Below are 71,038 nucleotides of genomic sequence, written 5' to 3'. Positions count from 1 at the left end.
CCTGACCGTCTGCCGTGGGTGAGTGGACACAGCCAGATCCGCACTGCGCCCTGCCTGACCGCCTGCCGTGGGTGAGTGGAGACAACCAGATCCGTACTACGCACTGCCTGCCCGTCTGCCGTGGGTAAGTGGACATAGCCAGATCCACACAACACCGTCTCTGCCCATCTCCCGTGCGTGAGTGGACACAGCCGGATCCGCACTGCGCCCTGCCTGACCATCTCCCGTGGGTGAGTGGACACAGCCAGATCCGCACTGCGCCTTGCCTGCCCGTCTCACGTGGGTAAGTGGAAACAGCCAGATCCACACTGCGCCCTGCCTGCCCGTCTCCCCTGGGTGAGTGAACACAGCAAGATCCGCACTGCGCCTTGCCTGCCTGTCTCCCTTCAGTGAGTGGACACAGCTAGATCCGCACTGCGCCCTGCCTGCCCGTCTCCCGTGGGTGAGTGGACACAGCCAGATCCGCACTGCGCCCTGCCTGCCCGTCTCCCGTGGGCGAGTGGACACAGCCAGATCCGCACTGCGCCCTGCCTGACCGTCTGCCGTGGGTGAGTGGACACAGCCAGATCCACACTGCGCCCTGCCTGCCCGTCTGCCGTGGGTGAGTGGACACAGCCAGATCCGCACTGCGCCCTGCCTGACCGTCTGCCGTGGGTGAGTGGACACAGCCAGATCCGCACTGCGCCCTGCCTGACCGTCTGCCGTGGGTGAGTGGACACAGCTAGATCCACACTGCGCCCTGCCTGCCCGTCTGCCGTGGGGGAGTGGACACAGCCAGATCCGCACTGCGCACTGCCTGACCGTCTGCCGTGGGTGAGTGGACACAGCCAGATCCGCACTGCGCCCTGCCTGACCGTCTGCCGTGGGTGAGTGGACACAGCCGGATCCGCACTGTGCGCTGCCTGCCCATCTCCCGTGGGTGAGTGGACACAGCCAGATCCACACTGCGCCTTGCCTGCCCGTCTGCCGTGGGTGAGTGGACACAGCCAGATCCGCACTGCACCCTGCCTGACCGTTTGCCGTGGGTGAGTGGACACAGCCAGATCCGCACTGCGCCCTGCCTGCCCGTCTGCCGTGGGTCAGTGGACATAGTCATATCCACACAGGACCCTCTCTGCCCGGCTCCCGTGGGTGAGTGGACACAGCCAGATCCACACTGCGCCTTGCCTGCCCGTCTCCCCTTGGTGAGTGGACACAGCCAGATCCTCACTTTGCCCTGCCTGCCCGTCTCCCGTGGGTGAGTGGACACAGCCAGATCCGCACTGCGCCCTGCCTGCTCGTCTCCCGTGGGCGAGTGGACACAGCCAGATCCACACTGCGCACTGCCTGCCCGTCTGCCGTGGCTGAGTGGACACAGCCAGATCCGCACTGCGCCCTGCCTGCCCGTCTCCTGTGGGTGAGTGGACACAGCCAGATCCGCACTGCGCCTTGCCTGCCCGTCTCCCGTCAGTGAGTGGACACAGCCAGATCCGCACTGCGCCCTGCCTGCCCGTCTCCCGTGGGTGAATGGACACAGCCAGATCCGCACTGCGCACTGCCTGCCCGTCTTCCGTGGGCGAGTGGACACAGCTAGATCCGCACTGCGCCCTGCCTGCCCGTCTGCCGTGGGCGAGTGGACACAGCTAGATCCGCACTGCGCACTGCCTGACCGCCTGCCGTGGGTGAGTGGACACAGCCAGATTCGCACTGCGCCCTGCCTGACCGCCTGCCGTGGGTGAGTGGACACAGCCAGATCCGCACTGCGCCCTGCCTGCCCGTCTCCCGTGGGTGAGTGGACACAGCCAGATCCGCACTGCGCCCTGCCTGCCCGTCTCCCGTGGGCCAGTGGACACAGCCAGATCCGCACTACGCCCTGCCTGCCCGTCTGCCGTGGGTGAGTGGACACAGCCAGATCCACACTGCGCCCTGCCTGCCCGTCTGCCGTGGGCGAGTGGACACAGCCAGATCCGCACTGCGCCCTGCCTGACCGTCTGCCGTGGGGGAGTGGACACAGCCAGATCCGCACTGCACACTGCCTGACCGCCTGCCGTGGGTGCGTGGACACAGCCAGATCCGCACTGCGCCCTGCCTGCCCGGCTCCCGTGGGTGAGTGGACACAGCCAGATCCGCACTGCGCCTTGCCTGCCCGTCTCCCGTCGGTGAGTGGACACAGCCAGATCCGCACTGCGCCCTGCCTGCCAGTCTCCCATGGGTGAGTGGACACAGCCAGATCCGCACTGCGCCCTGCCTGCCCGTCTACAGTGGGCGAGTGGACACAGCCAGATCCGCACTGCGCCCTGCCTGCCCGTCTCCCTTGGGTGAGTGGACACAGCCAGATCCACACTGCGCCTTGCCTGTCCGTCTCCCCTGGGTGAGTGGACAAAGCCAGATCCGCACTGCGCCCTGCCTGCCCGTCTCCCGTGGGTGAGTGGACACAGCCAGGTCCGCACTGCGCCCTGCCTGCCCGTCTCCCGTCAGTGAGTGGACACAGCCAGATCCGCACTGCGCCCTGCCTGCCCATCTCCCGTGGGCGAATGGACACAGCCAGATCCGCACTGCGCACTGCCTGCCCGTCTCCCGTGGGCGAGTGGACACAGCCAGATCCGCACTGCGCCCTGCCTGACCGTCTGCCGTGGGTGAGTGGACACAGCCAGATCCGCACTGTGCCCTGCCTTACCGCCTGCCGTGGGTTAGTGGACACAGCCAGATCCGCACTGCGCCCAGCCTGCCCGTCTCCCGTGGGCCAGTGGACACCGCCAGATCCGCACTGCGCCCTGCCTGCCCGTCTGCCGTGGGTCAGTGGACACAGCCAGATCCGCACTGCGCCCTGCCTGACCGTCTGCCGTGGGTGAGTGGACACAGCCAGATCCACACTGCGCCCTGCCTGCCCGTCTGCCGTGGGTGAGTGGACACAGCCGGATCCGCACTGCGGCCTGCCTGCCCGTCTGCCGTGGGCGAGTGGACACAGCCAGATCCGCACTGCGCCCTGCCTGCCCGTCTCCCGTGGGCGAGTGGACACAGCCAGATCTGCACTGCGCCCTGCCGGCCCGTCTCCCGTGGGCGAGGGGACACAGCCAGATCCGCACTGCACCTTGCTTGCCCGTTTCCCTTCAGTGAGTTGACACAGATAGATCCGCACTGCGCCCTGCCTGCCCGTCTCCCGTGGGTGAGTGGACACAGCCAGATCCGCACTGCACCTTGCTTGCCCGTCTCCCTTCAGTGAGTGGACACAGCTAAGTCCGCACTGCGCCCTGCCTGCCCGTCTCCCGTGGGTGAGTGGACACAGCCAGATCCGCACTGCGCACTGACGGACCGTCTGCCGTGGGTGAGTGGACACAGCCAGATCCGCACTGCGCACTGCCTGACCGTCTGCCGTGGTTGAGTGGACACAGCCAGATCCGCACTGCGCCCTGCCTGACCGTCTGCCGTGGTTGAGTGGACACAGCCAGATCCACACTGCGCCCTGCCTGCCCGTCTGCCGTGGGTGAGTGGACACAGCCAGATCCGCACTGCGCCCTGCCTGACCGCCTGCCGTGGGTGAGTGGAGACAACCAGATCCGTACTGCGCCCTGCCTGCCCGTCTGCCGTGGGTAAGTGGACATAGCCAGATCCACACAGCACCGTCTCTGCCCATCTCCGGTGCGTGAGTGGACACAGCCTGATCCGCACTGCGCCCTGCCTGACCGTCTCCCGTGGGTGAGTGGACACAGCCAGATCCGCACTGCGCCTTGCCTGCCCGTCTCACGTGGGTAAGTGGACACAGCCAGATCCACACTGCGCCCTGCCTGCCCGTCTCCCGTGGGTGAGTGAACACAGCCAGATCCGCACTGCGCCTTGCCTGCCCGTCTCCCTTCAGTGAGTGGACACAGCTAGATCCGCACTGCGCCCTGCCAGCCCGTCTCCCGTGGGTGAGTGGACACAGCCAGATCCGCACTGCGCCCTGCCTGCCCGTCTCCCGTGGGCGAGTGGACACAGCCAGATCCGCACTGCGCCCTGCCTGACCGTCTGCCGTGGGTGAGTGGACACAGCCAGATCCACACTGCGCCCTGCCTGCCCGTCTGCCGTGGGTGATTGGACACAGCCAGATCCACACTGCGCGCTGCCTGCCCGTCTGCCGTGGGCGAGTGGACACAGAAATATCCGCACTGCGCCCTGCTAGACCGTCTGCCGTGGGTGAGTGGACACAGTCAGATCCGCACTGCGCCCTGCCTGACCGCCTGCCGTGGGTGAGTGGACACAGCCAGATCCTCACTGCGCCCTGCCTGCCCGTCTCCCGTGGGCGAGTGGACACAGCCACATCCGCACTGCGCCCTGCCTGCCCTTCTGCCGTGGGTGAGTGGACACAGCCAGATCCGCACTGCGCACTGCCTGACCATCTGCCGTGGGTGAGTGGACACAGCCAGAACCACACTGCGCCCTGCCTGCCCGTCAGCCGTGGGTGAGTGGACAAAGCCAGATCTGCACTGCGCCCTGCCTGACCGTCTGCCGTGGGTGAGTGGACACAGCCAGATCCGCACTGCGCACTGCCTGACCGCCTGCTGTGGGTGCGTGGACACAGCCAGATCCGAACTGCGCCCTGCCTGACCGCCTGCCGTGGGTGAGTTGACACAGCCAGATCCGAACTGCGCCCTGCCTGCCCGTATGCCGTGGGTCAGTGGACATAGCCAGATCCACATAGCACCTTCTCTGCCCATCTCCCGTGGGTGAGTGGACACAGCCGGATCCGCACTGCGCCCTGCCTGACCGTCTCCCGTAGGTGAGTGGACACAGCCAGATCCGCACTGCGCCTTGCCTGCCCGTCTCACGTGGGTGAGTGGACACAGGCAGACCCGCACTGTGCCCTGCCTGCCCGTCTCCCGTGCGCCAGTGGACACAGCCAGATCCGCACTGCGCCCTGCCTGCCCGTCTCCCGTGGGCGAGTGGACACAGCTAGATCCGCACTGCGCCCTGCCTGCCCGTCTGCCGAGGGCGAGTGGACACAGCCAGGTCCACACTGCGCCCTGCCTGACCGTCTGCCGTGGGTGAGTGGACACAGCCAGATCCACACTGCACCCTGCCTGCCCGTCTGCCGTGGGCGAGTGGACACAGCCAGATCCGCACTGCGCCCTGCCTGACCGTCTGCCGTGGGTGAGTGGACACAGCCAGATCCGCACTGCGCACTGCCTGACCGCCTGCTGTGGATGCGTGGACACAGCCAGATCCGCACTGCGCCCTGCCTGCCCGTCTCCCGTGGGTGAGTGGGCACAACCAGATCCGCACTGCGCACTGCCTGACCGCCTGCTGTGGGTGCGTGGACACAGCCAGATCCGCACTGCGCCCTGCCTGACCGTCTCCCGTGGGTGAGTGGACACAGCCAGATCCGCACTGCGCCTTGCCTGCCCGTCTCACGTGGGTAAGTGGACACAGCCAGATCCACACTGCGCCCTGCCTGCCCGTCTCAGGTGGGTGAGTGAACACAGCCAGATCCGCACTGCGCCTTGCCTGCCCGTCTCCCTTCAGTGAGTGGACACAGCCGGATCCGCACTGCGCCCTGCCTGACCGTCTCCCATAGGTGAGTGGACACAGCCAGATCCGCACTGCGCCTTGCCTGCCCGTCTCACGTGGGTGAGTGGACACAGCCAGATCCGCACTGTGCCCTGCCTGCCCGTCTCCCGTGGGCCAGTGGACACAGCCAGTTCCGCACTGCGCCCTGACTGCCCGTCTCCCGTGGGCGAGTGGACACAGCCAGATCCGCACTGCGCCCTGCCTGCCCGTCTGCCGAGGGCGAGTGGACACAGCCAGATCCGCACTGCGCCCTGCCTGACTGTCTGCCGTGGGTGAGTGGACACAGCCAGATCCACACTGCGCCCTGCCTGCCCGTCTGCCGTGGGCGAGTGGACACAGCCAGATCCGCACTGCGCCCTGCCTGACCGTCTGCCGTGGGTGAGTGGACACAGCCAGATCCGCACTGCGCGCTGCCTGACCGCCTGCTGTGGATGCGTGGACACAGCCAGATCCGCACTGCGCCCTGCCTGCCCGTCTCCCTTGGGTGAGTGGACACAACCAGATCCGCACTGCGCCTTGCTTGCCCGTCTCCCGTCAGTGAGTGGACACAGCCAGATCCGCACTGCGCCCTGCCTGCCCATCTCCCGTGGGTGAGTGGACACAGCCAGATCCACACTGCGCCTTGCCTGCCCGTCTCCCCTGTGTGAGTGGACACAGCCAGATCCGCACTGCGACTTGCTTGCCCGTCTCCCGTCAGTGAGTGGACACAGCCAGATCCGCACTGCGCCCTGCCTGCCCGTCTCCCATGGGTGAGTGGACACAGCCAGATCTGCACTGCGCCCTGCCTGCCCGTCTACAGTGGGCGAATGGACACAGCCAGATCCGCACTGCGCCCTGCCTGCCCGTCTCCCGTGGGTGAGTGGACACAGCCAGATCCACACTGCGCCTTGCCTGTCCGTCTCCCCTGGGTGAGTGGACACAGCCAGATCCGCACTGCGCCCTGCCTGCCCGTCTCCCGTGGGTGAGTGGACACAGCCAGATCCGCACTGCGCCTTGCCTGCCCGTCTCCCGTCAGTGAGTGGACACAGCCAGATCCGCACTGCGCCCTGCCTGCCCGTCTCCCGTGGGTGAATGGACACAGCCAGATCCGCACTGCGCACTGCCTGCCCGTCTCCCGTGGGCGAGTGGACACAGCCAGATCCGCACTGCGCCCAGCCTGCCCGTCTGCGGTGGGCGAGTGGACACAGCCAGATCCGCACTGCGCCCTGCCTGACCGTCTGCCGTGGGTGAGTGGACACAACCAGATCCGCACTGCGCCCTGCCTGCCCGTCTGCCGTGGGGGAGTGGACACAGCCAGATCGGCACTGCGCCCTGCCTGACCGTCTGCCGTGGGTGAGTGGACACAGCCAGATCCGCACTGCGCCCTGCCTGACCGTCTGCCGTGGGTGAGTGGACACAGCCAGATCCGCACTGCGCCCTGCATGCCCGTCTGCCGTGGGTGAGTGTACACAGCCAGATCCGCACTGCGCCCTGCCTGACCGTCTGCCGTGGGGGAGTGGACACAGCCAGATCCGCACTGCGCACTGCCTGACCGCCTGCTGTGGGTGCGTGGACACAGCCAGATCCGCACTGCGCCCTGCCTGACCGTCTCCCGTGGGTGAGTGGACACAGCCAGATCCGCACTGCGCCTTGCCTGCCCGTCTCACGTGGGTAAGTGGACACAGCCAGATCCACACTGCGCCCTGCCTGCCCGTCTCAGGTGGGTGAGTGAACACAGCCAGATCCGCACTGCGCCTTGCCTGCCCGTCTCCCTTCAGTGAGTGGACACAGCTAGATCCGCACTGCGACCTGCCTGCCCCTCTCCCGTGGGTGAGTGGACACAGCCAGATCCGCACTGCGCCCTGCCTGCCCGTCTCCCGTGGGCGAGTGGACACAGCCAGATCCGCACTGCGGCCTGCCTGCCCGTCTGCCGTGGGCGAGTGTACACAGCCAGATCCGCACTGCGCCCTGCCGGCCCGTCTGCCGTGGGTGAGTGGACACAGCCAGATCCGCACTGCGCACTGCCAGACGGCCTGCCGTTGGTGAGTGTACACAGCCAGATCCGCACTGCGCCCTGCCTTACCGCCTGCCGTGGGTGAGTGGACACAGCCAGATCCGCACTGCGTCCAGCCTGCCCGTCTCCCGTGGGCCAGTGGACACAGCCAGATCCGCACTGCGCCCTGCCTGCCCATCTGCCGTGGGTCAGTGGACACAGCCAGATCCGCACTGCGCCCTGCCTGACCGTCTGCCGTGGGTGAGTGGACACAGCCAGATCCACACTGCGCACTGCCTGCCCGTCTGCCGTGGGTGAGTGGACACAGCCGGATCCGCACTGCGGCCTGCCTGCCCGTCTGCCGTGGGCGAGTGGACACAGCCAGATCCGCACTGCGCCCTGCCTGCCCGTCTCCCGTGGGCGAGTGGACACAGCCAGATCCGCACTGCGCCCTGCCTGCCCGTCTCCCGTGGGCGAGGGGACACAGCCAGATCCGCCGTGCGCCCTGCCTGCCCGTCTTCCGTGGGTGAGTGGACACAGCCAGATCCGCACTGCGCCTTGCCTGCCCGTCTCCCTTCAGTTTGTGGACACAGCTAGATCCGCACTGCGCCCTGCCGGCCCGTCTCCCGTGGGTGATTGGACACAGCCAGATCCGCACTGCGCCCTGCCTCACCGTCTGCCGTGGGTGAGTGGACACAGCCAGATCCGCACTGCGCCCTGCCTGACCGTCTGCCGTGGGTGAGTGGACACAGCCAGATCCGCACTGCGCCCTGCCTGACCGTCTGCCGTGGGTGAGTGGACACAGCCAGATCCACACTGCGCCCTGCCTGCCCGTCTGCCGTGGGTGAGTGGACACAGCCAGATCCGCACTGCGCCCTGCCTGACCGCCTGCCGTGGGTTAGTGGAGACAACCAGATCCGTACTGCGCCCTGCCTGCCCGTCTGCCGTGGGTAAGTGGACATAGCCAGATCCACACAGCACCGTCTCTGCCCATCTCCCGTGCGTGAGTGGACACAGCCGGATCCGCACTGCGCCCTGCCTGACCGTCTCCCGTGGGTGAGTGGACACAGCCAGATCCGCACTGCGCCTTGCCTGCCCGTCTCACGTGGGTAAGGGGACACAGCCAGATCCAAACTGCGCCCTGCCTGCCCGTCTCCCGTGGGTGAGAGAACACAGCCAGATCCGCACTGCGCCTTGCCTGCCCGTCTCCCTTCAGTGAGTGGACACAGCTAGATCCGCACTGCGCCCTGCCTGCCCGTCTCCCGTGGGTGAGTGGACACAGCCAGATCCGCACTGCGCCCTGCCTGCCCGTCTCCTGGGGGCGAGTGGACACAGCCAGATCCGCACTGCGCCCTGCCTGACCGTCTGCCGTGGGTGAGTGGACACAGCCAGATCCACACTGCGCCCTGCCTGCCCGTCTGCCGTGGGTGAGTGGACACAGCCAGATCCGCACTGCGCCCTGCCTGCCCGTCTGCCGTGGGTGAGTGGACACAGCCAGATCCGCACTGCGCCCTGCCTGACCGTCTGCCGTGGGAGAGTGGAGACAGCCAGATCCGCACTGCGCCCTGCCTGCCCGTCTGCCGTGGGTGAGTGGACACAGCCGGATCCGCACTGCGGCCTGCCTGCCCGTCTGCCGTGGGCGAGTGGACACAGCCAGATCCGCACTGCGCCCTGCCTGACCGTCTGCCGTGGGTGAGTGGACACAGCCAGATCCGCACTGCGCCCTGCTTGACCGTCTGCCATGGGTGAGTGGACACAGCCAGATCCGCACTGCGCCCTGCCTGACCGCCTGCCGTGGGTGAGTGGAGACAACCAGATCCGTACTGCGCACTGCCTGCCCGTCTGCCGTGGGTAAGTGGACATAGCCAGATCCACACAACACCGTCTCTGCCCATCTCCCGTGCGTGAGTGGACACAGCCGGATCCGCACTGCGCCCTGCCTGACCATCTCCCGTGGGTGAGTGGACACAGCCAGATCCGCACTGCGCCTTGCCTGCCCGTCTCACGTGGGTAAGTGTAAACAGCCAGATCCACACTGCGCCCTGCCTGCCCGTCTCTCCTGGGTGAGTGAACACAGCCAGATCCGCACTGCGCCTTGCCTGCCCGTCTCCCTTCAGTGAGTGGACACAGCTAGATCCGCACTGCGCCCTGCCTGCCCGTCTCCCGTGGGTGAGTGGACACAGCCAGATCCGCACTGCGCCCTGCCTGCCCGTCTCCCGTGGGCGAGTGGACACAGCCAGATCCGCACTGCGCCCTGCCTGACCGTCTGCCGTGGGTGAGTGGACACAGCCAGATCCGCACTGCGCCCTGCCTGCCCGTCTGCCGTGGGTGAGTGGACACAGCCAGATCCGCACTGCGCCCTGCCTGACCGTCTGCCGTGGTTGAGTGGACACAGCCAGATCCGCACTGCGCCCTGACTGACCGTCTGCCGTGGGTGAGTGGACACAGCTAGATCCACACTGCGCCCTGCATGCCCGTCTGCCGTGGGGGAGTGGACACAGCCAGATCCGCACTGCGCACTGCCTGACCGTCTGCCGTGGGTGAGTGGACACAGCCAGATCCGCACTGCGCCCTGCCTGACCGTCTGCCGTGGGTGAGTGGACACAGCCGGATCCGCACTGCGCGCTGCCTGCCCATCTCCCGTGGGTGAGTGGACACAGCCAGATCCACACTGCGCCTTGCCTGCCCGTCTGCCGTGGGTGAGTGGACACAGCCAGATCCGCACTGCACCCTGCCTGACCGTTTGCCGTGGGTGAGTGGACACAGCCAGATCCGCCGTGCGCCCTGCCTGCCCGTCTGCCGTGGGTCAGTGGACATAGTCATATCCACACAGGACCCTCTCTGCCCGGCTCCCGTGGGTGAGTGGACACAGCCAGATCCACACTGCGCCTTGCCTGCCCGTCTCCCCTTGGTGAGTGGACACAGCCAGATCCTCACTTTGCCCTGCCTGCCCGTCTCCCGTGGGTGAGTGGACACAGCCAGATCCGCACTGCGCCCTGCCTGCTCGTCTCCCGTCGGCGAGTGGACACAGCCAGATCCACACTGCGCACTGCCTGCCCGTCTGCCGTTGCTGAGTGGACACAGCCAGATCCACACTGCGCCCTGCCTGCCCGTCTGCCGTGGGTGAGTGGACACAGCCAGATCCGCACTGCGCCCTGCCTGCCCGTCTCCCGTGGGTGAGTGGACACAGCCAGATCCGCACTGCGCCTTGCCTGCCCGTCTCCCGTCACTGAGTGGACACAGCCAGATCCGCACTGCGCCCTGCCTGCCCGTCTCCCGTGGGTGAATGGACACAGCCAGATCCGCACTGCGCACTGCCTGCCCGTCTTCCGTGGGCGAGTGGACACAGCTAGATCCGCACTGCGCCCTGCCTGCCCGTCTGCCGTGGGCGAGTGGACACAGCTAGATCCGCACTGCGCACTGCCTGACCGCCTGCCGTGGGTGAGTGGACACAGCCAGATTCGCACTGCGCCCTGCCTGACCGCCTGCCGTGGGTGAGTGGACACAGCCAGATCCGCACTGCGCCCTGCCTGCCCGTCTCCCGTGGGTGAGTGGACACAGCCAGATCCGCACTGCGCCCTGCCTGCCCGTCTCCCGTGGGGCAGTGGACACAGCCAGATCCGCACTACGCCCTGCCTGCCCGTCTGCCGTGGGTGAGTGGACACAGCCAGATCCACACTGCGCCCTGCCTGCCCGTCTGCCGTGGGCGAGTGGACACAGCCAGATCCGCACTGCGCCCTGCCTGACCGTCTGCCGTGGGGGTGTGGACACAGCCAGATCCGCACTGCACACTGCCTGACCGCCTGCCGTGGGTGCGTGGACACAGCCAGATCCGCACTGCGCCCTGCCTGCCCGGCTCCCGTGGGTGAGTGGACACAGCCAGATCCGCACTGCGCCTTGCCTGCCCGTCTCCCGTCAGTGAGTGGACACAGCCAGATCCGCACTGCGCCCTGCCTGCGAGTCTCCCATGGGTGAGTGGACACAGCCAGATCCGCACTGCGCCCTGCCTGCCCGTCTACAGTGGGCGAGTGGACACAGCCAGATCCGCACTGCGCCCTGCCTGCCCGTCTCCCTTGGGTGAGTGGACACAGCCAGATCCACACTGCGCCTTGCCTGTCCGTCTCCCCTGGGTGAGTGGACAAAGCCAGATCCGCACTGCGCCCTGCCTGCCCGTCTCCCGTGGGTGAGTGGACACAGCCAGGTCCGCACTGCGCCCTGCCTGCCCGTCTCCCGTCAGTGAGTGGACACAGCCAGATCCGCACTGCGCCCTGCCTGACCGTCTGCCGTGGGTGAGTGGACACAGCCAGATCCGCACTGCGCCCTGCCTGACCGTCTGCCGTGGGTGAGTGGACACAGCCAGATCCGCACTGCGCCCTGCCTGACCGCCTGCCGTGGGTGAGTGGAGACAACCAGATCCGTACTACGCACTGCCTGCCCGTCTGCCGTGGGTAAGTGGACATAGCCAGATCCACACAACACCGTCTCTGCCCATCTCCCGTGCGTGAGTGGACACAGCCGGATCCGCACTGCGCCCTGCCTGACCATCTCCCGTGGGTGAGTGGACACAGCCAGATCCGCACTGCGCCTTGCCTGCCCGTCTCACGTGGGTAAGTGGAAACAGCCAGATCCACACTGCGCCCTGCCTGCCCGTCTCCCCTGGGTGAGTGAACACAGCAAGATCCGCACTGCGCCTTGCCTGCCTGTCTCCCTTCAGTGAGTGGACACAGCTAGATCCGCACTGCGCCCTGCCTGCCCGTCTCCCGTGGGTGAGTGGACACAGCCAGATCCGCACTGCGCCCTGCCTGCCCGTCTCCCGTGGGCGAGTGGACACAGCCAGATCCGCACTGCGCCCTGCCTGACCGTCTGCCGTGGGTGAGTGGACACAGCCAGATCCACACTGCGCCCTGCCTGCCCGTCTGCCGTGGTTGAGTGGACACAGCCAGATCCGCACTGCGCCCTGCCGGACCGTCTGCCGTGGGTGAGTGGACACAGCCAGATCCGCACTGCGCCCTGCCTGACCGTCTGCCGTGGGTGAGTAGACACAGCTAGATCCACACTGCGCCCTGCCTGCCCGTCTTCCGTGGGGGAGTGGACACAGCCAGATCCGCACTGCGCACTGCCTGACCGTCTGCCGTGGGTGAGTGGACACAGCCAGATCCGCACTGCGCCCTGCCTGACCGTCTGCCGTGGGTGAGTGGACACAGCCGGATCCGCACTGTGCGCTGCCTGCCCATCTCCCGTGGGTGAGTGGACACAGCCAGATCCACACTGCGCCTTGCCTGCCCGTCTGCCGTGGGTGAGTGGACACAGCCAGATCCGCACTGCACCCTGCCTGACCGTTTGCCGTGGGTGAGTGGACACAGCCAGATCCGCACTGCGCCCTGCCTGCCCGTCTGCCGTGGGTCAGTGGACATAGTCATATCCACACAGGACCCTCTCTGCCCGGCTCCCGTGGGTGAGTGGACACAGCCAGATCCACACTGCGCCTTGCCTGCCCGTCTCCCCTTGGTGAGTGGACACAGCCAGATCCTCACTTTGCCCTGCCTGCCCGTCTCCCGTGGGTGAGTGGACACAGCCAGATCCGCACTGCGCCCTGCCTGCTCGTCTCCCGTGGGCGAGTGGACACAGCCAGATCCACACTGCGCACTGCCTGCCCGTCTGCCGTGGCTGAGTGGACACAGCCAGATCCACACTGCGCCCTGCCTGCCCGTCTGCCGTGGGTGAGTGGACACAGCCAGATCCGCACTGCGCCCTGCCTGCCCGTCTCCTGTGGGTGAGTGGACACAGCCAGATCCGCACTGCGCCTTGCCTGCCCGTCTCCCGTCAGTGAGTGGACACAGCCAGATCCGCACTGCGCCCTGCCTGCGCGTCTCCCGTGGGTGAATGGACACAGCCAGATCCGCACTGCGCACTGCCTGCCCGTATTCCGTGGGCGAGTGGACACAGCTAGATCCGCACTGCGCCCTGCCTGCCCGTCTGCCGTGGGCGAGTGGACACAGCTAGATCCGCACTGCGCACTGCCTGACCGCCTGCCGTGGGTGAGTGGACACAGCCAGATCCGCACTGCGCCCTGCCTGCCCGTCTCCCGTGGGTGAGTGGACACAGCCAGATCCGCACTGCGCCCTGCCTGCCCGTCTCCCGTGGGCCAGTGGACACAGCCAGATCCGCACTACGCCCTGCCTGCCCGTCTGCCGTGGGTGAGTGGACACAGCCAGATCCACACTGCGCCCTGCCTGCCCGTCTGCCGTGGGCGAGTGGACACAGCCAGATCCGCACTGCGCCCTGCCTGACCGTCTGCCGTGGGGGAGTGGACACTGCCAGATCCGCACTGCACACTGCCTGACCGCCTGCCGTGGGTGCGTGGACACAGCCAGATCCGCACTGCGCCCTGCCTGCCCGGCTCCCGTGGGTGAGTGGACACAGCCAGATCCGCACTGCGCCTTGCCTGCCCGTCTCCCGTCAGTGAGTGGACACAGCCAGATCCGCACTGCGCCCTGCCTGCCAGTCTCCCATGGGTGAGTGGACACAGCCAGATCCGCACTGCGCCCTGCCTGCCCGTCTACAGTGGGCGAGTGGACACAGCCAGATCCGCACTGCGCCCTGCCTGCCCGTCTCCCTTGGGTGAGTGGACACAGCCAGATCCACACTGCGCCTTGCCTGTCCGTCTCCCCTGGGTGAGTGGACAAAGCCAGATCCGCACTGCGCCCTGCCTGCCCGTCTCCCGTGGGTGAGTGGACACAGCCAGGTCCGCACTGCGCCCTGCCTGCCCGTCTCCCGTCAGTGAGTGGACACAGCCAGATCCGCACTGCGCCCTGCCTGCCCGTCTCCCGTGGGCGAATGGACACAGCCAGATCCGCACTGCGCACTGCCTGCCCGTCTCCCGTGGGCGAGTGGACACAGCCAGATCCGCACTGCGCCCTGCCTGACCGTCTGCCGTGGGTGAGTGGACACAGCCAGATCCGCACTGTGCCCTGCCTTACCGCCTGCCGTGGGTTAGTGGACACAGCCAGATCCGCACTGCGCCCAGCCTGCCCGTCTCCCGTGGGCCAGTGGACACCGCCAGATCCGCACTGCGCCCTGCCTGCCCGTCTGCCGTGGGTCAGTGGACACAGCCAGATCCGCACTGCGCCCTGCCTGACCGTCTGCCGTGGGTGAGTGGACACAGCCAGATCCACACTGCGCCCTGCCTGCCCGTCTGCCGTGGGTGAGTGGACACAGCCGGATCCGCACTGCGGCCTGCCTGCCCGTCTGCCGTGGGCGAGTGGACACAGCCAGATCCGCACTGCGCCCTGCCTGCCCGTCTCCCGTGGGCGAGTGGACACAGCCAGATCTGCACTGCGCCCTGCCGGCCCGTCTCCCGTGGGCGAGGGGACACAGCCAGATCCGCACTGCACCTTGCTTGCCCGTCTCCCTTCAGTGAGTGGACACAGCTAGATCCGCACTGCGCCCTGCCTGCCCGTCTCCCGTGGGTGAGTGGACACAGCCAGATCCGCACTGCGCACTGACGGACCGTCTGCCGTGGGTGAGTGGACACAGCCAGATCCGCACTGCGCACTGCCTGACCGTCTGCCGTGGTTGAGTGGACACAGCCAGATCCGCACTGCGCCCTGCCTGACCGTCTGCCGTGGTTGAGTGGACACAGCCAGATCCACACTGCGCCCTGCCTGCCCGTCTGCCGTGGGTGAGTGGACACAGCCAGATCCGCACTGCGCCCTGCCTGACCGCCTGCCGTGGGTGAGTGGAGACAACCAGATCCGTACTGCGCCCTGCCTGCCCGTCTGCCGTGGGTAAGTGGACATAGCCAGATCCACACAGCACCGTCTCTGCCCATCTCCGGTGCGTGAGTGGACACAGCCTGATCCGCACTGCGCCCTGCCTGACCGTCTCCCGTGGGTGAGTGGACACAGCCAGATCCGCACTGCGCCTTGCCTGCCCGTCTCACGTGGGTAAGTGGACACAGCCAGATCCACACTGCGCCCTGCCTGCCCGTCTCCCGTGGGTGAGTGAACACAGCCAGATCCGCACTGCGCCTTGCCTGCCCGTCTCCCTTCAGTGAGTGGACACAGCTAGATCCGCACTGCGCCCTGCCTGCCCGTCTCCCGTGGGTGAGTGGACACAGCCAGATCCGCACTGCGCCCTGCCTGCCCGTCTCCCGTGGGCGAGTGGACACAGCCAGATCCGCACTGCGCCCTGCCTGACCGTCTGCCGTGGGTGAGTGGACACAGCCAGATCCACACTGCGCCCTGCCTGCCCGTCTGCCGTGGGTGATTGGACACAGCCAGATCCACACTGCGCGCTGCCTGCCCGTCTGCCGTGGGCGAGTGGACACAGAAATATCCGCACTGCGCCCTGCTAGACCGTCTGCCGTGGGTGAGTGGACACAGTCAGATCCGCACTGCGCCCTGCCTGACCGCCTGCCGTGGGTGAGTGGACACAGCCAGATCCGCACTGCGCCCTGCCTGCCCGTCTCCCGTGGGCGAGTGGACACAGCCACATCCGCACTGCGCCCTGCCTGCCCTTCTGCCGTGGGTGAGTGGACACAGCCAGATCCGCACTGCGCACTGCCTGACCATCTGCCGTGGGTGAGTGGACACAGCCAGAACCACACTGCGCCCTGCCTGCCCGTCAGCCGTGGGTGAGTGGACAAAGCCAGATCTGCACTGCGCCCTGCCTGACCGTCTGCCGTGGGTGAGTGGACACAGCCAGATCCGCACTGCGCACTGCCTGACCGCCTGCTGTGGGTGCGTGGACACAGCCAGATCCGAACTGCGCCCTGCCTGACCGCCTGCCGTGGGTGAGTTGACACAGCAAGATCCGAACTGCGCCCTGCCTGCCCGTATGCCGTGGGTCAGTGGACATAGCCAGATCCACATAGCACCGTCTCTGCCCATCTCCCGTGGGTGAGTGGACACAGCCGGATCCGCACTGCGCCCTGCCTGACCGTCTCCCGTAGGTGAGTGGACACAGCCAGATCCGCACTGCGCCTTGCCTGCCCGTCTCACGTGGGTGAGTGGACACAGGCAGACCCGCACTGTGCCCTGCCTGCCCGTCTCCCGTGCGCCAGTGGACACAGCCAGATCCGCACTGCGCCCTGCCTGCCCGTCTCCCGTGGGCGAGTGGACACAGCTAGATCCACACTGCGCCCTGCCTGCCCGTCTGCCGAGGGCGAGTGGACACAGCCAGGTCCACACTGCGCCCTGCCTGACCGTCTGCCGTGGGTGAGTGGACACAGCCAGATCCACACTGCACCCTGCCTGCCCGTCTGCCGTGGGCGAGTGGACACAGCCAGATCCGCACTGCGCCCTGCCTGACCGTCTGCCGTGGGTGAGTGGACACAGCCAGATCCGCACTGCGCACTGCCTGACCGCCTGCTGTGGATGCGTGGACACAGCCAGATCCGCACTGCGCCCTGCCTGCCCGTCTCCCGTGGGTGAGTGGGCACAACCAGATCCGCACTGCGCCTTGCCTGCCCGTCTCCCGTCAGTGAGTGGACACAGCCAGATCCGCACTGCGCCCTGCCTGCCCGTCTCCCGTGGGTGAGTGGACACAGCCAGATCCACACTGCGCCTTGCCTGCCCATCTCCCCTGTGTGAGTGGACACAGCCAGATCCGCACTGCGCCCTGCCTGCCCGTCTGCCGTGGGTGAGTGGACACAGCCAGATCCGCACTGCGCCCTGCCTGCCCGTCTCCCGTGGGCGAGTGGACACAGCTAGATCCGCACTGCGCCCTGCCTGCCTGTCTGCCGTGGGCGAGTGGACACAGCCAGATCCGCACTGCGCCCTGCCTGACCGTCCTCCGTGGGTGAGTGGACACAGCCAGATCCGCACTGCGCCCTGCCTGACCGTCTGCCGTGGGGGAGTGGACACAGCCAGATCCGCACTGCGCACTGCCTGACCGCCTGCTGTGGGTGCGTGGACACAGCCAGATCCACACTGCGCCCTGCCTGCCCGTCTCCCGTGGGCGAGTGGACACAGCCAGATCCGCACTGCGGCCTGCCTGCCCGTCTGCCGTGGGCGAGTGGACACAGCCAGATCCGCACAGCGCCCTGCCTGCCCGTCTGCCGTGGGTGAGTGGACACAGCCAGATCCGCACTGCGCACTGCCAAACCGCCTGCCGTTGGTGAGTGGACACAGCCAGATCCGCACTGCGCCCTGCCTTACCGCCTGCCGTGGGTGAGTGGACACAGCCAGATCCGCACTGCGCCCAGCCTGCCCGTCTCACGTGGGCCAGTGGACACAGCCAGATCCGCACTGCGCCCTGCCTGCCCGTCTCCCGTGGGCGAGTGGACACAGCCAGATCCGCACTGCGCCCTGCCTGCCCGTCTCCCGTGGGCGAGGGGACACAGCCAGATCCGCCGTGCGCCCTGCCACCCGTCTCCCGTGGGTGAGTGGACACAGCCAGATCCGCACTGCGCCTTGCCTGCCCGTCTCCCTTCAGTGAGTGGACACAGCTATATCCGAACTGCGCCCTGCCTGCCCGTCACCCGTGGGTGAGTGGACACAGCCAGATCCGCATTGCGCCCTGCCTGACCGTCTGCCGTGAGTGAGTGGACACAGCCAGATCCACACTGCACCCTGGCTGCCCGTCTCCCGTGGGTGAGTGGATACAGCCAGATCCGCACTGCACCCTGCCTGACCGTCTGCCGTGGGTCAGTGGACACAGCCAGATCCGCACTGCGCCCTGCCTGACCGTCTGCCGTGGGTGAGTGGACAAAGCCAGATCCACACTGCGCCCTGCCTGCCCGTCTGCCGTGGGTGAGTGGACACAGCCAGATCCTCACTGCGCCCTGCCTGACCGTCTGCCGTGGGTGAGTGGACACAGCCAGATCCGCACTGCTCCCTGCCTGACCGTCTGCCATGGGTGAGTCGACACAGCCAGATCCACACTGCGCACTGCCTGCCCGTCTGCCGTGGGTGAGTGGACACAGCCAGATCCGCACTGCGCCCTGCCTGACCGCCTGCCGTGGGTGAGTGGACACAGCCAGATCCGCACTGCGCTCTGCCTGCCCGTCTCCCGAGGGCGAGTGGACACAGCCAGATCCGCACTGCGCCCTGCCTGCCCGTCTGCGGAGGGCGAGTGGACACAGCCAGATCCGCACTGCGCCCTGCCTGACCGTCTGCCGTGGGTGAGTGGACACAGCCAGATCCACACTGCGCGCTGCCTGCCCGTCTGCCGTGGGCGAGTGGACACAGCCAGATCCGCACTGCGCCCTGCCTGACCGTCTGCCGTGGGTGAGTGGACACAGCCAGATCCGCACTGCGCACTGCCTGACCGCCTGCTCCGGGTGCGTGGACACAGCCAGATCCGCACTGCGCCCAGCCTGCCCGTCTCCCGTGGGTGAGTGGACACACCCAGATCCGCACTGCGCCTTGCCTGCCCGTCTCCCGTCAGTGAGTAGACACAGCCAGATCCGCACTGCGCCCTGCCTGACTGTCTCCCGTGGGTGAGTGGACACAGCCAGATCCACACTGCGCCTTGCCTGCCCGTCTCCCCTGTGTGAGTGAACACAGCCAGATCCGCACTGCGCCCTGCCTGCCCGTCTCCCGTGGGTGAGTGGACACAGCCAGATCCGCACTGCGACTTGCCTGCCCGTCTGCCGTGGGCGAGTGGACACAGCCAGATCCGCACTGCGCCCTGCCTGCCCGTCTCCCGTGGGTGAATGGACACAGCCAGATCCGCACTGCGCACTGCCTGCCCGTCTCCCGTGGGCGAGTGGACACAGCCAGATCCGCACTGCGCCCTGCCCCTCCGTTTGCCGTGGGCGAGTGGACACAGCCAGATCCGCACTGCGCCCTGCCTGACCGTCTGCCATGGGTGAGTGGACACAGCCAGATCCACACTGCGCGCTGCCTGCCCGTCTGCCGTGGACGAGTTGACACAGAAATATCCGCACTGCGCCCTGCCAGACCGTCTGCCGTGGGTGAGTGGACACAGCCAGATCCGCACTGCGCCCTGCCTGACCGCGTGCCGTGGGTGAGTGGACACGGCCAGATCCGCACTGCGCCCTGCCTGCCCGTCTGCCGTGGGCGAGTGGACACAGCCAGATCCGCACAGCGCCCTGCCTGCCCGTCTGCCGTGGGTGAGTGGACACAGCCAGATCCGCACTGCGCCCTGCCTTACCGCCTGCCGTGGGTGAGTGGACACAGCCAGATCCGCACTGCGCCCAGCCTGCCCGTCTCACGTGGGCCAGTGGACACAGCCAGATCCGCACTGCGCCCTGCCTGCCCGTCTCCCGTGGGCGAGTGGACACAGCCAGATCCGCACTGCGCCCTGCCTGCCCGTCTCCCGTGGGCGAGGGGACACAGCCAGATCCGCCGTGCGCCCTGCCACCCGTCTCCCGTGGGTGAGTGGACACAGCCAGATCCGCACTGCGCCTTGCCTGCCCGTCTCCCTTCAGTGAGTGGACACAGCCAGATCCGCATTGCGCCCTGCCTGACCATCTGCCGTGAGTGAGTGGACACAGCCAGATCCACACTGCACCCTGGCTGCCCGTCTCCCGTGGGTGAGTGGATACAGCCAGATCCGCACTGCACCCTGCCTGACCGTCTGCCGTGGGTCAGTGGACACAGCCAGATCCGCACTGCGCCCTGCCTGACCGTCTGCCGTGGGTCAGTGGACACAGCCAGATCCGCACTGCGCCCTGCCTGACCGTCTGCCGTGGGTGAGTGGACAAAGCCAGATCCACACTGCGCCCTGCCTGCCCGTCTGCCGTGGGTGAGTGGACACAGCCAGATCCTCACTGCGCCCTGCCTGACCGTCTGCCGTGGGTGAGTGGACACAGCCAGATCCGCACTGCTCCCTGCCTGACCGTCTGCCATGGGTGAGTCGACACAGCCAGATCCACACTGCGCCCTGCCTGCCCGTCTGCCGTGGGTGAGTGGACACAGCCAGATCCGCACTGCGCCCTGCCTGACCGCCTGCCTTGGGTGAGTGGACACAGCCAGATCCGCACTGCGCCCTGCCTGCCCGTCTCCCGTGGGCGAGTGGACACAGCCAGATCCGCACTGCGCCCTGCCTGCCCGTCTGCGGAGGGCGAGTGGACACAGCCAGATCCGCACTGCGCCCTGCCTGACCGTCTGCCGTGGGTGAGTGGACACAGCCAGATCCACACTGCGCGCTGCCTGCCCGTCTGCCGTGGGCGAGTGGACACAGCCAGATCCGCACTGCGCCCTGCCTGACCGTCTGCCGTGGGTGAGTGGACACAGCCAGATCCGCACTGCGCACTACCTGACCGCCTGCTCTGGGTGCGTGGACACAGCCAGATCCGCACTGCGCCCAGCCTGCCCGTCTCCCGTGGGTGAGTGGACACACCCAGATCCGCACTGCGCCTTGCCTGCCCGTCTCCCGTCAGTGAGTAGACACAGCCAGATCCGCACTGCGCCCTGCCTGCCTGTCTCCCGTGGGTGAGTGGACACAGCCAGATCCACACTGCGCCTTGCCTGCCCGTCTCCCCTGTGTGAGTGAACACAGCCAGATCCGCACTGCGCCCTGCCTGCCCGTCTCCCGTGGGTGAGTGGACACAGCCAGATCCGCACTGCGACTTGCCTGCCCGTCTGCCGTGGGCGAGTGGACACAGCCAGATCCGCACTGCGCCCTGCCTGCCCGTCTCCCGTGGGTGAATGGACACAGCCAGATCCGCACTGCGCACTGCCTGCCCGTCTCCCGTGGGCGAGTGGACACAGCCAGATCCGCACTGCGCCCTGCCCCTCCGTCTGCCGTGGGCGAGTGGACACAGCCAGATCCGCACTGCGCCCTGCCTGACCGTCTGCCATGGGTGAGTGGACACAGCCAGATCCACACTGCGCGCTGCCTGCCCGTCTGCCGTGGGCGAGTGGACACAGAAATATCCGCACTGCGCCCTGCCAGACCGTCTGCCGTGGGTGAGTGGACACAGCCAGATCCGCACTGCGCCCTGCCTGACCGCGTGCCGTGGGTGAGTGGACACAGCCAGATCCGCACTGCGTCCTGCCTGCCCGTCTCCCGTGGGCGAGTGGACACAGCCACATCCTCACTGCGCCCTGCCTGACCGCCTGCTGTGGGTGAGTGGACACAGCCAGATACGCACTGCGCCCTGCCTGACCGTCTGCCGTGGGTGAGTGGACACAGCCAGATCTGCACTACGCACTGCCTGACCGCCTGCTGTGGGTGCGTGGACACAGCCATATCCGCACTGCGCCCTGCCTGACCGCCTACCGTGGGTGAGTGGACACAGCCAGATCCGCACTGCGCCCTGCCTGCCCGTCTCCCGTGGGCGAGTGGACACAACCAGATCCGCACTGCGCCCTGCCTACCCGTCTGCCGAGGGAGAGTGGACACAGCCAGATCCGCACTGCGCCCTGCATGACCGTCTGCCGTGGGTGAGTGGACACAGCCAGATCCACACTGCGCCCTGCCTGCCCGTCTGCCGTGGGCGAGTGGACACAGCCAGATCCGCACTGCGACCTGCCTGACCGTCTGCCGTGGGTGAGTGGACACAGCCAGATCCGCACTGCGCCCTGCCTGACCGCCTGCTGTGGATGCGTGGACACAGCCAGATCCGCACTGCGCCCTGCCTGCCCGTCTCCCGTGGGTGAGTGGACACAACCAGATCCGCACTGCGCCTTGCCTGCCCGTCTCCCGTCAGTGAGTGGACACAGCCAGATCAGCACTGCGCCCTGCCTGCCCGTCTCCCGTGGGTGAGTGGACACAGCCAGATCCACACAGCGCCTTGCCTGCTCGTCTCCCCTGTGTGAGTGGACACAGCCAGATCCGCACTGCGCCCTGCCTGCCCGTCTCACGTGGGCGAGTGGACACAGCCAGATCCGCACTGTGCCCTGCCTGCCCGTCTCCCGTGGGCCAGTGGACACAGCCAGATCCGCACTGCGCCCTGCCTGCCCGTCTCCCCTGTGTGAGTGGACACAGCCAGATCCGCACTGCGCCCTGCCTGCCCGTCTCACGTGGGTGAGTGGACACAGCCAGATCCTCACTGGGCCCTGCCTGCCCGTCTCCCGTATGTGAGTGGACACAGCCAGATCCGCACTGCGCCCTGCCTGCCCGTCTCCCGTGGGTGAGTGGACACAACCAGATCCGCACTGCGCCTTGCCTGCCCGTCTCCCGTCAGTGAGTGGACACAGCCAGATCCGCACTGCGCCCTGCCTGCCCGTCTCCCGTGGGTGAGTGGACACAGCCAGATCCACACAGCGCCTTGCCTGCCCGTCTCCCCTGTGTGAGTGGACACAGCCAGATCCGCACTGCGCCCTGCCTGCCCGTCTCACGTGGGTGAGTGGACACAGCCAGATCCGCACTGTGCCCTGCCTGCCCGTCTCCCGTGGGCCAGTGGACACAGCCAGATCCGCACTGCGCCCTGCCTGCCCGTCTCCCCTGTGTGAGTGGACACAGCCAGATCCGCACTGCGCACTGCCTGCCCGTCTCCCGTGGGCGAGTGGACACAGCCAGATCCGCACTGCGCCCTGCCTCTCCGTCTGCCGTGGGCGAGTGGACACAGCCAGATCCGCACTGCGCGCTGCCTGCCCGTCTGCCGTGGGCGAGTGGACACAGAAATATCCGCACTGCGCCCTGCCAGACCGTCTGCCGTGGGTGAGTGGACACAGCCAGATCCGCACTGCTCCCTGCCTGACCGCCTGCCGTGAGTGAGTGGACACAGCCAGATCCGCACTGCGCCCTGCCTGCCCGTCTCCCGTGGGCGAGTGGACACAGCCACATCCGCACTGCGCCCTGCCTGCCCTTCTGCCGTGGGTGAGTTGACACAGCCAGATCCGCACTGCGCCCTGCCTGACCATCTGCCGTGGGTGAGTGGACACAGCCAGATCCACACTGCGCCCTGCGTGCCCGTCAGCCGTGGGTGAGTGGACACAGCCAGATCCGCACTGCGTCCTGCCTGACCGTCTGCCGTGGGTGAGTGGACACAGCCAGATCTGCACTGCGCACTGCCTGACCGCCTGCTGTGGGTGCGTGGACACAGCCAGATCCGCACTGCGCCCTGCCTGACCGCCTGCCGTGGGTGAGTGGACACAGCCAGATCCGAACTGCGTCCTGCCTGCCCGTCTGCCGTGGGTCAGTGGACATAGCCAGATCCACATAGCACCGTCTCTGCCCATCTCCCGTGGGTGAGTGGACACAGCCGGATCCGCACTGCGCCCTGCCTGACCGTCTCCCGTAGGTGAGTGGACACAGCCAGATCCGCACTGCGCCTTGCCTGCCCGTCTCACGTGGGTGAGTGGACACAGCCAGATCCGCACTGTGCCCTGCCTGCCCGTCTCCCGTGGGCCAGTGGACACAGCCAGTTCCGCACTGCGCCCTGACTGCCCGTCTCCCGTGGGCGAGTGGACACAGCCAGATCCGCACTGCAGCCTGCCTGCCCGTCTGCCGAGGGCGAGTGGACACAGCCAGATCCGCACTGCGCCCTGCCTGACCGTCTGCCGTGGGTGAGTGGACACAGCCAGATCCGCACTGCGCACTGCCTGACCGCCTGCTGTGGATGCGTGGACACAGCCAGATCCGCACTGCGCCCTGCCTGCCCGTCTCCCGTGGGTGAGTGGACACAACCAGATCCGCACTGCGCCTTGCCTGCCCGTCTCCCGTCAGTGAGTGGACACAGCCAGATCCGCACTGCGCCCTGCCTGCCCATCTCCCGTGGGTGAGTGGACACAACCAGATCCTCACTGGGCCCTGCCTGCCCGTCTCCCGTATGTGAGTGGACACAGCCAGATCCGCACTGCGCCCTGCCTGCCCGTCTCCCGTGGGTGAGTGGACACAACCAGATCCGCACTGCGCCTTGCCTGCCCGTCTCCCGTCAGTGAGTGGACACAGCCAGATCCGCACTGCGCCCTGCCTGCCCATCTCCCGTGGGTGAGTGGACACAACCAGATCCGCACTGCGCCCTGCCTGCCCGTCTCCCCTGTGTGAGTGGACACAGCCAGATCCGCACTGCGCACTGCCTGCCCGTCTCCCGTGGGCGAGTGGACACAGCCAGATCCGCACTGCGCCCTGCCTCTCCGTCTGCCGTGGGCGAGTGGACACAGCCAGATCCGCACTACGCGCTGCCTGCCCGTCTGCCGTGGGCGAGTGGACACAGAAATATCCGCACTGCGCCCTGCCAGACCGTCTGCCGTGGGTGAGTGGACACAGCCAGATCCGCACTGCTCCCTGCCTGACCGCCTGCCGTGAGTGAGTGGACACAGCCAGATCCGCACTGCGCCCTGCCTGCCCGTCTCCCGTGGGCGAGTGGACACAGCCACATCCGCACTGCGCCCTGCCTGCCCTTCTGCCGTGGGTGAGTGGACACAGCCAGATCCGCACTGCGCCCTGCCTGACCATCTGCCGTGGGTGAGTGGACACAGCCAGATCCACACTGCGCCCTGCCTGCCCGTCAGCCGTGGGTGAGTGGACACAGCCAGATCCGCACTGCGCCCTGCCTGACCGTCTGCCGTGGGTGAGTGGACACAGCCAGATCTGCACTGCGCACTGCCTGACCGCCTGCTGTGGGTGCGTGGACAGAACCAGATCCGCACTGCGCCCTGCCTGACCGCCTGCCGTGGGTGAGTGGACACAGCCAGATCCGAACTGCGTCCTGCCTGCCCGTCTGCCGTGGGTCAGTGGACATAGCCAGATCCACATAGCACCGTCTCTGCCCATCTCCCGTGGGTGAGTGGACACAGCCGGATCCGCACTGCGCCCTGCCTGACCGTCTCCCGTAGGTGAGTGGACACAGCCAGATCCGCACTGCGCCTTGCCTGCCCGTCTCACGTGGGTGAGTGGACACAGCCAGATCCGCACTGTGCCCTGCCTGCCCGTCTCCCGTGGGCCAGTGGACACAGCCAGTTCCGCACTGCGCCCTGACTGCCCGTCTCCCGTGGGCGAGTGGACACAGCCAGATCCGCACTGCAGCCTGCCTGCCCGTCTGCCGAGGGCGAGTGGACACAGCCAGATCCGCACTGCGCCCTGCCTGACCGTCTGCCGTGGGTGAGTGGACACAGCCAGATCCGCACTGCGCACTGCCTGACCGCCTGCTGTGGATGCGTGGACACAGCCAGATCCGCACTGCGCCCTGCCTGCCCGTCTCCCGTGGGTGAGTGGACACAACCAGATCCGCACTGCGCCTTGCCTGCCCGTCTCCCGTCAGTGAGTGGACACAGCCAGATCCGCACTGCGCCCTGCCTGCCCATCTCCCGTGGGTGAGTGGACACAACCAGATCCGCACTGCGCCTTGCCTGCCCGTCTCCCGTCAGTGAGTGGACACAGCCAGATCCGCATTGCGCCCTGCCTGACCATCTGCCGTGAGTGAGTGGACACAGCCAGATCCACACTGCACCCTGGCTGCCCGTCTCCCGTGGGTGAGTGGATACAGCCAGATCCGCACTGCACCCTGCCTGACCGTCTGCCGTGGGTCAGTGGACACAGCCAGATCCGCACTGCGCCCTGCCTGACCGTCTGCCGTGGGTGAGTGGACAAAGCCAGATCCACACTGCGCCCTGCCTGCCCGTCTGCCGTGGGTGAGTGGACACAGCCAGATCCTCACTGCGCCCTGCCTGACCGTCTGCCGTGGGTGAGTGGACACAGCCAGATCCGCACTGCTCCCTGCCTGACCGTCTGCCATGGGTGAGTCGACACAGCCAGATCCACACTGCGCCCTGCCTGCCCGTCTGCCGTGGGTGAGTGGACACAGCCAGATCCGCACTGCGCCCTGCCTGACCGCCTGCCGTGGGTGAGTGGACACAGCCAGATCCGCACTGCGCTCTGCCTGCCCGTCTCCCGTGGGCGAGTGGACACAGCCAGATCCGCACTGCGCCCTGCCTGCCCGTCTGCGGAGGGCGAGTGGACACAGCCAGATCCGCACTGCGCCCTGCCTGACCGTCTGCCGTGGGTGAGTGGACACAGCCAGATCCACACTGCGCGCTGCCTGCCCGTCTGCCGTGGGCGAGTGGACACAGCCAGATCCGCACTGCGCCCTGCCTGACCGTCTGCCGTGGGTGAGTGGACACAGCCAGATCCGCACTGCGCACTGCCTGACCGCCTGCTCTGGGTGCGTGGACACAGCCAGATCCGCACTGCGCCCAGCCTGCCCGTCTCCCGTGGGTGAGTGGACACACCCAGATCCGCACTGCGCCTTGCCTGCCCGTCTCCCGTCAGTGAGTAGACACAGCCAGATCCGCACTGCGCCCTGCCTGCCTGTCTCCCGTGGGTGAGTGGACACAGCCAGATCCACACTGCGCCTTGCCTGCCCGTCTCCCCTGTGTGAGTGAACACAGCCAGATCCGCACTGCGCCCTGCCTGCCCGTCTCCCGTGGGTGAGTGGACACAGCCAGATCCGCACTGCGACTTGCCTGCCCGTGTGCCGTGGGCGAGTGGACACAGCCAGATCCGCACTGCGCCCTGCCTGCCCGTCTCCCGTGGGTGAATGGACACAGCCAGATCCGCACTGCGCACTGCCTGCCCGTCTCCCGTGGGCGAGTGGACACAGCCAGATCCGCACTGCGCCCTGCCCCTCCGTCTGCCGTGGGCGAGTGGACACAGCCAGATCCGCACTGCGCCCTGCCTGACCGTCTGCCATGGGTGAGTGGACACAGCCAGATCCACACTGCGCGCTGCCTGCCCGTCTGCCGTGGGCGAGTGGACACAGAAATATCCGCACTGCGCCCTGCCAGACCGTCTGCCGTGGGTGAGTGGACACAGCCAGATCCGCACTGCGCCCTGCCTGACCGCGTGCCGTGGGTGAGTGGACACAGCCAGATCCGCACTGCGTCCTGCCTGCCCGTCTCCCGTGGGCGAGTGGACACAGCCACATCCACACTGCGCCCTGCCTGACCGCCTGCTGTGGGTGAGTGGACACAGCCAGATACGCACTGCGCCCTGCCTGACCGTCTGCCGTGGGTGAGTGGACACAGCCAGATCTGCACTACGCACTGCCTGACCGCCTGCTGTGGGTGCGTGGACACAGCCATATCCGCACTGCGCCCTGCCTGACCGCCTACCGTGGGTGAGTGGACACAGCCAGATCCGCACTGCGCCCTGCCTGCCCGTCTCCCGTGGGCGAGTGGACACAACCAGATCCGCACTGCGCCCTGCCTACCCGTCTGCCGAGGGAGAGTGGACACAGCCAGATCCGCACTGCGCCCTGCATGACCGTCTGCCGTGGGTGAGTGGACACAGCCAGATCCACACTGCGCCCTGCCTGCCCGTCTGCCGTGGGCGAGTGGACACAGCCAGATCCGCACTGCGACCTGCCTGACCGTCTGCCGTGGGTGAGTGGACACAGCCAGATCCGCACTGCGCCCTGCCTGACCGCCTGCTGTGGATGCGTGGACACAGCCAGATCCGCACTGCGCCCTGCCTGCCCGTCTCCCGTGGGTGAGTGGACACAACCAGATCCGCACTGCGCCTTGCCTGCCCGTCTCCCGTCAGTGAGTGGACACAGCCAGATCCGCACTGCGCCCTGCCTGCCCGTCTCCCGTGGGTGAGTGGACACAGCCAGATCCACACAGCGCCTTGCCTGCCCGTCTCCCCTGTGTGAGTGGACACAGCCAGATCCGCACTGCGCCCTGCCTGCCCGTCTCACGTGGGCGAGTGGACACAGCCAGATCCGCACTGTGCCCTGCCTGCCCGTCTCCCGTGGGCCAGTGGACACAGCCAGATCCGCACTGCGCCCTGCCTGCCCGTCTCCCCTGTGTGAGTGGACACAGCCAGATCCGCACTGCGCCCTGCCTGCCCGTCTCACGTGGGTGAGTGGACACAGCCAGATCCTCACTGGGCCCTGCCTGCCCGTCTCCCGTATGTGAGTGGACACAGCCAGATCCGCACTGCGCCCTGCCTGCCCGTTTCCCGTGGGTGAGTGGACACAACCAGATCCGCACTGCGCCTTGCCTGCCCGTCTCCCGTCAGTGAGTGGACACAGCCAGATCCGCACTGCGCCCTGCCTGCCCGTCTCCCGTGGGTGAGTGGACACAGCCAGATCCACACAGCGCCTTGCCTGCCCGTCTCCCCTGTGTGAGTGAACACAGCCAGATCCGCACTGCGCCCTGCCTGCCCGTCTCACGTGGGTGAGTGGACACAGCCAGATCCGCACTGTGCCCTGCCTGCCCGTCTCCCGTGGGCCAGTGGACACAGCCAGATCCGCACTGCGCCCTGCCTGCCCGTCTCCCCTGTGTGAGTGGACACAGCCAGATCCGCACTGCGCACTGCCTGCCCGTCTCCCGTGGGCGAGTGGACACAGCCAGATCCGCACTGCGCCCTGCCTCTCCGTCTGCCGTGGGCGAGTGGACACAGCCAGATCCGCACTGCGCGCTGCCTGCCCGTCTGCCGTGGGCGAGTGGACACAGAAATATCCGCACTGCGCCCTGCCAGACCGTCTGCCGTGAGTGAGTGGACACAGCCAGATCCGCACTGCTCCCTGCCTGACCGCCTGCCGTGAGTGAGTGGACACAGCCAGATCCGCACTGCGCCCTGCCTGCCCGTCTCCCGTGGGCGAGTGGACACAGCCACATCCGCACTGCGCTTTGCCTGCCCTTCTGCCGTGGGTGAGTGGACACAGCCAGATCCGCACTGCGCCCTGCCTGACCATCTGCCGTGGGTGAGTGGACACAGCCAGATCCACACTGCGCCCTGCCTGCCCGTCAGCCGTGGGTGAGTGGACACAGCCAGATCCGCACTGCGCCCTGCCTGACCGTCTGCCGTGGGTGAGTGGACACAGCCAGATCTGCACTGCGCACTGCCTGACCGCCTGCTGTGGGTGCGTGGACACAGCCAGATCCGCACTGCGCCCTGCCTGACCGCCTGCCGTGGGTGAGTGGACACAGCCAGATCCGAACTGCGTCCTGCCTGCCCGTCTGCCGTGGGTCAGTGGACATAGCCAGATCCACATAGCACCGTCTCTGCCCATCTCCCGTGGGTGAGTGGACACAGCCGGATCCGCACTGCGCCCTGCCTGACCGTCTCCCGTAGGTGAGTGGACACAGCCAGATCCGCACTGCGCCTTGCCTGCCCGTCTCACGTGGGTGAGTGGACACAGCCAGATCCGCACTGTGCCCTGCCTGCCCGTCTCCCGTGGGCCAGTGGACACAGCCAGTTCCGCACTGCGCCCTGACTGCCCGTCTCCCGTGGGCGAGTGGACACAGCCAGATCCGCACTGCAGCCTGCCTGCCAGTCTGCCGAGGGCGAGTGGACACAGCCAGATCCGCACTGCGCACTGCCTGAACGCCTGCTGTGGATGCGTGGACACAGCCAGATCCGCACTGCGCCCTGCCTGCCCGTCTCCCGTGGGTGAGTGGACACAACCAGATCCGCACTGCGCCTTGCCTGCCCGTCTCCCGTCAGTGAGTGGACACAGGCAGATCCGCACTGCGCCCTGCCTGCCCATCTCCCGTGGGTGAGTGGACACAACCAGATCCGCACTGCGCCTTGCCTGCCCGTCTCCCGTCAGTGAGTGGACACAGCCAGATCCGCACTGCGCCCTGCCTGCCCATCTCCCGTGGGTGAGTGGACACAGCCAGATCCACACTGCGCCTTGCCTGCCCATCTCCCCTGTGTGAGTGGACACAGCCAGATCCGCACTGCGACTTGCTTGCCCGTCTCCCGTCAGTGAGTGGACACAGCCAGATCCGCACTGCGCCCTGCCTGCCCGTCTCCCATGGGTGAGTGGACACAGCCAGATCTGCACTGCGCCCTGCCTGCCCGTCTACAGTGGGCGAGTGGACACAGCCAGATCCGCACTGCGCCCTGCCTGCCCGTCTCCCGTGGGTGAGTGGACACAGCCAGATCCACACTGCGCCTTGCCTGTCCGTCTCCCCTGGGTGAGTGGACACAGCCAGATCCGCACTGCGCCCTGCCTGCCCGTCTCCCGTGGGTGAGTGGACACAGCCAGATCCGCACTGCGCCTTGCCTGCCCGTCTCCCGTCAGTGAGTGGACACAGCCAGATCCGCACTGCGCCCTGCCTGCCCGTCTCCCGTGGGTGAATGGACACAGCCAGATCCGCACTGCGCACTGCCTGCCCGTCTCCCGTGGGCGAGTGCACACAGCCAGATCCGCACTGCGCCCTGCCTGCCCGTCTGCGGTGGGCGAGTGGACACAGCCAGATCCGCACTGCGCCCTGCCTGACCGTCTGCCGTGGGTGAGTGGACACAGCCAGATCCGCACTGCGCCCTGCCTGCCCGTCTGCCGTGGGGGAGTGGACACAGCCAGATCGGCACTGCGCCCTGCCTGACCGTCTGCCGTGGGTGAGTGGACACAGCCAGATCCGCACTGCGCCCTGCCTGACCGTCTGCCGTGGGTGAGTGGACACAGCCAGATCCGCACTGCGCCCTGCCTGCCCGTCTGCCGTGGGTGAGTGTACACAGCCAGATCTGCACTGCGCCCTGTCTGACCGTCTGCCGTGGGGGAGTGGACACAGCCAGATCCGCACTGCGCACTGCCTGACCGCCTGCTGTGGGTGCGTGGACACAGCCAGATCCGCACTGCGCCCTGCCTGACAGTCTCCCGTGGGTGTGTGGACACAGCCAGATCCGCATTGCGCCCTGCCTGACCGTCTGCCGTGAGTGAGTGGACACAGCCAGATCCACACTGCACCCTGGCTGCCCGTCTCCCGTGGGTGAGTGGATACAGCCAGATCCGCACTGCACCCTGCCTGACCGTCTGCCGTGGGTCAGTGGACACAGCCAGATCCGCACTGCGCCCTGCCTGACCGTCTGCCGTGGGTGAGTGGACAAAGCCAGATCCACACTGCACCCTGCCTGCCCGTCTGCCGTGGGTGAGTGGACACAGCCAGATCCTCACTGCGCCCTGCCTGACCGTCTGCCGTGGGTGAGTGGACACAGCCAGATCCGCACTGCTCCCTGCCTGACCGTCTGCCATGGGTGAGTCGACACAGCCAGATCCACACTGCGCCCTGCCTGCCCGTCTGCCGTGGGTGAGTGGACACAGCCAGATCCGCACTGCGCCCTGCCTGACCGCCTGCCGTGGGTGAGTGGACACAGCCAGATCCGCACTGCGCTCTGCCTGCCCGTCTCCCGTGGGCGAGTGGACACAGCCAGATCCGCACTGCGCCCTGCCTGCCCGTCTGCGGAGGGCGAGTGGACACAGCCAGATCCGCACTGCGCCCTGCCTGACCGTCTGCCGTGGGTGAGTGGACACAGCCAGATCCACACTGCGCGCTGCCTGCCCGTCTGCCGTGGGCGAGTGGACACAGCCAGATCCGCACTGCGCCCTGCCTGACCGTCTGCCGTGGGTGAGTGGACACAGCCAGATCCGCACTGCGCACTGCCTGAACGCCTGCTCTGGGTGCGTGGACACAGCCAGATCCGCACTGCGCCCAGCCTGCCCGTCTCCCGTGGGTGAGTGGACACACCCAGATCCGCACTGCGCCTTGCCTGCCCGTCTCCCGTCAGTGAGTAGACACAGCCAGATCCGCACTGCGCCCTGCCTGCCTGTCTCCCGTGGGTGAGTGGACACAGCCAGATCCACACTGCGCCTTGCCTGCCCGTCTCCCCTGTGTGAGTGAACACAGCCAGATCCGCACTGCGCCCTGCCTGCCCGTCTCCCGTGGGTGAGTGGACACAGCCAGATCCGCACTGCGACTTGCCTGCCCGTCTGCCGTGGCCGAGTGGACACAGCCAGATCCGCACTGCGCCCTGCCTGCCCGTCTCCCGTGGGTGAATGGACACAGCCAGATCCGCACTGCGCACTGCCTGCCCGTCTCCCGTGGGCGAGTGGACACAGCCAGATCCGCACTGCGCCCTGCCCCTCCGTCTGCCGTGGGCGAGTGGACACAGCCAGATCCGCACTGCGCCCTGCCTGACCGTCTGCCATGGGTGAGTGGACACAGCCAGATCCACACTGCGCGCTGCCTGCCCGTCTGCCGTGGGCGAGTGGACACAGAAATATCCGCACTGCGCCCTGCCAGACCGTCTGCCGTGGGTGAGTGGACACAGCCAGATCCGCACTGCGCCCTGCCTGACCGCGTGCCGTGGGTGAGTGGACACGGCCAGATCCGCACTGCGCCCTGCCTGCCCGTCTGCCGTGGGCGAGTGGACACAGCCAGATCCGCACAGCGCCCTGCCTGCCCGTCTGCCGTGGGTGAGTGGACACAGCCAGATCCGCACTGCGCCCTGCCTACCCGTCTGCCGAGGGAGAGTGGACACAGCCAGATCCGCACTGCGCCCTGCATGACCGTCTGCCGTGGGTGAGTGGACACAGCCAGATCCACACTGCGCCCTGCCTGCCCGTCTGCCGTGGGCGAGTGGACACAGCCAGATCCGCACTGCGACCTGCCTGACCGTCTGCCGTGGGTGAGTGGACACAGCCAGATCCGCACTGCGCCCTGCCTGACCGCCTGCTGTGGATGCGTGGACACAGCCAGATCCGCACTGCGCCCTGCCTGCCCGTCTCCCGTGGGTGAGTGGACACAACCAGATCCGCACTGCGCCTTGCCTGCCCGTCTCCCGTCAGTGAGTGGACACAGCCAGATCCGCACTGCGCCCTGCCTGCCCGTCTCCCGTGGGTGAGTGGACACAGCCAGATCCACACAGCGCCTTGCCTGCCCGTCTCCCCTGTGTGAGTGGACACAGCCAGATCCGCACTGCGCCCTGCCTGCCCGTCTCACGTGGGCGAGTGGACACAGCCAGATCCGCACTGTGCCCTGCCTGCCCGTCTCCCGTGGGCCAGTGGACACAGCCAGATCCGCACTGCGCCCTGCCTGCCCGTCTCCCCTGTGTGAGTGGACACAGCCAGATCCGCACTGCGCCCTGCCTGCCCGTCTCACGTGGGTGAGTGGACACAGCCAGATCCTCACTGGGCCCTGCCTGCCCGTCTCCCGTATGTGAGTGGACACAGCCAGATCCGCACTGCGCCCTGCCTGCCCGTCTCCCGTGGGTGAGTGGACACAACCAGATCCGCACTGCGCCTTGCCTGCCCGTCTCCCGTCAGTGAGTGGACACAGCCAGATCCGCACTGCGCCCTGCCTGCCCGTCTCCCGTGGGCGAGGGGACACAGCCAGATCCGCCGTGCGCCCTGCCACCCGTCTCCTGTGGGTGAGTGGACACAGCCAGATCCGCACTGCGCCTTGCCTGCCCGTCTCCCTTCAGTGAGTGGACACAGCCAGATCCGCATTGCGCCCTGCCTGACCATCTGCCGTGAGTGAGTGGACACAGCCAGATCCACACTGCACCCTGGCTGCCCGTTTCCCGTGGGTGAGTGGATACAGCCAGATCCGCACTGCGCCCTGCCTGCCCGTCTCCCGTGGGTGAGTGGACACAGCCAGATCCGCACTGCGACTTGCCTGCCCGTGTGCCGTGGGCGAGTGGACACAGCCAGATCCGCACTGCGCCCTGCCTGCCCGTCTCCCGTGGGTGAATGGACACAGCCAGATCCGCACTGCGCACTGCCTGCCCGTCTCCCGTGGGCGAGTGGACACAGCGAGATCCGCACTGCGCCCTGCCCCTCCGTCTGCCGTGGGCGAGTGGACACAGCCAGATCCGCACTGCGCCCTGCCTGACCGTCTGCCATGGGTGAGTGGACACAGCCAGATCCACACTGCGCGCTGCCTGCCCGTCTGCCGTGGGCGAGTGGACACAGAAATATCCGCACTGCGCCCTGCCAGACCGTCTGCCGTGGGTGAGTGGACACAGCCAGATCCGCACTGCGCCCTGCCTGACCGCGTGCCGTGGGTGAGTGGACACAGCCAGATCCGCACTGCGTCCTGCCTGCCCGTCTCCCGTGGGCGAGTGGACACAGCCACATCCACACTGCGCCCTGCCTGACCGCCTGCTGTGGGTGAGTGGACACAGCCAGATACGCACTGCGCCCTGCCTGACCGTCTGCCGTGGGTGAGTGGACACAGCCAGATCTGCACTACGCACTGCCTGACCGCCTGCTGTGGGTGCGTGGACACAGCCATATCCGCACTGAGCCCTGCCTGACCGCCTACCGTGGGTGAGTGGACACAGCCAGATCCGCACTGCGCCCTGCCTGCCCGTCTCCCGTGGGCGAGTGGACACAACCAGATCCGCACTGCGCCCTGCCTACCCGTCTGCCGAGGGAGAGTGGACACAGCCAGATCCGCACTGCGCCCTGCATGACCGTCTGCCGTGGGTGAGTGGACACAGCCAGATCCACACTGCGCCCTGCCTGCCCGTCTGCCGTGGGCGAGTGGACACAGCCAGATCCGCACTGCGACCTGCCTGACCGTCTGCCGTGGGTGAGTGGACACAGCCAGATCCGCACTGCGCCCTGCCTGACCGCCTGCTGCGGATGCGTGGACACAGCCAGATCCGCACTGCGCCCTGCCTGCCCGTCTCCCGTGGGTGAGTGGACACAACCAGATCCGCACTGCGCCTTGCCTGCCCGTCTCCCGTCAGTGAGTGGACACAGCCAGATCCGCACTGCGCCCTGCCTGCCCGTCTCCCGTGGGTGAGTGGACACAGCCAGATCCACACAGCGCCTTGCCTGCCCGTCTCCCCTGTGTGAGTGGACACAGCCAGATCCGCACTGCGCCCTGCCTGCCCGTCTCACGTGGGCGAGTGGACACAGCCAGATCCGCACTGTGCCCTGCCTGCCCGTCTCCCGTGGGCCAGTGGACACAGCCAGATCCGCACTGCGCCCTGCCTGCCCGTCTCCCCTGTGTGAGTGGACACAGCCAGATCCGCACTGCGCCCTGCCTGCCCGTCTCACGTGGGTGAGTGGACACAGCCAGATCCTCACTGGGCCCTGCCTGCCCGTCTCCCGTATGTGAGTGGACACAGCCAGATCCGCACTGCGCCCTGCCTGCCCGTCTCCCGTGGGTGAGTGGACACAACCAGATCCGCACTGCGCCTTGCCTGCCCGTCTCCCGTCAGTGAGTGGACACAGCCAGATCCGCACTGCGCCCTGCCTGCCCGTCTCCCGTGGGTGAGTGGACACAGCCAGATCCACACAGCGCCTTGCCTGCCCGTCTCCCCTGTGTGAGTGGACACAGCCAGATCCGCACTGCGCCCTGCCTGCCCGTCTCACGTGGGTGAGTGGACACAGCCAGATCCGCACTGTGCCCTGCCTGCCCGTCTCCCGTGGGCCAGTGGACACAGCCAGATCCGCACTGCGCCCTGCCTGCCCGTCTCCCCTGTGTGAGTGGACACAGCCAGATCCGCACTGCGCACTGCCTGCCCGTCTCCCGTGGGCGAGTGGACACAGCCAGATCCGCACTGCGCCCTGCCTCTCCGTCTGCCGTGGGCGAGTGGACACAGCCAGATCCGCACTGCGCGCTGCCTGCCCGTCTGCCGTGGGCGAGTGGACACAGAAATATCCGCACTGCGCCCTGCCAGACCGTCTGCCGTGAGTGAGTGGACACAGCCAGATCCGCACTGCTCCCTGCCTGACCGCCTGCCGTGAGTGAGTGGACACAGCCAGATCCGCACTGCGCCCTGCCTGCCCGTCTCCCGTGGGCGAGTGGACACAGCCACATCCGCACTGCGCCCTGCCTGCCCTTCTGCCGTGGGTGAGTGGACACAGCCAGATCCGCACTGCGCCCTGCCTGACCATCTGCCGTGGGTGAGTGGACACAGCCAGATCCACACTGCGCCCTGCCTGCCCGTCAGCCGTGGGTGAGTGGACACAGCCAGATCCGCACTGCGCCCTGCCTGACCGTCTGCCGTGGGTGAGTGGACACAGCCAGATCTGCACTGCGCACTGCCTGACCGCCTGCTGTGGGTGCGTGGACACAGCCAGATCCGCACTGCGCCCTGCCTGACCGCCTGCCGTGGGTGAGTGGACACAGCCAGATCCGAACTGCGTCCTGCCTGCCCGTCTGCCGTGGGTCAGTGGACATAGCCAGATCCACATAGCACCGTCTCTGCCCATCTCCCGTGGGTGAGTGGACACAGCCGGATCCGCACTGCGCCCTGCCTGACCGTCTCCCGTAGGTGAGTGGACACAGCCAGATCCGCACTGCGCCTTGCCTGCCCGTCTCACGTGGGTGAGTGGACACAGCCAGATCCGCACTGTGCCCTGCCTGCCCGTCTCCCGTGGGCCAGTGGACACAGCCAGTTCCGCACTGCGCCCTGACTGCCCGTCTCCCGTGGGCGAGTGGACACAGCCAGATCCGCACTGCAGCCTGCCTGCCCGTCTGCCGAGGGCGAGTGGACACAGCCAGATCCGCACTGCGCACTGCCTGACCGCCTGCTGCGGATGCGTGGACACAGCCAGATCCGCACTGCGCCCTGCCTGCCCGTCTCCCGTGGGTGAGTGGACACAACCAGATCCGCACTGCGCCTTGCCTGCCCGTCTCCCGTCAGTGAGTGGACACAGCCAGATCCGCACAGCGCCCTGCCTGCCCGTCTCCCGTGGGTGAGTGGACACAGCCAGATCCACACAGCGCCTTGCCTGCCCGTCTCCCCTGTGTGAGTGGACACAGCCAGATCCGCACTGCGCCCTGCCTGCCCGTCTCACATGGGCGAGTGGACACAGCCAGATCCGCACTGTGCCCTGCCTGCCCGTCTCCCGTGGGCCAGTGGACACAGCCAGATCCGCACTGCGCCCTGCCTGCCCGTCTCCCCTGTGTGAGTGGACACAGCCAGATCCGCACTGCGCCCTGCCTGCCCGTCTCACGTGAGTGAGTGGACACAGCCAGATCCTCACTGGGCCCTGCCTGCCCGTCTCCCGTATGTGAGTGGACACAGCCAGATCCGCACTGCGCCCTGCCTGCCCGTCTCCCGTGGGTGAGTGGACACAACCAGATCCGCACTGCGCCTTGCCTGCCCGTCTCCCGTCAGTGAGTGGACACAGCCAGATCCGCACTGCGCCCTGCCTGCCCGTCTCCCGTGGGTGAGTGGACACAGCCAGATCCACACAGCGCCTTGCCTGCCCGTCTCCCCTGTGTGAGTGGACACAGCCAGATCCGCACTGCGCCCTGCCTGCCCGTCTCACGTGGGTGAGTGGACACAGCCAGATCCGCACTGTGCCCTGCCTGCCCGTCTCCCGTGGGCCAGTGGACACAGCCAGATCCGCACTGCGCCCTGCCTGCCCGTCTCCCCTGTGTGAGTGGACACAGCCAGATCCGCACTGCGCACTGCCTGCCCGTCTCCCGTGGGCGAGTGGACACAGCCAGATCCGCACTGCGCCCTGCCTCTCCGTCTGCCGTGGGCGAGTGGACACAGCCAGATCCGCACTGCGCGCTGCCTGCCCGTCTGCCGTGGGCGAGTGGACACAGAAATATCCGCACTGCGCCCTGCCAGACCGTCTGCCGTGAGTGAGTGGACACAGCCAGATCCGCACTGCTCCCTGCCTGACCGCCTGCCGTGAGTGAGTGGACACAGCCAGATCCGCACTGCGCCCTGCCTGCCCGTCTCCCGTGGGCGAGTGGACACAGCCACATCCGCACTGCGCCCTGCCTGCCCTTCTGCCGTGGGTGAGTGGACACAGCCAGATCCGCACTGCGCCCTGCCTGACCATCTGCCGTGGGTGAGTGGACACAGCCAGATCCACACTGCGCCCTGCCTGCCCGTCAGCCGTGGGTGAGTGGACACAGCCAGATCCGCACTGCGCCCTGCCTGACCGTCTGCCGTGGGTGAGTGGACACAGCCAGATCTGCACTGCGCACTGCCTGACCGCCTGCTGTGGGTGCGTGGACACAGCCAGATCCGCACTGCGCCCTGCCTGACCGCCTGCCGTGGGTGAGTGGACACAGCCAGATCCGAACTGCGTCCTGCCTGCCCGTCTGCCGTGGGTCAGTGGACATAGCCAGATCCACATAGCACCGTCTCTGCCCATCTCCCGTGGGTGAGTGGACACAGCCGGATCCGCACTGCGCCCTGCCTGACCGTCTCCCGTAGGTGAGTGGACACAGCCAGATCCGCACTGCGCCTTGCCTGCCCGTCTCACGTGGGTGAGTGGACACAGCCAGATCCGCACTGTGCCCTGCCTGCCCGTCTCCCGTGGGCCAGTGGACACAGCCAGTTCCGCACTGCGCCCTGACTGCCCGTCTCCCGTGGGCGAGTGGACACAGCCAGATCCGCACTGCAGCCTGCCTGCCCGTCTGCCGAGGGCGAGTGGACACAGCCAGATCCGCACTGCGCACTGCCTGACCGCCTGCTGTGGATGCGTGGACACAGCCAGATCCGCACTGCGCCCTGCCTGCCCGTCTCCCGTGGGTGAGTGGACACAACCAGATCCGCACTGCGCCTTGCCTGCCCGTCTCCCGTCAGTGAGTGGACACAGCCAGATCCGCACTGCGCCCTGCCTGCCCATCTCCCGTGGGTGAGTGGACACAACCAGATCCGCACTGCGCCTTGCCTGCCCGTCTCCCGTCAGTGAGTGGACACAGCCAGATCCGCACTGCGCCCTGCCTGCCCATCTCCCGTGGGTGAGTGGACACAGCCAGATCCGCACTGCGACTTGCTTGCCCGTCTCCCGTCAGTGAGTGGACACAGCCAGATCCGCACTGCGCCTTGCCTGCCCATCTCCCCTGTGTGAGTGGACACAGCCAGATCCGCACTGCGACTTGCTTGCCCGTCTCCCGTCAGTGAGTGGACACAGCCAGATCCGCACTGCGCCCTGCCTGCCCGTCTCCCATGGGTGAGTGGACACAGCCAGATCTGCACTGCGCCCTGCCTGCCCGTCTACAGTGGGCGAGTGGACACAGCCAGATCCGCACTGCGCCCTGCCTGCCCGTCTCCCGTGGGTGAGTGGACACAGCCAGATCCACACTGCGCCTTGCCTGTCCGTCTCCCCTGGGTGAGTGGACACAGCCAGATCCGCACTGCGCCCTGCCTGCCCGTCTCCCGTGGGTGAGTGGACACAGCCAGATCCGCACTGCGCCTTGCCTGCCCGTCTCCCGTCAGTGAGTGGACACAGCCAGATCCGCACTGCGCCCTGCCTGCCCGTCTCCCGTGGGTGAATGGACACAGCCAGATCCGCACTGCGCACTGCCTGCCCGTCTCCCGTGGGCGAGTGGACACAGCCAGATCCGCACTGCGCCCTGCCTGCCCGTCTGCGGTGGGCGAGTGGACACAGCCAGATCCGCACTGCGCCCTGCCTGACCGTCTGCCGTGGGTGAGTGGACACAGCCAGATCCGCACTGCGCCCTGCCTGCCCGTCTGCCGTGGGGGAGTGGACACAGCCAGATCGGCACTGCGCCCTGCCTGACCGTCTGCCGTGGGTGAGTGGACACAGCCAGATCCGCACTGCGCCCTGCCTGACCGTCTGCCGTGGGTGAGTGGACACAGCCAGATCCGCACTGCGCCCTGCCTGCCCGTCTGCCGTGGGTGAGTGTACACAGCCAGATCTGCACTGCGCCCTGTCTGACCGTCTGCCGTGGGGGAGTGGACACAGCCAGATCCGCACTGCGCACTGCCTGACCGCCTGCTGTGGGTGCGTGGACACAGCCAGATCCGCACTGCGCCCTGCCTGACCGTCTCCCGTGGGTGTGTGGACACAGCCAGATCCGCATTGCGCCCTGCCTGACCGTCTGCCGTGAGTGAGTGGACACAGCCAGATCCACACTGCACCCTGGCTGCCCGTCTCCCGTGGGTGAGTGGATACAGCCAGATCCGCACTGCAACCTGCCTGACCGTCTGCCGTGGGTCAGTGGACACAGCCAGATCCGCACTGCGCCCTGCCTGACCGTCTGCCGTGGGTGAGTGGACAAAGCCAGATCCACACTGCGCCCTGCCTGCCCGTCTGCCGTGGGTGAGTGGACACAGCCAGATCCTCACTGCGCCCTGCCTGACAGTCTGCCGTGGGTGAGTGGACACAGCCAGATCCGCACTGCTCCCTGCCTGACCGTCTGCCATGGGTGAGTCGACACAGCCAGATCCACACTGCGCCCTGCCTGCCCGTCTGCCGTGGGTGAGTGGACACAGCCAGATCCGCACTGCGCCCTGCCTGACCGCCTGCCGTGGTTGAGTGGACACAGCCAGATCCGCACTGCGCTCTGCCTGCCCGTATCCCGTGGGCGAGTGGACACAGCCAGATCCGCACTGCGCCCTGCCTGCCCGTCTGCGGAGGGCGAGTGGACACAGCCAGATCCGCACTGCGCCCTGCCTGACCGTCTGCCGTGGGTGAGTGGACACAGCCAGATCCACACTGCGCGCTGCCTGCCCGTCTGCCGTGGGCGAGTGGACACAGCCAGATCCGCACTGCGCCCTGCCTGACCGTCTGCCGTGGGTGAGTGGACACAGCCAGATCCGCACTGCGCACTGCCTGACCGCCTGCTCTGGGTGCGTGGACACAGCCAGATCCGCACTGCGCCCAGCCTGCCCGTCTCCCGTGGGTGAGTGGACACACCCAGATCCGCACTGCGCCTTGCCTGCCCGTCTCCCGTCAGTGAGTAGACACAGCCAGATCCGCACTGCGCCCTGCCTGCCTGTCTCCCGTGGGTGAGTGGACACAGCCAGATCCACACTGCGCCTTGCCTGCCCGTCTCCCCTGTGTGAGTGAACACAGCCAGATCCGCACTGCGCCCTGCCTGCCCGTCTCCCGTGGGTGAGTGGACACAGCCAGATCCGCACTGCGACTTGCCTGCCCGTCTGCCGTGGCCGAGTGGACACAGCCAGATCCGCACTGCGCCCTGCCTGCCCGTCTCCCGTGGGTGAATGGACACAGCCAGATCCGCACTGCGCACTGCCTGCCCGTCTCCCGTGGGCGAGTGGACACAGCCAGATCCGCACTGCGCCCTGCCTGACCGTCTGCCGTGGGTGAGTGGACACAGCCAGATCCGCACTGCGCCCTGCCTGACCGTCTGCCATGGGTGAGTGGACACAGCCAGATCCACACTGCGCGCTGCCTGCCCGTCTGCCGTGGGCGAGTGGACACAGAAATATCCGCACTGCGCCCTGCCAGACCGTCTGCCGTGGGTGAGTGGACACAGCCAGATCCGCACTGCGCCCTGCCTGCCCGTCTCCCCTGTGTGAGTGGACACAGCCAGATCCGCACTGCGCCCTGCCTGCCCGTCTCACGTGGGTGAGTGGACACAGCCAGATCCTCACTGGGCCCTGCCTGCCCGTCTCCCGTATGTGAGTGGACACAGCCAGATCCGCACTGCGCCCTGCCTGCCCGTCTCCCGTGGGTGAGTGGACACAACCAGATCCGCACTGCGCCTTGCCTGCCCGTCTCCCGTCAGTGAGTGGACACAGCCAGATCCGCACTGCGCCCTGCCTGCCCGTCTCCCGTGGGTGAGTGGACACAGCCAGATCCACACAGCGCCTTGCCTGCCCGTCTCCCCTGTGTGAGTGGACACAGCCAGATCCGCACTGCGCCCTGCCTGCCCGTCTCACGTGGGTGAGTGGACACAGCCAGATCCGCACTGTGCCCTGCCTGCCCGTCTCCCGTGGGCCAGTGGACACAGCCAGATCCGCACTGCGCCCTGCCTGCCCGTCTCCCCTGTGTGAGTGGACACAGCCAGATCCGCACTGCGCACTGCCTGCCCGTCTCCCGTGGGCGAGTGGACACAGCCAGATCCGCACTGCGCCCTGCCTCTCCGTCTGCCGTGGGCGAGTGGACACAGCCAGATCCGCACTGCGCGCTGCCTGCCCGTCTGCCGTGGGCGAGTGGACACAGAAATATCCGCACTGCGCCCTGCCAGACCGTCTGCCGTGGGTGAGTGGACACAGCCAGATCCGCACTGCTCCCTGCCTGACCGCCTGCCGTGAGTGAGTGGACACAGCCAGATCCGCACTGCGCCCTGCCTGCCCGTCTCCCGTGGGCGAGTGGACACAGCCACATCCGCACTGCGCCCTGCCTGCCCTTCTGCCGTGGGTGAGTGGACACAGCCAGATCCGCACTGCGCCCTGCCTGACCATCTGCTGTGGGTGAGTGGACACAGCCAGATCCACACTGCGCCCTTCCTGCCCGTCAGCCGTGGGTGAGTGGACACAGCCAGATCCGCACTGCGCCCTGCCTGACCGTCTGCCGTGGGTGAGTGGACACAGCCAGATCTGCACTGCGCACTGCCTGACCGCCTGCTGTGGGTGCGTGGACACAGCCAGATCCGCACTGCGCCCTGCCTGACCGCCTGCCGTGGGTGAGTGGACACAGCCAGATCCGAACTGCGTCCTGCCTGCCCGTCTGCCGTTGGTCAGTGGACATAGCCAGATCCACATAGCACCGTCTCTGCCCATCTCCCGTGGGTGAGTGGACACAGCCGGATCCGCACTGCGCCCTGCCTGACCGTCTCCCGTAGGTGAGTGGACACAGCCAGATCCGCACTGCGCCTTGCCTGCCCGTCTCACGTGGGTGAGTGGACACAGCCAGATCCGCACTGTGCCCTGCCTGCCCGTCTCCCGTGGGCCAGTGGACACAGCCAGTTCCGCACTGCGCCCTGACTGCCCGTCTCCCGTGGGCGAGTGGACACAGCCAGATCCGCACTGCAGCCTGCCTGCCCGTCTGCCGAGGGCGAGTGGACACAGCCAGATCCGCACTGCGCCCTGCCTGACCGTCTGCCGTGGGTGAGTGGACACAGCCAGATCCGCACTGCGCACTGCCTGACCGCCTGCTGTGGATGCGTGGACACAGCCAGATCCGCACTGCGCCCTGCCTGCCCGTCTCCCGTGGGTGAGTGGACACAACCAGATCCGCACTGCGCCTTGCCTGCCCGTCTCCCGTCAGTGAGTGGACACAGCCAGATCCGCACTGCGCCCTGCCTGCCCATCTCCCGTGGGTGAGTGGACACAACCAGATCCGCACTGCGCCTTGCCTGCCCGTCTCCCGTCAGTGAGTGGACACAGCCAGATCCGCACTGCGCCCTGCCTGCCCATCTCCCGTGGGTGAGTGGACACAGCCAGATCCACACTGCGCCTTGCCTGCCCATCTCCCCTGTGTGAGTGGACACAGCCAGATCCGCACTGCGACTTGCTTGCCCGTCTCCCGTCAGTGAGTGGACACAGCCAGATCCGCACTGCGCCCTGCCTGCCCGTCTCCCATGGGTGAGTGGACACAGCCAGATCTGCACTGCGCCCTGCCTGCCCGTCTACAGTGGGCGAGTGGACACAGCCAGATCCGCACTGCGCCCTGCCTGCCCGTCTCCCGTGGGTGAGTGGACACAGCCAGATCCACACTGCGCCTTGCCTGTCCGTCTCCCCTGGGTGAGTGGACACAGCCAGATCCGCACTGCGCCCTGCCTGCCCGTCTCCCGTGGGTGAGTGGACACAGCCAGATCCGCACTGCGCCTTGCCTGCCCGTCTCCCGTCAGTGAGTGGACACAGCCAGATCCGCACTGCGCCCTGCCTGCCCGTCTCCCGTGGGTGAATGGACACAGCCAGATCCGCACTGCGCACTGCCTGCCCGTCTCCCGTGGGCGAGTTGACACAGCCAGATCCGCACTGCGCCCTGCCTGCCCGTCTGCGGTGGGCGAGTGGACACAGCCAGATCCGCACTGCGCCCTGCCTGACCGTCTGCCGTGGGTGAGTGGACACAGCCAGATCCGCACTGCGCCCTGCCTGCCCGTCTGCCGTGGGGGAGTGGACACAGCCAGATCGGCACTGCGCCCTGCCTGACCGTCTGCCGTGGGTGAGTGGACACAGCCAGATCCGCACTGCGCCCTGCCTGACCGTCTGCCGTGGGTGAGTGGACACAGCCAGATCCGCACTGCGCCCTGCCTGCCCGTCTGCCGTGGGTGAGTGTACACAGCCAGATCTGCACTGCGCCCTGTCTGACCGTCTGCCGTGGGGGAGTGGACACAGCCAGATCCGCACTGCGCACTGCCTGACCGCCTGCTGTGGGTGCGTGGACACAGCCAGATCCGCACTGCGCCCTGCCTGACAGTCTCCCGTGGGTGTGTGGACACAGCCAGATCCGCACTGCGCCTTGCCTGCCCGTCTCACGTGGGTAAGTGGACACAGCCAGATCCACACTGCGCCCTGCCTGCCCGTCTCAGGTGGGTGAGTGAACACAGCCAGATCCGCACTGCGCCTTGCCTGCCCGTCTCCCTTCAGTGAGTGGACACAGCTAGATCCGCACTGCGCCCTGCCTGCCCCTCTCCCGTGGGTGAGTGGACACAGCCAGATCCGCACTGCGCCCTGCCTGCCCGTCTCCCGTGGGCGAGTAGACACAGCCAGATCCGCACTACGCCCTGCCTGCCCGTCTGCCGAGGGCGAGTGGACACAGCCAGATCCGCACTGCGCCCTGCCTGACCGTCTGCCGTGGGTGAGTGGACACAGCCAGATCCACACTGCACCCTGCCTGCCCGTCTGCCGTGGGCGAGTGGACACAGCCAGATCCGCACTGCGCCCTGCCTGACCGTCTGCCGTGGGTGAGTGGACACAGCCAGATCCGCACTGCGCACTGCCTGCCCGTCTCCCGTGGGTGAATGGACACAGCCAGATCCGCACTGCGCACTGCCTGCCCGTCTTCCGTGGGCGAGTGGACACAGCTAGATCCGCACTGCGCCCTGCCTGCCCGTCTGCCGTGGGCGAGTGGACACAGCTAGATCCGCACTGCGCCCTGCCTGCCCGTCTCCCGTCAGTGAGTGGACACAGCCAGATCCGCACTGCGCCCTGCCTGCCAGTCTCCCATGGGTGAGTGGACACAGCCAGATCCGCACTGCGCCTTGCCTGCCCGTCTCCCGTCAGTGAGTGGACACAGCCAGATCCGCACTGCGCCCTGCCTGCCAGTCTCCCATGGGTGAGTGGACACAGCCAGATCCGCACTGCGCCCTGCCTGCCCGTCTACAGTGGGCGAGTGGACACAGCCAGATCCGCACTGCGCCCTGCCTGCCCGTCTCCCTTGGGTGAGTGGACACAGCCAGATCCACACTGCGCCTTGCCTGTCCGTCTCCCCTGGGTGAGTGGACAAAGCCAGATCCGCACTGCGCCCTGCCTGCCCGTCTCCCGTGGGTGAGTGGACACAGCCAGATCCGCACTGCGCCCTGCCTGCCCGTCTCCCGTCAGTGAGTGGACACAGCCAGATCCGCACTGCGCCCTGCCTGCCAGTCTCCCATGGGTGAGTGGACACAGCCAGATCCGCACTGCGCCTTGCCTGCCCGTCTCCCGTCAGTGAGTGGACACAGCAAGATCCGCACTGCGCCCTGCCTGCCAGTCTCCCATGGGTGAGTGGACACAGCCAGATCCGCACTGCGCCCTGCCTGCCCGTCTACAGTGGGCGAGTGGACACAGCCAGATCCGCACTGCGCCCTGCCTGCCCGTCTCCCTTGGGTGAGTGGACACAGCCAGATCCACACTGCGCCTTGCCTGTCCGTCTCCCCTGGGTGAGTGGACAAAGCCAGATCCACACTGCGCCCTGCCTGCCCGTCTCCCGTGGGTGAGTGGACACAGCCAGGTCCGCACTGCGCCCTGCCTGCCCGTCTCCCGTCAGTGAGTGGACACAGCCAGATCCGCACTGCGCCCTGCCTGCCCGTCTCCCGTGGGCGAATGGACACAGCCAGATCCGCACTGCGCACTGCCTGCCCGTCTCCCGTGGGCGAGTGGACACAGCCAGATCCGCACTGCGCCCTGCCTGACCGTCTGCCGTGGGTGAGTGGACACAGCCAGATCCGCACTGTGCCCTGCCTTACCGCCTGCCGTGGGTTAGTGGACACAGCCAGATCCGCACTGCGCCCAGCCTGCCCGTCTCCCGTGGGCCAGTGGACACCGCCAGATCCGCACTGCGCCCTGCCTGCCCGTCTGCCGTGGGTCAGTGGACACAGCCAGATCCGCACTGCGCCCTGCCTGACCGTCTGCCGTGGGTGAGTGGACACAGCCAGATCCACACTGCCCCCTGCCTGCCCGTCTGCCGTGGGTGAGTGGACACAGCCGGATCCGCACTGCGGCCTGCCTGCCCGTCTGCCATTGTCGAGTGGACACAGCCAGATCCGCACTGCGCCCTGCCTGCCCGTCTCCCGTGGGCGAGTGGACACAGCCAGATCTGCACTGCGCCCTGCCTGCCCGTCTCCCGTGGGCGAGGGGACACAGCCAGATCCGCCGTGCGCCCTGCCTGCCCGTCTCCCGTGGGTGAGTGGACACAGCCAGATCCGCACTGCGCACTGACGGACCGTCTGCCGTGGGTGAGTGGACACAGCCAGATCCGCACTGCGCCTTGCCTGCCCGTCTCACGTGGGTAAGTGGACACAGCCAGATCCACACTGCTCCCTGCCTGCCCGTCTCCCGTGGGTGAGTGAACACAGCCAGATCCGCACTGCGCCTTGCCTGCCCGTCTCCCTTCAGTGAGTGGACACAGCTAGATCCGCACTGCGCCCTGCATGCCCGTCTCCCGTGGGTGAGTGGACACAGCCAGATCCGCACTGCGCCCTGCCTGCCCGTCTGCCGTGGGCGAGTGGACATAGCCAGATCCGCACTGCGCCCTGCCTGACCGTCTGCCGTGGGTGAGTGGACACAGCCAGATCCGCACTGCGCCCTGCCTGACCGTCTGCCGTGGGTGAGTGGACACAGCCAGATCCGCACTGCGCCCTGCCTGACCGCCTGCCGTGGGTGAGTGGAGACAACCAGATCCGTACTGCGCACTGCCTGCCCGTCTGCCGTGGGTAAGTGGACATAGCCAGATCCACACAACACCGTCTCTGCCCATCTCCCGTGCGTGAGTGGACACAGCCGGATCCGCACTGCGCCCTGCCTGACCATCTCCCGTGGGTGAGTGGACACAGCCAGATCCGCACTGCGCCTTGCCTGCCCGTCTCACGTGGGTAAGTGGAAACAGCCAGATCCACACTGCGCCCTGCCTGCCCATCTCCCCTGGGTGAGTGAACACAGCCAGATCCGCACTGCGCCTTGCCTGCCCGTCTCCCTTCAGTGAGTGGACACAGCTAGATCCGCACTGCGCCCTGCCTGCCCGTCTCCCGTGGGTGAGTGGACACAGCCAGATCCGCACTGCGCCCTGCCTGCCCATCTCCCGTGGGCGAGTGGACACAGCCAGATCCGCACTGCGCTCTGCCTGACCGTCTGCCGTGGGTGAGTGGACACAGCCAGATCCACACTGCACCCTGCCTGCCCGTCTGCCGTGGGTGAGTGGACACAGCCAGATCCGCACTGCGCCCTGCCTGACCGTCTGACGTGGGTGAGTGGACACAGCCAGATCCGCACTGCGCCCTGCCTGACCGTCTGCCGTGGGTGAGTGGACACAGCTAGATCCACACTGCGCCCTGCCTGCCCGTCTGCCGTGGGGGAGTGGACACAGCCAGATCCGCACTGCGCACTGCCTGACCGTCTGCCGTGGGTGAGTGGACACAGCCAGATCCGCACTGCGCCCTGCCTGACCGTCTGCCGTGGGTGAGTGGACACAGCCGGATCCGCACTGCGCGCTTCCTGCCCATCTCCCGTGGGTGAGTGGACACAGCCAGATCCACACTGCGCCTTGCCTGCCCGTCTGCCGTGGGTGAGTGGACACAGCCAGATCCGCACTGCACCCTGCCTGACCGTTTGCCGTGGGTGAGTGGACACAGCCAGATCCGCCGTGCGCCCTGCCTGCCCGTCTGCCGTGGGTCAGTGGACATAGTCATATCCACACAGGACCCTCTCTGCCCGGCTCCCGTGGGTGAGTGGACACAGCCAGATCCACACTGCGCCTTGCCTGCCCGTCTCCCCTTGGTGAGTGGACACAGCCAGATCCTCACTTTGCCCTGCCTGCCCGTCTCCCGTGGGTGAGTGGACACAGCCAGATCCGCACTGCGCCCTGCCTGCTCGTCTCCCGTGGGCGAGTGGACACAGCCAGATCCACACTGCGCACTGCCTGCCCGTCTGCCGTTGCTGAGTGGACACAGCCAGATCCACACTGCGCCCTGCCTGCCCGTCTGCCGTGGGTGAGTGGACACAGCCAGATCCGCACTGCGCCCTGCCTGCCCGTCTCCCGTGGGTGAGTGGACACAGCCAGATCCGTACTGCGCCTTGCCTGCCCGTCTCCCGTCAGTGAGTGGACACAGCCAGATCCGCACTGCGCCCTGCCTGCGCGTCTCCCGTGGGTGAATGGACACAGCCAGATCCGCACTGCGCACTGCCTGCCCGTCTTCCGTGGGCGAGTGGACACAGCTAGATCCGCACTGCGCCCTGCCTGCCCGTCTGCCGTGGGCGAGTGGACACAGCTAGATCCGCACTGCGCACTGCCTGACCGCCTGCCGTGGGTGAGTGGACACAGCCAGATTCGCACTGCGCCCTGCCTGACCGCCTGCCGTGGGTGAGTGGACACAGCCAGATCCGCACTGCGCCCTGCCTGCCCGTCTCCCGTGGGTGAGTGGACACAGCCAGATCCGCACTGCGCCCTGCCTGCCCGTCTCCCGTGGGCCAGTGGACACAGCCAGATCCGCACTACGCCCTGCCTGCCCGTCTGCCGTGGGTGAGTGGACACAGCCAGATCCACACTGCGCCCTGCCTGCTCGTCTGCCGTGGGCGAGTGGACACAGCCAGATCCGCACTGCGCCCTGCCTGACCGTCTGCCGTGGGGGAGTGGACACAGCCAGATCCGCACTGCACACTGCCTGACCGCCTGCCGTGGGTGCGTGGACACAGCCAGATCCGCACTGCGCCTTGCCTGCCCGTCTCCCGTCAGTGAGTGGACACAGCCAGATCCGCACTGCGCCCTGCCTGCCAGTCTCCCATGGGTGAGTGGACACAGCCAGATCCGCACTGCGCCCTGCCTGCCCGTCTACAGTGGGCGAGTGGACACAGCCAGATCCGCACTGCGCCCTGCCTGCCCGTCTCCCTTGGGTGAGTGGACACAGCCAGATCCACACTGCGCCTTGCCTGTCCGTCTCCCCTGGGTGAGTGGACAAAGCCAGATCCGCACTGCGCCCTGCCTGCCCGTCTCCCGTGGGTGAGTGGACACAGCCAGGTCCGCACTGCGCCCTGCCTGCCCGTCTCCCGTCAGTGAGTGGACACAGCCAGATCCGCACTGCGCCCTGCCTGCCCGTCTCCCGTGGGCGAATGGACACAGCCAGATCCGCACTGCGCACTGCCTGCCCGTCTCCCGTGGGCGAGTGGACACAGCCAGATCCGCACTGCGCCCTGCCTGACCGTCTGCCGTGGGTGAGTGGACACAGCCAGATCCGCACTGTGCCCTGCCTTACCGCCTGCCGTGGGTGAGTGGACACAGCCAGATCCGCACTGCGCCCAGCCTGCCCGTCTCCCGTGGGCCAGTGGACACCGCCAGATCCGCACTGCGCCCTGCCTGCCCGTCTGCTGTGGGTGCGTGGACACAGCCAGATCCGCACTGCGCCCTGCCTGACAGTCTCCCGTGGGTGTGTGGACACAGCCAGATCCGCACTGCGCCTTGCCTGCCCGTCTCACGTGGGTAAGTGGACACAGCCAGATCCACACTGCGCCCTTCCTGCCCGTCTCAGGTGGGTGAGTGAACACATCCAGATCCGCACTGCGCCTTGCCTGCCCGTCTCCCTTCAGTGAGTGGACACAGCTAGATCCGCACTGCGCCCTGCCTGCCCCTCTCCCGTGGGTGAGTGGACACAGCCAGATCCGCACTGCGCCCTGCCTGCCCGTCTCCCGTGGGCGAGTAGACACAGCCAGATCCGCACTACGCCCTGCCTGCCCGTCTGCCGAGGGCGAGTGGACACAGCCAGATCCGCACTGCGCCCTGCCTGACCGTCTGCCGTGGGTGAGTGGACACAGCCAGATCCACACTGCACCCTGCCTGCCCGTCTGCCGTGGGCGAGTGGACACAGCCAGATCCGCACTGCGCCCTGCCTGACCGTCTGCCGTGGGTGAGTGGACACAGCCAGATCCGCACTGCGCACTGCCTGACCGCCTGCTGTGGATGCGTGGACACAGCCAGATCCGCACTGCGCACTGCCTGCCCGTCTCCCGTGGGTAAATGGACACAGCCAGATCCGCACTGCGCACTGCCTGCCCGTCTTCCGTGGGCGAGTGGACACAGCCAGATCCGCACTGCGCCCTGCCTGACCGTCTGCCGTGGGTGAGTGGACACAGCCAGATCCGCACTGTGCCCAGCCTTACCGCCTGCCGTGGGTGAGTGGACACAGCCAGATCCGCACTGCGCCCAGCCTGCCCGTCTCCCGTGGGCCAGTTGACACCGCCAGATCCGCACTGCGCCCTGCCTGCCCGTCTGCCGTGGGTCAGTGGACACAGCCAGATCCGCACTGCGCCCTGCCTGACCGTCTGCCGTGGGTGAGTGGACACAGCCAGATCCACACTGCGCCCTGCCTGCCCGTCTGCCGTGGGTGAGTGGACACAGCCGGATCCGCACTGCGGCCTGCCTGCCCGTCTGCCGTGGGCGAGTGGACACAGCCAGATCCGCACTGCGCCCTGCCTGCCCGTCTCCCGTGGGCGAGTGGACACAGCCAGATCTGCACTGCGCCCTGCCTGCCCGTCTCCCGTGGGCGAGGGGACACAGCCAGATCCGCCGTGCGCCCTGCCTGCCCGTCTCCCGTGGGTGAGTGGACACAGCCAGATCCGCACTGCGCCTTGCTTGCCCGTCTCCCTTCAGTGAGTGGACACAGCTAGATCCGCACTGCGCCCTGCCTGCCCGTCTCCCGTGGGTGAGTGGACACAGCCAGATCCGCACTGCGCACTGACGGACCGTCTGCCGTGGGTGAGTGGACACAGCCAGATCCGCACTGCGCACTGCCTGACCGTCTGCCGTGGGTGAGTGGACACAGCCAGATCCGCACTGCGCCCTGCCTGCCCGTCTGCCGTGGGTGAGTGGACACAGCCAGATCCGCACTGCGCCCTGCCTGACCGCCTGCCGTGGGTGAGTGGAGACAACCAGATCCGTACTGCGCCCTGCCTGCCCGTCTGCCGTGGGTAAGTGGACATAGCCAGATCCACACAGCACCGTCTCTGCCCATCTCCGGTGCGTGAGTGGACACAGCCTGATCCGCACTGCGCCCTGCCTGACCGTCTCCCGTGGGTGAGTGGACACAGCCAGATCCGCACTGCGCCTTGCCTGCCCGTCTCACGTGGGTAAGTGGACACAGCCAGATCCACACTGCGCCCTGCCTGCCCGTCTCCCGTGGGTGAGTGAACACAGCCAGATCCGCACTGCGCCTTGCCTGCCCGTCTCCCTTCAGTGAGTGGACACAGCTAGATCCGCACTGCGCCCTGCCTGCCCGTCTCCCGTGGGTGAGTGGACACAGCCAGATCCGCACTGCGCCCTGCCTGCCCGTCTGCCGTGGGCGAGTGGACACAGCCAGATCCGCACTGCGCCCTGCCTGACCGTCTGCCGTGGGTGAGTGGACACAGCCAGATCCGCACTGCGCCCTGCCTGACCGTCTGCCGTGGGTGAGTGGACACAGCCAGATCCGCACTGCGCCCTGCCTGACCGCCTGCCGTGGGTGAGTGGAGACAACCAGATCCGTACTGCGCACTGCCTGCCCGTCTGCCGTGGGTAAGTGGACATAGCCAGATCCACACAACACCGTCTCTGCCCATCTCCCGTGCGTGAGTGGACACAGCCGGATCCGCACTGCGCCCTGCCTGACCATCTCCCGTGGGTGAGTGGACACAGCCAGATCCGCACTGCGCCTTGCCTGCCCGTCTCACGTGGGTAAGTGGAAACAGCCAGATCCACACTGCGCCCTGCCTGCCTGTCTCCCCTGGGTGAGTGAACACAGCCAGATCCGCACTGCGCCTTGCCTGCCCGTCTCCCTTCAGTGAGTGGACACAGCTAGATCCGCACTGCGCCCTGCCTGCCCGTCTCCCGTGGGTGAGTGGACACAGCCAGATCCGCACTGCGCCCTGCCTGCCCGTCTCCCGTGGGCGAGTGGACACAGCCAGATCCGCACTGCGCCCTGCCTGACCGTCTGCCGTGGGTGAGTGGACACAGCCAGATCCACACTGCGCCCTGCCTGCCCGTCTGCCGTGGGTGAGTGGACACAGCCAGATCCGCACTGCGCCCTGCCTGACCGTCTGCCGTGGGTGAGTGGACACAGCCAGATCCGCACTGCGCCCTGCCTGACCGTCTGCCGTGGGTGAGTGGACACAGCTAGATCCACACTGCGCCCTGCCTGCCCGTCTGCCGTCGGGGAGTGGACACAGCCAGATCCGCACTGCGCACTGCCTGACCGTCTGCCGTGGGCGAGTGGACACAGCCAGATCCGCACTGCGCCCTGCCTGACCGTCTGCCGTGGGTGAGTGGACACAGCCGGATCCGCACTGCGCGCTGCCTGCCCATCTCCCATGGTTGAGTGGACACAGCCAGATCCGCACTGCGCCCTGCCTGACCGTCTGCCGTGGGTGAGTGGACACAGCCGGATCCGCACTGCGCGCTGCCTGCCCATATCCCGTGGGTGAGTGGACACAGCCAGATCCGCACTGCGCCCTGCCTGCCCGTCTGCCGTGGGTCAGTGGACATAGTCATATCCACACAGGACCCTCTCTGCCCGGCTCCCGTGGGTGAGTGGACACAGCCAGATCCACACTGCGCCTTGCCTGCCCGTCTCCCCTTGGTGAGTGGACACAGCCAGATCCTCACTTTGCCCTGCCTGCCCGTCTCCCGTGGGTGAGTAGACACAGCCAGATCCGCACTGCGCCCTGCCTACACGTCTCCCGTGGGCGAGTGGACACAGCCAGATCCACACTGCGCCCTGCCTGCCCGTCTGCCGTGGGTGAGTGGACACAGCCAGATCCGCACTGCGCCCTGCCTGCCCGTCTCCTGTGGGTGAGTAGACACAGCCAGATCCGCACTGCGCCTTGCCTGCCCGTCTCCCGTCAGTGAGTGGACACAGCCAGATCCGCACTGCGCCCTGCCTGCCCGTCTCCCGTGGGTGAATGGACACAGCCAGATCCGCACTGCGCACTGCCTGCCCGTCTTCCGTGGGCGAGTGGACACAGCTAGATCCGCACTGCGCCCTGCCTGCCCGTCTGCCGTGGGCGAGTGGACACAGCTAGATCCGCACTGCGCACTGCCTGACCGCCTGCCGTGGGAGAGTGGACACAGCCAGATTCGCACTGCGCCCTGCCTGACCGCCTGCCGTGGGTGAGTGGACACAGCCAGATCCGCACTGCGCCCTGCCTGCCCGTCTCCCGTGGGTGAGTGGACACAGCCAGATCCGCACTGCGCCCTGCCTGCCCGTCTCCCGTGGGCCAGTGGACACAGCCAGATCCGCACTACGCCCTGCCTGCCCGTCTGCCGTGGGTGAGTGGACACAGCCAGATCCACACTGCGCCCTGCCTGCCCGTCTGCCCTGGGCGAGTGGACACAGCCAGATCCGCACTGCGCCCTGCCTGACCGTCTGCCGTGGGGGAGTGGACACAGCCAGATCCGCACTGCACACTGCCTGACCGCCTGCCGTGGGTGCGTGGACACAGCCAGATCCGCACTGCGCCCTGCCTGCCCGGCTCCCGTGGGTGAGTGGACACAGCCAGATCCGCACTGCGCCTTGCCTGCCCGTCTCCCGTCAGTGAGTGGACACAGCCAGATCCGCACTGCGCCCTGCCTGCCAGTCTCCCATGGGTGAGTGGACACAGCCAGATCCGCACTGCGCCCTGCCTGCCCGTCTACAGTGTGCGAGTGGACACAGCCAGATCCGCACTGCGCCCTGCCTGCCCGTCTCCCTTGGGTGAGTGGACACAGCCAGATCCACACTGCGCCTTGCCTGTCCGTCTCCCCTGGGTGAGTGGACAAAGCCAGATCCGCACTGCGCCCTGCCTGCCCGTCTCCCGTGGGTGAGTGGACACAGCCAGGTCCGCACTGCGCCCTGCCTGCCCGTCTCCCGTCAGTGAGTGTACACAGCCAGATCCGCACTGCGCCCTGCCTGCCCGTCTCCCGTGGGCGAATGGACACAGCCAGATCCGCACTGCGCACTGCCTGCCCGTCTCCCGTGGGCGAGTGGACACAGCCAGATCCGCACTGCGCCCTGCCTGACCGTCTGCCGTGGGTGAGTGGACACAGCCAGATCCGCACTGTGCCCTGCCTTACCGCCTGCCGTGGGTGAGTGGACACAGCCAGATCCGCACTGCGCCCAGCCTGCCTGTCTCCCGTGGGCCAGTGGACACCGCCAGATCCGCACTGCGCCCTGCCTGCCCGTCTGCCGTGGGTCAGTGGACACAGCCAGATCCGCACTGCGCCCTGCCTGACCGTCTGCCGTGGGTGAGTGGACACTGCCAGATCCACACTGCGCCCTGCCTGCCCGTCTGCGGTGGGTGAGTGGACACAGCCGGATCCGCACTTCGGCCTGCCTGCCCGTCTGCCGTGGGCGAGTGGACACAGCCAGATCCGCACTGCGCCCTGCCTGCCCGTCTCCCGTGGGCGAGTGGACACAGCCAGATCTGCACTGCGCCCTGCCTGCCCGTCTCCCGTGGGCGAGGGGACACAGCCAGATCCGCCGTGCGCCCTGCCTGCCCGTCTCCCGTGGGTGAGTGGACACAGCCAGATCCGCACTGCACCTTGCTTGCCCGTCTCCCTTCAGTGAGTGGACACAGCTAGATCCGCACTGCGCACTGCCTGCCCGTCTCCCGTGGGTGAGTGGACACAGCCAGATCCGCACTGCGCACTGACGGACCGTCTGCCGTGGGTGAGTGGACACAGCCAGATCCGCACTGCTCCCGGCCTGACCGTCTGCCATGGGTGAGTCGACACAGCCAGATCCACACTGCGCCCTGCCTGCCCGTCTGCCGTGGGTGAGTGGACACAGCCAGATCCGCACTGCGCCCTGCCTGACCGCCTGCCGTGGGTGAGTGGACACAGCCAGATCCGCACTGCGCTCTGCCTGCCCGTATCCCGTGGGCGAGTGGACACAGCCAGATCCGCACTGCGCCCTGCCTGCCCGTCTGCGGAGGGCGAGTGGACACAGCCAGATCCGCACTGCGCCCTGCCTGACCGTCTGCCGTGGGTGAGTGGACACAGCCAGATCCACACTGCGCGCTGCCTGCCCGTCTGCCGTGGGCGAGTGGACACAGCCAGATCCGCACTGCGCCCTGCCTGACCGTCTGCCGTGGGTGAGTGGACACAGCCAGATCCGCACTGCGCACTGCCTGACCGCCTGCTCTGGGTGCGTGGACACAGCCAGATCCGCACTGCGCCCAGCCTGCCCGTCTCCCGTGGGTGAGTGGACACACCCAGATCCGCACTGCGCCTTGCCTGCCCGTCTCCCGTCAGTGAGTAGACACAGCCAGATCCGCACTGCGCCCTGCCTGCCTGTCTCCCGTCGGTGAGTGGACACAGCCAGATCCACACTGCGCCTTGCCTGCCCGTCTCCCCTGTGTGAGTGAACACAGCCAGATCCGCACTGCGCCCTGCCTGCCCGTCTCCCGTGGGTGAGTGGACACAGCCAGATCCGCACTGCGACTTGCCTGCCCGTCTGCCGTGGCCGAGTGGACACAGCCAGATCCGCACTGCGCCCTGCCTGCCCGTCTCCCGTGGGTGAATGGACACAGCCAGATCCGCACTGCGCACTGCCTGCCCGTCTCCCGTGGGGGAGTGGACACAGCCAGATCCGCACTGCGCACTGCCTGACCGCCTGCTGTGGGTGCGTGGACACAGCCAGATCCGCACTGCGCCCTGCCTGACAGTCTCCCGTGGGTGTGTGGACACAGCCAGATCCGCACTGCGCCTTGCCTGCCCGTCTCACGTGGGTAAGTGGACACAGCCAGATCCACACTGCGCCCTGCCTGCCCGTCTCAGGTGGGTGAGTGAACACAGCCAGATCCGCACTGCGCCTTGCCTGCCCGTCTCCCTTCAGTGAGTGGACACAGCTAGATCCGCACTGCGCCCTGCCTGCCCCTCTCCCGTGGGTGAGTGGACACAGCCAGATCCGCACTGCGCCCTGCCTGCCCGTCTGCCGTGGGTGAGTGGACACAGCCAGATCCGAACTGCGCACTGCCAGACCGCCTGCCGTTGGTGAGTGGACACAGCCAGATCCGCACTACGCCCTGCCTGCCCGTCTGCCGAGGGCGAGTGGACACAGCCAGATCCGCACTGCGCCCTGCCTGACCGTCTGCCGTGGGTGAGTGGACACAGCCAGATCCACACTGCATCCTGCCTGCCCGTCTGCCGTGGGCGAGTGGACACAGCCAGATCCGCACTGCGCCCTGCCTGACCGTCTGCCGTGGGTGAGTGGACACAGCCAGATCCGCACTGCGCACTGCCTGCCCGTCTCCCGTGGGTGAATGGACACAGCCAGATCCGCACTGCGCACTGCCTGCCCGTCTTCCGTGGGCGAGTGGACACAGCTAGATCCGCACTGCGCCCTGCCTGCCCGTCTGCCGTGGCGAGTGGACACAGCTAGATCCGCACTGCGCACTGCCTGACCGCCTGCCGTGGGTGAGTGGACACAGCCAGATTCGCACTGCGCCCTGCCTGACCGCCTGCCGTGGGTGAGTGGACACAGCCAGATCCGCACTGCGCCCTGCCTGCCCGTCTCCCGTGGGTGAGTGGACACAGCCAGATCCGCACTGCGCCCTGCCTGCCCGTCTCCCGTGGGCCAGTGGACACAGCCAGATCCGCACTACGCCCTGCCTGCCCGTCTGCCGTGGGTGAGTGGACACAGCCAGATCCACACTGCGCCCTCCCTGCCCGTCTGCCGTGGGCGAGTGGACACAGCCAGATCCGCACTGCGCCCTGCCTGACCGTCTGCCGTGGGGGAGTGGACACAGCCAGATCCGCACTGCACACTGCCTGACCGCCTGCCGTGGGTGCGTGGACACAGCCAGATCCGCACTGCGCCCTGCCTGCCCGGCTCCCGTGGGTGAGTGGACACAGCCAGATCCGCACTGCGCCTTGCCTGCCCGTCTCCCGTCAGTGAGTGGACACAGCCAGATCCGCACTGCGCCCTGCCTGCCAGTCTCCCATGGGTGAGTGGACACAGCCAGATCCGCACTGCGCCCTGCCTGCCCGTCTCCCGTGGGTGAGTGAACACAGCCAGATCCGCACTGCGCCTTGCCTGCCCGTCTCCCTTCAGTGAGTGGACACAGCTAGATCCGCACTGCGCCCTGCCTGCCCGTCTCCCGTGGGCCAGTGGACACCGCCAGATCCGCACTGCGCCCTGCCTGCCCGTCTGCCGTGGGTCAGTGGACACAGCCAGATCCGCACTGCGCCCTGCCTGACCGTCTGCCGTGGGTGAGTGGACACAGCCAGATCCACACTGCGCCCTGCCTGCCCGTCTGCCGTGGGTGAGTGGACACAGCCAGATCCGCACTGCGGCCTGCCTGCCCGTCTGCCGTGGGCGAGTGGACACAGCCAGATCCGCACTGCGCCCTGCCTGCCCGTCTCCCGTGGGCGAGTGGACACAGCCAGATCTGCACTGCGCCCTGCCTGCCCGTCTCCCGTGGGCGAGGGGACACAGCCAGATCCGCCGTGCGCCATGCCTGCCCGTCTCCCGTGGGTGAGTGGACACAGCCAGATCCGCACTGCACCTTGCTTGCCCGTCTCCCTTCAGTGAGTGGACACAGCTAGATCCGCACTGCGCCCTGCCTGCCCGTCTCCCGTGGGTGAGTGGACACAGCCAGATCCGCACTGCGCACTGACGGACCGTCTGCCGTGGGTGAGTGGACACAGCCAGATCCGCACTGCGCACTGCCTGACCGTCTGCCGTGGGTGAGTGGACACAGCCAGATCCGCACTGCTCCCTGCCTGACCGTCTGCCGTGGGTGAGTGGACACAGCCAGATCCACACTGCGCCCTGCCTGCCCGTCTGCCGTGGGTGAGTGGACACAGCCAGATCCGCACTGCGCCCTGCCTGACCGCCTGCCGTGGGTGAGTGGAGACAACCAGATCCGTACTGCGCCCTGCCTGCCCGTCTGCCGTGGGTAAGTGGACATAGCCAGATCCACACAGCACCGTCTCTGCCCATCTCCGGTGCGTGAGTGGACACAGCCTGATCCGCACTGCGCCCTGCCTGACCGTCTCCCGTGGGTGAGTGGACACAGCCAGATCCGCACTGCGCCTTGCCTGCCCGTCTCACGTGGGTAAGTGGACACAGCCAGATCCACACTGCGCCCTGCCTGCCCGTCTCCCGTGGGTGAGTGAACACAGCCAGATCCGCACTGCGCCTTGCCTGCCCGTCTCCCTTCAGTGAGTGGACACAGCTAGATCCGCACTGCGCCCTGCATGCCCGTCTCCCGTGGGTGAGTGGACACAGCCAGATCCGCACTGCGCCCTGCCTGCCCGTCTGCCGTGGGCGAGTGGACACAGCCAGATCCGCACTGCGCCCTGCCTGACCGTCTGCCGTGGGTGAGTGGACACAGCCAGATCCGCACTGCGCCCTGCCTGACCGTCTGCCGTGGGTGAGTGGACACAGCCAGATCCGCACTGCGCCCTGCCTGACCGCCTGCCGTGGGTGAGTGGAGACAACCAGATCCGTACTGCGCACTGCCTGCCCGTCTGCCGTGGGTAAGTGGACATAGCCAGATCCACACAACACCGTCTCTGCCCATCTCCCGTGCGTGAGTGGACACAGCCGGATCCGCACTGCGCCCTGCCTGACCATCTCCCGTGGGTGAGTGGACACAGCCAGATCCGCACTGCGCCTTGCCTGCCCGTCTCACGTGGGTAAGTGGAAACAGCCAGATCCACACTGCGCCCTGCCTGCCCGTCTCCCCTGGGTGAGTGAACACAGCCAGATCCGCACTGCGCCTTGCCTGCCCGTCTCCCTTCAGTGAGTGGACACAGCTAGATCCGCACTGCGCCCTGCCTGCCCGTCTCCCGTGGGTGAGTGGACACAGCCAGATCCGCACTGTGCCCTGCCTGCCCATCTCCCGTGGGCGAGTGGACACAGCCAGATCCGCACTGCGCCCTGCCTGACCGTCTGCCGTGGGTGAGTGGACACAGCCAGATCCACACTGCGCCCTGCCTGCCCGTCTGCCGTGGGTGAGTGGACACAGCCAGATCCGCACTGCGCCCTGCCTGACCGTCTGCCGTGGGTGAGTGGACACAGCCAGATCCGCACTGCGCCCTGCCTGACCGTCTGCCGTGGGTGAGTGGACACAGCTAGATCCACACTGCGCCCTGCCTGCCCGTCTGCCTTGTGGGAGTGGACACAGCCAGATCCGCACTGCGCACTGCCTGACCGTCTGCCGTGGGTGAGTGGACACAGCCAGATCCGCACTGCGCCCTGCCTGACCGTCTGCCGTGGGTGAGTGGACACAGCCGGATCCGCACTGCGCGCTGCCTGCCCATCTCCCGTGGGTGAGTGGACACAGCCAGATCCACACTGCGCCTTGCCTGCCCGTCTGCCGTGGGTGAGTGGACACAGCCAGATCCGCACTGCGCCCTGCCTGACCGTTTACCGTGGGTGAGTGGACACAGCCAGATCCGCCGTGCGCCCTGCCTGCCCGTCTGCCGTGGGTCAGTGGACATAGTCATATCCACACAGGACCCTCTCTGCCCGGCTCCCGTGGGTTAGTGGACACAGCCAGATCCACACTGCGCCTTGCCTGCCCGTCTCCCCTTGGTGAGTGGACACAGCCAGATCCTCACTTTGCCCTGCCTGCCCGTCTCCCGTGGGTGAGTGGACACAGCCAGATCCGCACTGCGCCCTGCCTGCCCGTCTGCCGTGGGCGAGTGGACACAGCCAGATCCGCACTGCGCCCTGCCTGACCGTCTGCCGTGGGTGAGTGGACACAGCCAGATCCGCACTGCGCACTGCCTGCCCGTCTCCCGTGGGTGAATGGACACCGCCAGTTCCGCACTGCGCACTGCCTGCCCGTCTTCCGTGGGCGAGTGGACACAGCTAGATCCGCACTGCGCCCTGCCTGCCCGTCTGCCGTGGGCGAGTGGACACAGCTAGATCCGCACTGCGCACTGCCTGACCGCCTGCCGTGGGTGAGTGGACACAGCCAGATTCGCACTGCGCCCTGCCTGACCGCCTGCCGTGGGTGAGTGGACACAGCCAGATCCGCACTGCGCCCTGCCTGCCCGTCTCCCGTGGGTGAGTGGACACAGCCAGATCCGCACTGCGCCCTGCCTGCCCGTCTCCCGTTGGCCAGTGTACACAGCCAGATCCGCACTACGCCCTGCCTGCCCGTCTGCCGTGGGTGAGTGGACACAGCCAGATCCACACTGCGCCCTGCCTGCCCGTCTGCCGTGGGCGAGTGGACACAGCCAGATCCGCACTGCGCCCTGCCTGACCGTCTGCCGTGGGGGAGTGGACACAGCCAGATCCGCACTGCACACTGCCTGACCGCCTGCCGTGGGTGCGTGGACACAGCCAGATCCGCACTGCGCCCTGCCTGCCCGGCTCCCGTGGGTGAGTGGACACAGCCAGATCCGCACTGCGCCTTGCCTGCCCGTCTCCCGTCAGTGAGTGGACACAGCCAGATCCGCACTGCGCCCTGCCTGCCAGTCTCCCATGGGTGAGTGGACACAGCCAGATCCGCACTGCGCCCTGCTTGCCCGTCTACAGTGGGCGACTGGACACAGCCAGATCCGCACTGCGCCCTGCCTGCCCGTCTCCCTTGGGTGAGTGGACACAGCCAGATCCACACTGCGCCTTGCCTGTCCGTCTCCCCTGGGTGAGTGGACAAAGCCAGATCCGCACTGCGCCCTGCCTGCCCGTCTCCCGTGGGTGAGTGGACACAGCCAGGTCCGCACTGCGCCCTGCCTGCCCGTCTCCCGTCAGTGAGTGGACACAGCCAGATCCGCACTGCGCCCTGCCTGCCCGTCTCCCGTGGGCGAATGGACACAGCCAGATCCGCACTGCGCACTGCCTGCCCGTCTCCCGTGGGCGAGTGGACACAGCCAGATCCGCACTGCGCCCTGCCTGACCGTCTGCCGTGGGTGAGTGGACACAGGCAGATCCGCACTGTGCCCTGCCTTACCGCCTGCCGTGGGTGAGTGGACACAGCCAGATCCGCACTGCGCCCAGCCTGCCCGTCTCCCGTGGGCCAGTGGACACCGCCAGATCCGCACTGCGCCCTGCCTGCCCGTCTGCCGTGGGTCAGTGGACACAGCCAGATCCGCACTGCGCCCTGCCTGACCGTCTGCCGTGGGTGAGTGGACACAGCCAGATCCACACTGCGCCCTGCCTGCCCGTCTGCCGTGGGTGAGTGGACACAGCCAGATCCGCACTGCACCCTGCCTGCCCGTCTGCCGTGGGCGAGTGGACACAGCCAGATCCGCACTGCGCCCTGCCTTCCCGTCTCCCGTGGGCGAGTGGACACAGCCAGATCTGCACTGCGCCCTGCCTGCCCGTCTCCCGTGGGCGAGGGGACACAGCCAGATCCGCCGTGCGCCCTGCCTGCCCGTCTCCCGTGGGTGAGTGGACACAGCCAGATCCGCACTGCACCTTGCTTGCCCGTCTCCCTTCAGTGAGTGGACACAGCTAGATCCGCACTGCGCCCTGCCTGCCCGTCTCCCGTGGGTGAGTGGACACAGCCAGATCCGCACTGCGCACTGACGGACCGTCTGCCGTGGGTGAGTGGACACAGCCAGATCCGCACTGCGCACTGCCTGACCGTCTGCCGTGGGTGAGTGGACACAGCCAGATCCGCACTGCGCCCTGCCTGACCGTCTGCCGTGGGTGAGTGGACACAGCCAGATCCACACTGCGCCCTGCCTGCCCGTCTGCCGTGGGTGAGTGGACACAGCCAGATCCGCACTGCGCCCTGCCTGACCGCCTGCCGTGGGTGAGTGGAGACAACCAGATCCGTACTGCGCCCTGCCTGCCCGTCTGCCATGGGTAAGTGGACATAGCCAGATCCACACAGCACCGTCTCTGCCCATCTCCGGTGCGTGAGTGGACACAGCCTGATCCGCACTGCGCCCTGCCTGACAGTCTCCCGTGGGTGAGTGGACACAGCCAGATCCGCACTGCGCCTTGCCTGCCCGTCTCACGTGGGTAAGTGGACACAGCCAGATCCACACTGCGCCCTGCCTGCCCGTCTCCCGTGGGTGAGTGAACACAGCCAGATCCGCACTGCGCCTTGCCTGCCCGTCTCCCTTCAGTGAGTGGACACAGCTAGATCCGCACTGCGCCCTGCATGCCCGTCTCCCGTGGGTGAGTGGACACAGCCAGATCCGCACTGCGCCCTGCCTGCCCGTCTGCCGTGGGCGAGTGGACACAGCCAGATCCGCACTGCGCCTTGCCTGACCATCTGCCGTGGGTGAGTGGACACAGCCAAATCCGCACTGCGCCCTGCCTGACCATCTGCCGTGGGTGAGTGGACACAGCCAGATCCGCACTGCGCCCTGCCTGACTGCCTGCCGTGGGTGAGTGGAGACAACCAGATCCGTACTGCGCACTGCCTGCCCGTCTGCCGTGGGTAAGTGGACATAGCCAGATCCACACAACACCGTCTCTGCCCATCTCCCGTGCGTGAGTGGACACAGCCGGATCCGCACTGCGCCCTGCCTGACCATCTCCCGTGGGTGAGTGGACACAGCCAGATCCGCACTGCGCCTTGCCTGCCCGTCTCACGTGGGTAAGTGGAAACAGCCAGATCCACATTGCGCCCTGCCTGCCCGTCTCCCCTGGGTGAGTGAACACAGCCAGATCCGCACTGCGCCTTGCCTGCCCGTCTCCCTTAAGTGAGTGGACACAGCTAGATCCGCACTGCGCCCTGCCTGCCCGTCTCCCGTGGGTGAGTGGACACAGCCAGATCCGCACTGTGCCCTGCCTGCCCGTCTCCCGTGGGCGAGTGGACACAGCCAGATCCGCACTGCGCCCTGCCTGACCGTCTGCCGTGGGTGAGTGGACACAGCCAGATCCACACTGCGCCCTGCCTGCCCGTCTGCCGTGGGTGAGTGGACACAGCCAGATCCGCACTGCGCCCTGCCTGACCGTCTGCCGTGGGTGAGTGGACACAGCCAGATCCGCACTGCGCCCTGCCTGACCGTCTGCCGTGGGTGAGTGGACACAGCCAGATCCGCACTGCGCACTGCCTGACCGTCTGCCGTGGGTGAGTGGACACAGCCAGATCCACACTGCGCCTTGCCTGCCCGTCTCCCCTTGGTGAGTGGACACAGCCAGATCCTCACTTTGCCCTGCCTGCCCGTCTCCCGTGGGTGAGTGGACACAGCCAGATCCGCACTGCGCCCTGCCTGCTCGTCTCCCGTGGGCGAGTGGACACAGCCAGATCCACACTGCGCACTGCCTGCCCGTCTGCCGTTGCTGAGTGGACACAGCCAGATCCACACTGCGCCCTGCCTGCCCGTCTGCCGTGGGTGAGTGGACACAGCCAGATCCGCACTGCGCCCTGCCTGCCCGTCTCCCGTGGGTGAGTGGACACAGCCAAATCCGCACTGCGCCTTGCCTGCCCGTCTCCCGTCAGTGAGTGGACACAGCCAGATCCGCACTGCGCCCTGCCTGCCCGTCTCCCGTGGGTGAATGGACACAGCCAGATCCGCACTGCGCACTGCCTGCCCGTCTTCCGTGGGCGAGTGGACACAGCTAGATCCGCACTGCGCCCTGCCTGCCCATCTGCCGTGGGCGAGTGGACACAGCTAGATCCGCACTGCGCACTGCCTGACCGCCTGCCGTGGGTGAGTGGACACAGCCAGATTCGCACTGCGCCCTGCCTGACCGCCTGCCGTGGGTGAGTGGACACAGCCAGATCCGCACTGCGCCCTGCCTGCCCGTCTCCCGTGGGTGAGTGGACACAGCCAGATCCGCACTGCGCCCTGCCTGCCCGTCCCCGTGGGGCAGTGGACACAGCCAGATCCGCACTACGCCCTGCCTGCCCGTCTGCCGTGGGTGAGTGGACACAGCCAGATCCACACTGCGCCCTGCCTGCCCGTCTGCCGTGGGCGAGTGGACACAGCCAGATCCGCACTGCGCCCTGCCTGACCGTCTGCCGTGGGGGAGTGGACACAGCCAGATCCGCACTGCACACTGCCTGACCGCCTGCCGTGGGTGCGTGGACACAGCCAGATCCGCACTGCGCCCTGCCTGCCCGGCTCCCGTGGGTGAGTGGACACAGCCAGATCCGCACTGCGCCTTGCCTGCCCGTCTCCCGTCAGTGAGTGGACACAGCCAGATCCGCACTGCGCCCTGCCTGCCAGTCTCCCATGGGTGAGTGGACACAGCCAGATCCGCACTGCGCCCTGCCTGCCCGTCTACAGTGGGCGAGTGGACACAGCCAGATCCGCACTGCGCCCTGCCTGCCCGTCTCCCTTGGGTGAGTGGACACAGCCAGATCCACACTGCGCCTTGCCTGTCCGTCTCCCCTGGGTGAGTGGACAAAGCCAGATCCGCACTGCGCCCTGCCTGCCCGTCTCCCGTGGGTGAGTGGACACAGCCAGGTCCGCACTGCGCCCTGCCTGCCCGTCTCCCGTCAGTGAATGGACACAGCCAGATCCGCACTGCGCCCTGCCTGCCCGTCTCCCGTGGGCGAATGGACACAGCCAGATCCGCACTGCGCACTGCCTGCCCGTCTCCCGTGGGCGAGTGGACACAGCCAGATCCGCACTGCGCCCTGCCTGACCGTCTGCCGTGGGTGAGTGGACACAGCCAGATCCGCACTGTGCCCTGCCTTACCGCCAGCCGTGGGTGAGTGGACACAGCCAGATCCGCACTGCGCCCAGCCTGCCCGTCTCCCGTGGGCCAGTGGACACCGCCAGATCCGCACTGCGCCCTGCCTGCCCGTCTGCTGTGGGTGCGTGGACACAGCCAGATCCGCACTGCGCCCTGCCTGACAGTCTCCCGTGGGTGTGTGGACACAGCCAGATCCGCACTGCGCCTTGCCTGCCCGTCTCACGTGGGTAAGTGGACACAGCCAGATCCACACTGCGCCCTGCCTGCCCGTCTCAGGTGGGTGAGTGAACACAGCCAGATCCGCACTGCGCCTTGCCTGCCCGTCTCCCTTCAGTGAGTGGACACAGCTAGATCCGCACTGCGCCCTGCCTGCCCCTCTCCCGTGGGTGAGTGGACACAGCCAGATCCGCACTGCGCCCTGCCTGCCCGTCTCCCGTGGGCGAGTAGACACAGCCAGATCCGCACTACGCCCTGCCTGCCCGTCTGCCGAGGGCGAGTGGACACAGCCAGATCCGCACTGCGCCCTGCCTGACCGTCTGCCGTGGGCGAGTGGACACAGCCAGATCCACACTGCACCCTGCCTGCCCGTCTGCCGTGGGCGAGTGGACACAGCCAGATCCGCACTGCGCCCTGCCTGACCGTCTGCCGTGGGTGAGTGGACACAGCCAGATCCGCACTGCGCACTGCCTGACCGCCTGCTGTGGATGCGTGGACACAGCCAGATCCGCACTGCGCACTGCCTGCCCGTCTCCCGTGGGTGAATGGACACAGCCAGATCCGCACTGCGCACTGCCTGCCCGTCTTCCGTGGGCGAGTGGACACAGCCAGATCCGCACTGCGCCCTGCCTCACCGTCTGCCGTGGGTGAGTGGACACAGCCAGATCCGCACTGTGCCCTGCCTTTCCGCCTGCCGTGGGTGAGTGGACACAGCCAGATCCGCAGTGCGCCCAGCCTGCCCGTCTCACGTGGGCCAGTGGACACCGCCAGATCCGCACTGCGCCCTGCCTGCCCGTCTGCCGTGGGTCAGTGGACACAGCCAGATCCGCACTGCGCCCTGCCTGACCGTCTGCCGTGGGTGAGTGGACACAGCCAGATCCACACTGCGCCCTGCCTGCCCGTCTGCCGTGGGTGAGTGGACACAGCCGGATCCGCACTGCGGCCTGCCTGCCCGTCTGCCGTGGGCGAGTGGACACAGCCAGATCCGCACTGCGCCCTGCCTGCCCGTCTCCCGTGGGCGAGTGGACACAGCCAGATCTCCACTGCGCCCTGCCTGCCCGTCTCCCGTGGGCGAGGGGACACAGCCAGATCCGCCGTGCGCCCTGCCTGCCCATCTCCCGTGGGTGAGTGGACACAGCCAGATCCGCACTGCGCCTTGCTTGCCCGTCTCCCTTCAGTGAGTGGACACAGCTAGATCCGCACTGCGCCCTGCCTGCCCGTCTCCCGTGGGTGAGTGGACACAGCCAGATCCGCACTGCGCACTGCCTGACCGTCTGCCGTGGGTGAGTGGACACAGCCAGATCCGCACTGCGCCCTGCCTGACCGTCTGCCGTGGGTGAGTGGACACAGCCAGATCCACACTGCGCCCTGCCTGCCCGTCTGCCGTGGGTGAGTGGACACAGCCAGATCCGCACTGCGCCCTGCCTGACCGCCTGCCGTGGGTGAGTGGAGACAACCAGATCCGTATGCGCCCTGCCTGCCCGTCTGCCGTGGGTAAGTGGACATAGCCAGATCCACACAGCACCGTCTCTGCCCATCTCCGGTGCGTGAGTGGACACAGCCTGATCCGCACTGCGCCCTGCCTGACCGTCTCCCGTGGGTGAGTGGACACAGCCAGATCCGCACTGCGCCTTGCCTGCCCGTCTCACGTGGGTAAGTGGACACAGCCAGATCCACACTGCGCCCTGCCTGCCCGTCTCCCGTGGGTGAGTGAACACAGCCAGATCCGCACTGCGCCTTGCCTGCCCGTCTCCCTTCAGTGAGTGGACACAGCTAGATCCGCACTGCGCCCTGCCTGCCCGTCTCCCGTGGGTGAGTGGACACAGCCAGATCCGCACTGCGCCCTGCCTGCCCGTCTGCCGTGGGCGAGTGGACACAGCCAGATCCGCACTGCGCCCTGCCTGACCGTCTGCCTTGGGTGAGTGGACACAGCCAGATCCGCACTGCGCCCTGCCTGACCGTCTGCCGTGGGTGAGTGGACACAGCCAGATCCGCACTGCGCCCTGCCTGACCGCCTGCCGTGGGTGAGTGGAGACAACCAGATCCGTACTGCGCACTGCCTGCCCGTCTGCCGTGGGTAAGTGGACATAGCCAGATCCACACAACACCGTCTCTGCCCATCTCCCGTGCGTGAGTGGACACAGCCGGATCCGCACTGCGCCCTGCCTGACCATCTCCCGTGGGTGAGTGGACACAGCCAGATCCGCACTGCGCCTTGCCTGCCCGTCTCACGTGGGTAAGTGGAAACAGCCAGATCCACACTGCGCCCTGCCTGCCCGTCTCCCCTGGGTGAGTGAACACAGCCAGATCCGCACTGCGCCTTGCCTGCCCGTCTCCCTTCAGTGAGTGGACACAGCTAGATCCGCACTGCGCCCTGCCTGCCCGTCTCCCGTGGGTGAGTGGACACAGCCAGATCCGCACTGCGCCCTGCCTGCCCGTCTCCCGTGGGCGAGTGGACACAGCCAGATCCGCACTGCGCCCTGCCTGACCGTCTGCCGTGGGTGAGTGGACACAGCCAGATCCACACTGCGCCCTACCAGCCCGTCTGCCGTGGGTGAGTGGACACAGCCAGATCCGCACTGCGCCCTGCCTGACCGTCTGCCGTGGGTGAGTGGACACAGCCAGATCCGCACTGCGCCCTGCCTGACCGTCTGCCGTGGGTGAGTGGACACAGCTAGATCCACACTGCGCCCTGCCTGCCCGTCTGCCGTGGGGGAGTGGACACAGCCAGATCCGCACTGCGCACTGCCTGACCGTCTGCCGTGGGTGAGTGGACACAGCCAGATCCGCACTGCGCCCTGCCTGACCGTCTGCCGTGGGTGAGTGGACACAGCCGGATCCGCACTGCGCGCTGCCTGCCCATCTCCCGTGGGTGAGTGGACACAGCCAGATCCACACTGCGCCTTGCCTGCCCGTCTGCCGTGGGTGAGTGGACACAGCCAGATCCGCACTGCACCCTGCCTGACCGTTTGCCGTGGGTGAGTGGACACAGCCAATCCACACTGTGCCTTGCCTGCCCGTCTCCCCTTGGTGAGTGGACACAGCCAGATCCTCACTTTGCCCTGCCTGCCCGTCTCCCGTGGGTGAGTGGACACAGCCAGATCCGCACTGCGCCCTGCCTGCTCGTCTCCCGTGGGCGAGTGGACACAGCCAGATCCACACTGCGCCCTGCCTGCCCGTCTGCCGTGGGTGAGTGGACACAGCCAGATCCGCACTGCGCCCTGCCTGCCCGTCTCCTGTGGGTGAGTGGACACAGCCAGATCCGCACTGCGCCTTGCCTGCCCGTCTCCCGTCAGTGAGTGGACACAGCCAGATCCGCACTGCGCCCTGCCTGACCGCCTGCCGTGGGTGAGTGGACACAGCCAGATCCACACTGCGCCCTGCCTGCCCGTCTCCCGTGGGTGAGTGGACACAGCCAGATCCGCACTGCGCCCTGCCTGCCCGTCTCCCGTGGGCCAGTGGACACAGCCAGATCCGCACTACGCCCTGCCTGCCCGTCTGCCGTGTGTGAGTGGACACAGCCAGATCCACACTGCGCCCTGCCTGCCCGTCTGCCGTGGGCGAGTGGACACAGCCAGATCCGCACTGCGCCCTGCCTGACCGTCTGCCGTGGGGGAGTGGACACAGCCAGATCCGCACTGCACACTGCCTGACCGCCTGCCGTGGGTGCGTGGACACAGCCAGATCCGCACTGCGCCCTGCCTGCCCGCCTCCCGTGGGTGAGTGGACACAGCCAGATCCGCACTGCGCCTTGCCTGCCCGTCTCCCGTCAGTGAGTGGACACAGCCAGATCCGCACTGCGCCCTGCCTGCCAGTCTCCCATGGGTGAGTGGACACAGCCAGATCCGCACTGCGCCATGCCAGCCCGTCTACAGTGGGCGAGTGGACACAGCCAGATCCGCACTGCGCCCTGCCTGCCCGTCTCCCTTGGGTGAGTGGACACAGCCAGATCCACACTGCGCCTTGCCTGTCCGTCTCCCCTGGGTGAGTGGACAAAGCCAGATCCGCACTGCGCCCTGCCTGCCCGTCTCCCGTGGGTGAGTGGACACAGCCAGGTCCGCACTGCGCCCTGCCTGCCCGTCTCCCGTCAGTGAGTGGACACAGCCAGATCCGCACTGCGCCCTGCCTGCCCGTCTCCCGTGGGCGAATGGACACAGCCAGATCCGCACTGCGCACTGCCTGCCCGTCTCCCGTGGGCGAGTGGACACAGCCAGATCCGCACTGCGCCCTGCCTGACCGTCTGCCGTGGGTGAGTGGACACTGCCAGATCCGCACTGTGCCCTGCCTTACCGCCTGCCGTGGGTGAGTGGACACAGCCAGATCCGCACTGCGCCCAGCCTGCCCGTCTCCAGTGGGCCAGTGGACACCGCCAGATCCGCACTGCGCCCTGCCTGCCCGTCTGCCGTGGGTCAGTGGACACAGCCAGATCCGCACTGCGCCCTGCCTGACCGTCTGCCGTGGGTGAGTGGACACAGCCAGATCCACACTGCGCCCTGCCTGCCCGTCTGCCGTGGGTGAGTGGACACAGCCGGATCCGCACTGCGGCCTGCCTGCCCGTCTGCCGTGGGCGAGTGGACACAGCCAGATCCGCACTGCGCCCTGCCTGCCCGTCTCCCGTGGGCGAGTGGGCACAGCCAGATCTGCACTGCGCCCTGCCTGCCCGTCTCCCGTGGGCGAGGGGACACAGCCAGATCCGCCGTGCGCCCTGCCTGCCCGTCTCCCGTGGGTGAGTGGACACAGCCAGATCCGCACTGCACCTTGCTTGCCCGTCTCCCTTCAGTGAGTGGACACAGCTAGATCCGCACTGCGCCCTGCCTGCCCGTCTCCCGTGGGTGAGTGGACACAGCCAGATCCGCACTGCGCACTGACGGACCGTCTGCCGTGGGTGAGTGGACACAGCCAGATCCGCACTGCTCCCTGCCTGACCGTCTGCCATGGGTGAGTCGACACAGCCAGATCCGCACTGCGCCCTGCCTGACCGTCTGCCGTGGGTGAGTGGACACAGCCAGATCCGCACTGCGCCCTGCCTGACCGCCTGCCGTGGGTGAGTGGAGACAACCAGATCCGTACTGCGCACTGCCTGCCCGTCTGCCGTGGGTAAGTGGACATAGCCAGATCCACACAACACCGTCTCTGCCCATCTCCCGTGCGTGAGTGGACACAGCCGGATCCGCACTGCGCCCTGCCTGACCATCTCCCGTGGGTGAGTGGACACAGCCAGATCCGCACTGCGCCTTGCCTGCCCGTCTCACGTGGGTAAGTGGAAACAGCCAGATCCACACTGCGCGCTGCCTGCCCGTCTCCCCTGGGTGAGTGAACACAGCCAGATCCGCACTGCGCCTTGCCTGCCCGTCTCCCTTCAGTGAGTGGACACAGCTAGATCCGCACTGCGCCCTGCCTGCCCGTCTCCCGTGGGTGAGTGGACACAGCCAGATCCGCACTGCGCCCTGCCTGCCCGTCTCCCGTGGGCGAGTGGACACAGCCAGATCCGCACTGCGCCCTGCCTGACCGTCTGCCGTGGGTGAGTGGACACAGCCAGATCCACACTGCGCCCTGCCTGCCCGTCTGCCGTGGGTGAGTGGACACAGCCAGATCCGCACTGCGCCCTGCCTGACCGTCTGCCGTGTGTGAGTGGACACAGCCAGATCCGCACTGCGCCCTGCCTGACCGTCTGCCGTGGGTGAGTGGACACAGCTAGATCCACACTGCGCCCTGCCTGCCCGTCTGCCGTGGGGGAGTGGACACAGCCAGATCCGCACTGCGCACTGCCTGACCGTCTGCCGTGGGTGAGTGGACACAGCCAGATCCGCACTGCGCCCTGCCTGACCGTCTGCCGTGGGTGAGTGGACACAGCCGGATCCGCACTGCGCGCTGCCTGCCCATCTCCCGTGGGTGAGTGGACACAGCCAGATCCACACTGCGCCTTGACTGCCCGTCTGCCGTGGGTGAGTTTACACAGCCAGATCCGCACTGCACCCTGCCTGACCGTTTGCCGTGGGTGAGTGGACACAGCCAGATCCGCACTGCGCCCTGCCTGCCCGTCTGCCGTGGGTCAGTG

The sequence above is a fragment of the Microcebus murinus genome, chromosome 3 (assembly GCF_040939455.1).
Source record: "Microcebus murinus isolate Inina chromosome 3, M.murinus_Inina_mat1.0, whole genome shotgun sequence".
Classification (NCBI taxonomy): domain Eukaryota; kingdom Metazoa; phylum Chordata; class Mammalia; order Primates; family Cheirogaleidae; genus Microcebus; species Microcebus murinus.
This window is presented reverse-complemented; position numbering follows the sequence as displayed.